The sequence below is a fragment of the Sander vitreus genome, chromosome 8, assembly GCF_031162955.1.
Source record: "Sander vitreus isolate 19-12246 chromosome 8, sanVit1, whole genome shotgun sequence".
Lineage (NCBI taxonomy): Eukaryota > Metazoa > Chordata > Actinopteri > Perciformes > Percidae > Sander > Sander vitreus.
Genome location: NC_135862.1, coordinates 21,014,609 through 21,086,525, shown reverse-complemented (window position 1 = coordinate 21,086,525; position 71,917 = coordinate 21,014,609). Strand labels below are relative to the sequence as shown.

The following is a 71,917-nucleotide window of genomic DNA, read 5'->3' as shown; positions in this document are numbered from 1 at the left end:
TGTTAAATCTGTGACAACATTTTATATATGTTGTCACATATAAAAGCTTTATTATTTGTGATTTTTAGTTGATGAGGTATGAGGCTATTCAGCCATTGTGGTTAACACTGATTGCGCTAACAGCAGAGTTTGTGCATAATGTATTTCTTTCTTACGTGTGTGAAGACAGATCTGACCACACAGCAAGCGTATATGCCAATGAAGATCAGAGCAAAAATGCGTACAAATGTTTTTAAACACTATCTACTAATCCTCTCTTAATCCTATAGTGAACGAAGGAGAAGGTTCACCCTGCCAGTAGACTTGACTCCCTTCCAGATGCAGAAGTAGCAGATGACCCACGCAACGGCCAGACAGATAACTAGGTCCCCATTCAGAGAGCCAATGTGATCAATACCTGAGGAAATTCTCAGCACTCTTCGCCTGGGGCAAGGACACAAACATAAGACAAAAATTTTTTTTTTCTAGTCTTAGAATTCATTATATACCACAATCACAGTATTTATGTTCACAACTTTTCCAGTAGAACATTTTGTCTATCCTCCCAGTAGCGAAGAAGCTAAGGGTCTAAGCTATTCAAAAGGCCTTGTAGAAAAACTACAAATCTTTGGAACCAGTAGTAAAAGTTGTATCTAGTCTAACAATCAAACATTTTTAAAACAGGATGGAATACAAGATTGAATTACTTGGTTGCACATTTTGTGAACTTGTTGGCACCTACAAGGCCATTTGAGGACATTGACAAACAAAAAGGCACTTACTCCCAGAACTCAATGACAGGAGAGGTGGTGTTCTCATGGTGATTGATGGAGCTATTCCCCCTCTGAAATGCCATACAGGAATCTTGAATGAAAAGAAAGACAGAAAGACATTCAATGCTGTGAAGAAATCCAAGCTTTCTCTAAGGTTTCCAAGTTACACACAGGCAAGTGAAACAATGCCACCACTGAGGCGGAGTGAAATGGTGCAGGAACTTTCACTTCCTTAGGATACAATAAAACTATGAATTAATGAAATGTTGAAGGAAAACGCCAGGAAAAAAACAAACAACATATATATATATTATTTTTTGATTGGTTTAAAATAAACACCACTAAAGGTCTGTAGCCATGCTAGCGGTTCAATGCTAATATGCTGTATGATGTTTAGCATGTATAATGTTTACCATCTTAGTTTGTGGTGTTAACATGGTAACATGTGCTAATTAGCTATACACAGCTGGAGTTGATGGGGATGTCATTAGTTTTAAGGTATTTGGTCATGAACCAAAGTGTTGGTAAAATTTAAATTGTGACCTAATGATAGCAATAAAGTCAGGCAATTATGGAAGTTATTATAATACATACAAGGGGAAAACAAATATGACGGCAATCCATTTAATAGTTGTAGAGACATTTCACTAAAAATCAATCAATCAATAGGAAAAGACAAAGAATCGCCTAGGATTCATTGTCACTAGGATTCATCCTCTGTGGACAATGCATGTATTTTTAAAACTCCATGGCAATCCATCACATAGTTGTTGAAATATTTTAGTGTTGCCCAATGTGTTGGACCGATTGCCACCATTGCCACCCATGTGTGGCTAAAGATGCATAAGCATGTCAAGATGGAGACCTGATTAATGATTACACACAGAATATGTCTAGCAAAAGCACATCTATTGCCTTTGGTATATGGCCCTGTTGCTCACCTGTGTTCCAGGTGTTGTTGCAGGAGGCCCAGGGCAGATCCCAGGTGAAGGACTGGGACAAATAGAAGACGGCCCAGGCTAACACGACAATGTAGTAGATGTTAAGCAGAGCAACAATCACCTGGGTGGCATAACCCACTCCTGGAACAGAAAAAAACACCAAGATTATGATTAAACAGTAAAATGCTGACATTATTGTAACTTTTTTTGGCCAAAGAGAAACTCTGTCTCTGCATTATGTCTTTGACAATGCCATGAGAATAAGTGTGATAATGTAACATGAGGCTAATTGCTTTAATATAGCTATACATCATGTATTGAGAAACTTATCTTGCAGGTCAAAAAGCAGCTTGGATGCCATTAAGCGAGCACACCTGGAGTCTCAGTGAGCTCACCGTGTTGTATTCAACAGTAGTCAGAGAACACCACCAATTCAAATTAACATGCAATATACTTGTAGCTTCACATGTAAGCAATTAGTGTAGTTTATCTCAAATGAGAAGTAATTTAGAATCAATGACAAGAGCTCCCTGGCAGTTCCATTCACTATTGACAAAGAGACATAATTTAACCTAGGAATTTGCGGCTTCATTAAACCTATCGCTCACCTCTGCTGCCTTTTCTAGATGACTGCATCAGAGTACAGTAAGATTAGATGCAGGGTAAACTGTAACAAGCACATTTTTTAGGTTAAACTATTGTTCCAACTCATGATTGCACACCTGACTCAACTCTTCACCAGCTGTCATCCTGTATGAGTTATGGTTATGGCTGAGAACAGACTTATTTGAATGCAGACAAATTCCACATTAGTCAGCATTGGTTGCTTGCCAGCAATTACAGCTACAATCATCACCATGCCACATCTGTATGGCATTCATACTGGTTGTTTGACACACATGGGTGCACACAAAGTCACACATATACTGTACAAGTGCACTGAAAAGTATACATGCACATAAACACCTTGTAAAGTACACGTCTGACATTCCTTTTTCTTTCCCACATTATTGCACAAATATATTTAGATGTAGCCCATGTGGTGCACAAGCAACTCATTGTTTCAGAAATACATGCATACTGTGATTCATTCAAATTTACATTCAAAACATCATGAAGATGGATGCTTTCCCAAACATACACTTTTCCAAAGCACAGGAAACATCTTAATTATGTCATAAAAGTGTAAAATAAACAGATGTTGGGAGTGCACGACAGTAAAACTTGGCTGTGGCTGATGAGTTTGATCTACTCTTGGTGCTTTAAAAGTGTTTTAAATAATAAATTAAATTATCTCTCTTAAGAAAATAGGTAGATTACCTTCAAACAAGGGGCAGATTTTCCTCCAGCAGGTGATGCCTCCCTGACTGGTGTACTGACCCAGAGCCGTCTCCAGGAAGAAGACCGGGATGCCACAAGCAAACAAGAAGATGAGGTATGGGATGAAGAAGGCACCTGTATAAGCAGCATGCAGATTTAATGAACACTTCACTCAGATGTTTTCAATATGTCCTCAGGTAATGTAAAGTAGTAGAGACTGGTGCATATTGTTTGAATTTAAAGCATTCTGCTGGTATAAGCAAAGGCCATGATACAGAGTCATGCAAATATTATGCTGGTAAAGTAAATATGAAATTACCCATACAGCCAAAAGAATCAAACTACAGTAGTTCACTTCCTATGGGACATTAAAGATCCAAGATTTTGTTGTTTGCCAGTTTTTTTGAGAGCTCTTATGTGTCAGACATTACATGCCAACATTTGTCTGGCTATTTTCCTATTTTCAGTGAACCATGACCTTCATCGATCAATGGATCTCCTTAGAATAGATTACATATTAACCTGTGTACTATCTCCTCCTAAACTAATTCAAAATTTCCTCTGAGAAGCTTAATTTTGCTGTCACGCAATTGCAAGCAAATGTTAATATGAGCCTTCTGTGGAATAATTTAAGATTTGTTCAACCCTGATGACTAAATGCAAAAGCTTTTCTGTTGAAAAGGCCAGAGATAAGTAATTCCAGCACTCACCTCCTCCGTTCTTATAACAAAGGTAGGGGAAACGCCAGACATTCCCCAGGCCAATAATTTCTCCAGCCACTGACAGAACAAACTCAATCTTGTTGCCCCACTGACCCCTGTCTGTCATCTTCTCCTCTGTACTGGGCACAATGTCCAGGGACCTGTTGTGCCCATTAGAGGGCTCCACCTTGGATGGGTTCTCCATGTCCCCTGTGCCCCCAAAGGGTAAGAGTGGAAGAGAAAAAACTAAAATTACAAAGAAGAAATGGAGCAAAACACATAATCATTTTATTCATCCTGAGAGGCATATCTGATTGCTTTGCGTTGTTCACAATCACAATTGATGACAGTTCATTGTCATCACTGTTATGCATTGTGTTTATCAAAACTCTTTAGTTAGTGTTTTAATAAAAATCCAAATTATAAATATTGAAACATTTTGTAAAAGGAAATAAGTAGCCAGTATTCTGCACTAATATCCAAACATATTACTCCAGTACCTAAATCATCTTATGGGCTCACAGTGAAAAACAGAACCATTTTTAAATGTCACTCAACAGTCCTTAAGGGACTTCACAGTTTGGCTGCAAGTGGACCTATCAGATAAGTATAAAGGACATCTATTTGAGGATTAAGTGTACTTAAGACTGGAGGGAGCAATTTCAGGACCTTGGCTAGTTCTCAAGAATAATTCTCACTGTGTAAGTGATGATCCAAATATGGCTATGTTTGTTTACATGAGCTATGATTTATGTCACTACTTTTTCTGTATCGGATGAGATCAATAATAGCTTGATGTAACGTGGCCATGTTAGAAGTTGGTCAAGCTCTCGGCCAGACCCTGTTTAGGGGCCAGTGCTGCTGAAAGAATGTCTCTCTGTGGAGGACACAGGAGACAACTCACTGACTGTGCTCTCTCCTGTCAGGTTGCATTAACAGACCTCTCACCAGTCCTTCTGTTTCCCTTTTCCCTCTCTCAAGCACATCATAATCGTTGTTGCAGTCCAAATTCAAACAAATTGTTCATCGCTCTGCAGGAGACTTGCTCAAGCTAATTCAGTTACAAGACTACATGTGGACATCAAACCTCATTCCCTTTCTTCTTTTACACATCCACACAAAAAACACGTAACATGATGTGTGACCTGGTCTCATGGAAGCAATGAAGCTCCCTGTTTTTTGAGTTCAGTTCTGAAAACAACACAGGGGATGTAAATGTCATTTAGCCAAGCCTTGTGTGAAGCCACTTTTAGGAATGTGATCTTCCTGGCAAAGAGCAGAGGTGCAGCACAACTTTGACTCTGTGTGTTGTGTGCATGGGGTTGGAGGTTGGACCCGTTTTAGGAGCCAACATCTCCAGCACTGGAGCCAAATTGTGGCCTGAGGTAAAAATAGAGCCCCTTGTTTTCAGAAGGTACTTGGTGGGAATGAAGGCTTGGTGTAACAAAAGCTGTGGAGCCCCACCGCTCTGTGCAGGCAAATGAGAATTCCTCACTGGCCTTGCAGCCAGATCACAGTTTACCTCACTTTTTCACAGTTTCTTTGTAGATGCCGGGAAGCTCAACACACAAGCCAAATACCTCACTTCAAACACAGTCCTTTTAATAGGTGAGACTAAATATTAGCATTATTTATAGTAACATAGTCAGGCTGAAATAGATTTCATACGTACATGCTTATAAAATGCCAGAGAAGAGGCACACTGTGAGAAAATATGCCAAGATTGAGAATGACCTCATTGAGGCACAGTGGAGCTTTATCCCACGGAACTGTGCCAACTTCACCTCGCTCTGAAAAGCTGTGGACTGACTGAGCAAGTGACTGACTGAGTAAGTGACTGACAGACTGACCTGATAAATGATTGAATGAATGTGTGACTGACATGGTGCAAACTGGATAGTTTTATGAACATACTGTATAAAAATGGATGCAGCAAATCGTCTTTTTTATTTCAAGCATTCTTCTTCCTTTTCAAAACCTGGCGCCTACATTACCCACAAGGCAACCTGGCTGATAGATCAATCAGACATTAGTACGGTACTTAGCTTTATTCATAACATAAATATACGTAGGCACAAAAGCCTGAGAATGGGAAATAATGGCATCTAATCACTTGCAGATCATAGTTACATATTCTTAATGATGCTGACACTCCTACAGTTGGATTATTGCGGGCTAATGCATAACTGGATTAGTTACAAAAGGTAGGGTGGATTCAATGTCACACATCTACCTGCACCATAAAGATTTACAGTCGCATCATGGCATGTTAACAACTAATTGATGTACGTCTACATGGATGTTAGAATGAATACATCTGGTTGTTGAAAAAAAACACAAAAAAACAAAAGCAATAGCAATCTATGATTTATTAGTTTGAATCATGGACCTTTGTTTAATAATCTGCTTAATTTTCCTTCTAAATAATGTTAAGTGTCACATGTCTGAAATGGTGAGCATTGATAGTACAAAGATCTTTTCGATTGCAAGAAAATATCTGTGATCAAACGATAAAGCTCTGTAGAAGCCATTTTCTCTGATAGACAATTTATCTCTGTGAAAAAAACAATGCAAAATAAGCTACACATGCTTATTAATTATTGATGACTGAGGATGAATTACGTTGCATACAAGCAACTTTTGTCTTAGATCAACAGCACATTTAGTCCCAGTTTGTCTTTTTTCTGATAACAGCATGGGACAACATGATTCTCAGCATGGAATGAACTGTGCTGCATAAACATTTGCTGAATATAACAACAAAGTTATAAAAGCCAAGTATTGATTCCCAGACCCGCACACAGTTATGCACTGGAGCATGTTAGTATTGTTTTAATATTGGAGGCCTTTCATTAGCTGGACAAAACAATCAGTGGGTTATTTCTCAAAGAAACTAAGTATGACAGAAATCATTAAAACAACAGCCCTCACTGAGCTCTACGGCCAATAAATGCAATGAAATACATATTTAAGACATCTATGGATATGTTCATTATATCTAATAATCAATAAGTTCACTTATTATCCATATCTGACTGGAAAAGAAATCTAATCCCATTATTGATAATCAAAGGCACTCACCTTTCATAATGCTGTACAATATCAGTTTCAAGAAGAGAGTGGGCCACCAAATACAGGCCTGCTGCTGTTTTATGTTTCACCATATAACATTCATGGAGGGGCAGAGATCTGAGGAACTGAAAACTTTGGTGCAGCCCGCAGTGAGATTTTCCCTCTGAGTTGCCCCTCTCTGAAGACCCCCCTCCCTTTATCCAATTCCATTCAGACACCCCACACACACACACACACACAAACACACACACTCACTCCCCACAGCACACTAGAGGTCTGTGCTGTTTCAGCATGGTGGGCTGATTGCATAACCTTTTGACACACACATTCTCCCAGGGCCTTTCTGTCCAGAGAGCAACCAGGGATGGGGGAGAGTCTGGTCACACTTTTATTTAGGTGGCCGCTCAGATTATATATCAAAGGCATGCACATATGTGTATAGATATATGTGCAATAATCTCAAATATGTCTAAAGTTTGGTTTGAAAAAGATTTAAAGATACAGGAATGCATCATCCATAAATCCTGTACATTTTAAATAAATTGTGCATGAGATTTACAATAAGAGCCTAAATATTTGAGTGGTCTTTTCTGACTGATTGTAATTAAAATATCATTCTTGCTTCATGAAGCCCCTGCTCCAAAAACATCCTTAATTCAGCCCCCGGAAAAGAGTCTTTATTCCCCCCACAGACCCAGTAGCCCATTCAGAATATTTTCCCACAGCAGGGGTCCATAGTGGCCTGGTTCAAGGCATTTGTTAGAAGGTCACAATCCAGAGGGTCTTTATGGAGGTGGGGACAGGGGGAGTGATGTGCTTCTGCTTTTCCTGTCTGAAATCTTCCGTAAACTCCCCACCCCCCACCTCAAATCAAATTATAATTCAAGACACGAACACATTGGCTTTCTATAAAAATGAAGCTGTCTCCCTGACTTTAGTTTTGTGGCAGTTTAGCCTTTGAATGCATGGCGGGCCGATCTGTTTAACCAGTTCAAAAATAACTATAAAACATACTGTCAAATAAGTCAACAAAGTCTTTTATTTTAGTGTATGTTCTCACCTACAGTAACTTGTTAAAATTTTAAATCTCTCTGCAATTGTGTGTGTAGCTCTGGCGACATACAGTAGGCTACATGATGTTGCAACCCATCATCACCAATACATCTAATTCCATTTGATAGTATATTGTCTTTACATTAAATGAATAGTTAGACTTTTTGGGAAATAAGCTTATTCCCTTTTTTGCAGAGAATTAGATGAGATCATTGATACAGCTCTCAGTATCAATCATCTCATCTAACTCTTGGCAAGAAAGCCAATAACTCTCTTTCCCAAAATGTCAAACTTCCTTTAAGATAAGATAAGTATGGGACATTGGATGTGCCTAAACAAAATCCCTAATAACTTACATACTGTATACAGAAAAATATTGGTTCAGCTCTGATTAAAAAATACAACTATTCCGGATGATAGGTACAAAGAAGGTAAAAAAATAAATAATTAACAGCTATTATTATTCAGTGGTCCTGTCATTTAAAGCAAAAGTCTACTTGTGCAGCTTGTGATCCTTTCTTCCAAATCTGCTCATCCAGAGCCATTGTCATGCTTGCAAATCTCCATGGGGCACAAAAGAAGACAAAACAACAAAGGGGGGTTCATTACTGAAATGTATTTCTTCATTCTCTCTGCAGCTTCCTGCTGTTCTATGACTGTACTGTATGGCCACAGGTCACTGCTCAGATTGTAGTGTGCCTGCTCTAAAGGGTCCAGCTTGTCTTTTCAGATCAATCTCAAATGTGCTGGTTCAATTAAACGTGTTAAAACATCTGGTTTAAGATACACATTTGGAAAATCAAACTTCATATTTTACAGCATTTGGATGGATGGATGACCAGATTACAGTTATACAGTACACCTCTACTCTTTACTCCACTTTTAGGTTTCTGCGAAATCAAATGATCAGTTGGGGTATATGCAAATATTTACTCAAACCTTTTCCAAGAGGGGCCCTGTCAAGTAAGGGATATCCTAAAAAGTAGAAGTATTTTTATTTTTTTTTTAAACATATCTTAACAGAAATTAAGCTACATAACAAAATACCTTCATTTGTAAAATGTTGCTGACTGCCACTTCCTTTCATTTTGTGGTGGAAAACATCTGTCTTTGACAGACAGCCAAGGATTAAATTGGCCATGATGGTTAAAGTAGGTAAGAGGTGTGTACACAAAGAACACAGTGTGTCCTCAGTGTGACGGTAAATTCAGTCTGATTAGGCTACCCTGTCTGACCAAACAACACAGAAAGAGAGCTCTTAACAGAGTTAACCAAAGTTCCAGCTTCCAGCTGTTGTCTCATGCATGTAATGCTTTTAAAAGTGAATACCAGCCGAGATTTGTCTGTCATGTTACAGTTTCAATCATGCTCCACAAGAATAACCGCATTTAATAACTATACGCAAAGAAGGTTCAGTTGCAATTGTATTTTGCTTTACTTTTTTTTCTATGAAATGTTCTGATATGTGTAGTTATCCAAACATGATACTGACAGACTATAACAAGGCTGACAAACACTTCAAAACATTTGAAATCAATAACCAGTGGTGTCATGTTATGATGCCATGAATAAGGTAAATAATGATTTCAAACAACCAAATTGATATATTTAGTTATGGTTCTTCTACATTTATTCCTAACTTCTTTTATTATATTTAGTATAATTTATGCCATCTTTTACTGCAGGGTGTCCAAGAAAAACCCAATACAGGCCAGTTAGAGAATTTCATTGTCATCTTAATTTTCAAACCTACAGTTCATCAGTCTGAGGTGAATATGTGTTGATCTTTAATAATAATAATAATTCATGACATTTATATAGTGAAAAAAATCATAGACACTCAAAGTGCTTTAATAAGATAAATAACACCCACCCCTCTGGTACGTTAGCACAAAGATGTCTTTCAGCAGATACTTAAACTCAAATGTCTTAGGTGGGAGAAATGTTGCATGAAGTGGTAACATGCTGTAACATGTTATTTAGACCTAAGGGGAGACACCGAATCTTATAATTTTCAATGCTAATTTCCATCTGTCCCTGGGCATGTATGCAGTGCACTTCTAATATAAAAATGATAATTCCACATAACTCTAATAAGGACACATGTAGGACACTCCAGTGCATATCCATTCAGAGAGGCATGATTAGCTTTAAACTGACTAAAACTAATACACTAATATTAGTAGAGCTATGATTCCACTGTTTAGTTGCTGTGAGAGAAAAACAGGTTTTAGTAAATGTTGCCAGCACTTTGGTCAACCTGGTTGTTTTAAATGTGCTTTACAAATAAAGTTGGATTGGATTGGGAAGCAATGTTTTATATATAACAGTCTCCCCTCGTTGATTATTCTTATTTCTTCATGAGCTGTTAGAATACATTTTTAACTTAACCATTCAGCATCTTCTGTAACAATCATTGGTCATAAACAAAGAAATTTAATTAAAGCTCAATATGTTTTATTTTTCGTTTTCTCCAGAGCTCGTTTAAAAATTAATTAGGGGGTTGGATTGTTGTGTTTTTCATTTCTGGCTGTTATTTTGGAGCACTGCAGGGTCTGTGTGCTCGTGACCTTGCAAGTTCATTCTCACCAAGAACACAAGTCTGTTCCTTGCATTCTTGGGATTGAGACACTTAGGGTTTTCATTTCTTTTGGTAAAATAGTCAGTAGCAATCTTAAAAACTATATACAAAAACTATTACATTAAATGAATAATTTCTTATTTTCTTTGGTATTTTTGTCATATAGCCTACAAATTAGCAATGATAATTGCTGGGTAACATGTTTGTTGATATTGTCCAATGTCAATTCTCTATTATCTGATAATGTGACAAGACGATATATATGCTAGTTTATACCCAAAATCTGTCAAGACTGACAAGCAAAGCAAATCTGCAAGCCAAGCGAGCAGTCATGCCTTTCAAACATAAAAGTGGCAGTAACAAGCGTGCACTAGGGCGCGTCATAATAGCGAGCACTGGGGCCCCGTCGTAACTACTTTACGCCACTAAACTACAGATATTCTTTATTTTTGTGATCTCATACAACTGAAACCTTTACGTCCCACATTCTGATATTTTTGGCTCTTGGACTTACATAACTACCTGTTGTAGATCTGTGTTGTTTGCTAGAATGCTGCTCTTTTTTTAGCCTTATCTTACAAGTAAATAAAGTACAGGACTTTGGACTTTGGTTGTTACCCTAGTCTTCAAACTGAAATAGATAGTGATCCCGGGACCATTAGTAGCAGATCAGTATCTTAAAAAATGTTGGAAAAACAAACCTGGACGGATACTTCAGCAAACCAGAGAAGCAACTATCTGCATGTATTTATGTACATATGATTTTGCCACATTCAATTCAAAGGGGCTTATTTTCAAACCAAACTTTATTTACTATATAGCAGTAGTTAATTTCAAATCAGTTGTAAGTAACAATTTAATCTCTTTAAATATTGTGAATCTCAAATGAAACTCATAAACATCAACTTAACAACTTTGTCATTTGAACTGCATGTTAAAAACATTCATTTATTTGTGCTATTCATTTACTGTGAGCTAGAGCCCTCTAGTGTTCCCCATGAAAATGTACCAGTGTAAAATGTATTGGTGCTCGGGCAAAACATTAATATTCATCATGAAATGGGTATTCTGGATGGTCACTCCACCTGTGTTGAAACAACAAAAAAGTGTTATGTTATTATTTCTGAGCATGATGATAAGGACGTATTAGTCTTTTATAAAAATGTTCTTGCATTAGACAATAGAAACAACACAACGCATAATGTAAACTACAATTAATTACAGATGTTCCTATCAAAGCCTATACTTACATCAGCAGCTCTACAAAGCGAATATTTTTGTTCAGCGCTTCGATGGCTTTCATTTCTTCCTCAGTGAGTGAAAAATCAAATATCTGGAACAAAATATGATTATTTGTTTTACTAAAATGATTGAAATTAACTTATGTATACTCTATGAAATTAATTGTGGCACCATAACTTGAATGAAACAATATTACTATGCACAGTATATACTACAGTATGATACAAAGCATTTGGTAAACCCACCTGGAAGTTGTGTTTGATCCTCTCTGGGCTGAAGCTCTTGGGGATCACGACAACTCCTCTCTGGGCATTGAAGCGCAGAGCCACCTGGGCAGTACTCTTGTTGTACTTTTTCCCAATGGATAAGAGCAGCTCGTCCTCCAACAGGGGAGGGCATTTCACATTCACCCTTAACCAGAGACAGAAGAAAATACAAATGATGCCAGGACACAGACTTTATCAACGTTTTTATGTTTAGCATCCTAAGAGTTTGAGAGTTTGGTAACAATAATAAGGTTGCAGTGTCATAGAGGAGGCTGACATGTTGCACAGATATATTTTTTTTTATTTGATTTTGGACATTGCCAAATGATAATGATCTAGGTTAGGTTCTTTTCATAACAAGGGTTATGTGACGTGTTACTTTCATTGCAGATTTAGTCTATTTACTTTGCAGTTCAATTTTGTTATTGAACATTCAGTTCTAATCTTTAAGTGTTTCCCCTACAGATTTTAGATTTCAGTGTTTTGTGATGTCTAAAAAATGAGTTTTTTCATCCTTCCATGTATACAATGCCAGAGGGAACAACACATCAGCTGTCAATTAAAAGTCAGTTAAATTAAAAGTGCATATCTCTTTAAACCTACATACCAGGATACATCTCTGGAGGAGCCAATTGGGCAGTAGCCAACAATCACAATGTCATTCTGACGACAGTACTCCAGAAGCTTGGGTTGTGTGAAATATGGATGGCATTCAACCTACAGGTAAGTGAGAGGAAAATAAATCATTTAAAAGAAAACTGTCCCAAAGTGGTCTGACATCACATCAGTGCGCTGTGGTCTTACTAGCCAGAATACATTTAGAAATGGACAGGAAAGATCCACTCCTTTCAACACTATTAAAGCTGCCTTTTGAGACAGTCTTTGACTATTTTGTGACAAGGAGTGTCATCTAAGTATGTTGAGTATAAAACATACTATTTAGGCAACCCAAAGAGTACACAGCTATACTGCACCATCTACTAAAATGTGTTCCAATGTGGGAATGTTAGCAAGAAAACTTAGCCCTATGTAAGTATGAGAAGCTAAGCAATAAGTCTTGTTTATACACTATGCGCTCTCTGTTGTCAGTGGGGGTCTAAAGAGACATGTTGGGGTCACCTGGTTGGACACAGGCTTGTGTTTGAGGCCAGGTTTGTTCAGCAGCAGCTCCAGCTGTCTGCGGTTGAAGTTGGAGACTCCCAGAGATTTAACCAGCCCTGCGTCTTTGCAAGCCTCTAAAGCCTATTGAGAAGAAAAGATTTACATCCTCTCAAAGGCTGTTAGTGATTATCTTTACAGACTTACTGAGAGATTGGAGAAAAATATAAAGCACAGTGAAGAGAAAAAAAACAGATCTTTGAACAGAGCTTGGCTGTTTATGACACTGTCCTTGACAGTTCCTGATGCTGCAGCAGAGAATGTTCTGGCATCGACCTTTAAGTATGAAAACGTGGTTTCTCTTGATTCATTGTTTTAATGTTACAATGTCATATTTTCTTGGAAGGCGTTCACTAAAATGCAAAAAAAATAGCAGATCCTTTAAGTTGGAGAAGGAACAACCAAATTGTGGAACACCTCAATTAACATGTTAATTGACCTGTTATTAGACACTTCTAGTTAAATGTAAAGCAATCCAAAACAAGATCCATGCAATTAATCTTACTGTTATGAAGGCTATCATATTTAGTTTGTTGAGTCTGTGTCTAAACAGTGACACAGAACCACCAACTACCAACTACCAGTTACTGGTAGCATTGATGGTTTATTATTAATAGTATAAACCAACTAATTAACAAAGTTTATAAAAAACTTTTTTACGTACTTCATGTTTCTAAGTTACAGTTGTGTAAACAAGAAGCAAAAGTGAAACCATTTTTTAAATAAATATGTTAAGTGAGAAAACAAAATGTACCATATTCATACATTACAAACAACAAGGAGGAGAAGAGCAACGTCATGAAAAAGCAAGACCATCCACTGGGAACTCAATAGAACTCACCTCCCATGTTGCACACAGGTCTGTGTGGTGGTAGATGTATTTTCCATCCTGGTCTTTTGGATAGAACTCATTTCCAGGCTAGAATTTAAGCACAATTCAATAATTTGCGTTAACACTTATTACTTAAATATTGGTGACATGATCTGGTCATGTATAAACTGTACAAATCCTCTACAAAGTGAAGGTGTAGTTGGCTTTAACTTGACTGTTTAGGTTAATTTCACAACTTATCTTACAAATATTTGACTATGACCAAAACACTTACGTCAGCTTTAAACACAGTAGTTGCCCAATCTTAATCAAACATAAACCTAGCTGTCTGATCTTTTCTGAAACCTAAAACTAAACATGAGCGACGTTTTACACATGGGTTATGCAGCTACCATGCATAAATATAACTGTTTCATGAAATTGTTTTGGTATCTTATCTAGTGCATATTAAATAACTAAAAAATGATCATAACTGTCTGTTAGTTTGTGAACAGTCATGCAGATGTGTTGTGTCTTTTTTAATAAAAAAAAAAAAAAATTGAAGTATCTTACTTCAAACTATCCTATTTAATAGGGTAGATCAATAATAATAGTACTATCCAAACTAAACAATGCCAGTGGGACATACGTATCTAAGGGCAATGTTCAGACAAATAGCTGGCTGATCAGTGAACTGCAATCTATTTGTGCACTATATAGAAACCTTGAAGGCCATAGGAAGCTCAATGATGTAGAGATCCACATAGTCTAGTTTTAAGGCTTTCAGAGTCCTCTCCAAGGTTGGTCTCACCAACTCTGGTGAATGAAATGTATTCCAGAGCTGAGAAAGATAACATAGAACTAATTAGAAAACATTCAAATTAAATAAAGATGAATAAAACACATGACATATGACAGAACTTATTACCTTTCCGCAGTAAAAGATGTCCTTTCTTCGAACGGTTCCATCAGCAATCTTCTCTCTAATGGCTTTACCCACTTCGTGCTCATTGAAATACACCAATGCCCCATCAAAGTGCCTGTAACCCACATCTATGGCCAGCTTAACACACTCAAGTGCTTTTCCTTTGGGTGTCTATCGTAAATCCACAGAAAATGGAAATATTATTTGACCTGGTGTAGATTGCGTCGTGCTGTAGTTTGTGGCAATATGCATTCCTGTTTGAATAATCAATGCATGTTTACATTTTGCTGTTGATGTCTATCAATCATTGCACGTTATAAACAGCGGCACTCCTACATTACGGAGAGATCACAAGCCTAGCTAACATACAAATCTAAAACACACAGATGATATCCTTCTCACCGTTCGAGGGTCCCCATAGGTGCCCAATCCCAGCAGTGGAATATGGTTCCCGTCACTGAGAGGGATACTGTGGCTTTCTGCTGTCAGATTCATGTGTGTAAAATAATGGATAAACTGAAGTGCTCTCTAGACTGCCTACTATTCATGAAAGACCATGAACATTGAACCCTGACTTAACTTGTGTTAGTGGCTTCTTACTGAGAGCATTTGCAGATAAGTGCATAAGTGCAGATAAGTCAAACCCTGACTCTCTTCTTATGTCAATATTGTCCAGCTTTTCAGCATGCTGAGTTATATAACAACTAAGCAGGCACGCTGTTATTATTGCTATAGTTCAAATATACAGAATTCAAAAGCAGTGCCAAAATAATTAATAAAAAAAAAATAAAAAACACAATAAAAAATAACTTATACATATATTTTTATAAACAAGCTAAGTAATGATAAACCTAATCAATCATAGCGTTGGGTGGTAAATTGTGCTATGCCATTACAATGCCAATACATGTGTAATACATGGAATTTGATTGAAGATGATTTTTGCAGTAATATAATTTACGCACCTTCAGGCATATAGGCTGATATAGCCTATAAGTCAGTCATTTTTAAGAAAATAATGAATTAATGAATGGAGAATTGAAAAGTTTTACATTAATTATTTAATGAGCACATAGGCCAAACGTTTTAGTAGTGGTGATTGCCTGATCTCTATACGCATTCAGTTTTTAGGTCAGACGGAAGTGCCCAATGTAACGCAATGAAGAGTAACTTTCCCCGACGTGTAACGCAGTACTACCTGTTTTATTAACTACAGTAATGATATTTCTTAAAAAAAAAAAAAAAAACTGGTTAGTAACGGACTAACTTGCAGAGTAACAGACATCAGCCTTTGACCGGTGGAGCTTGTTCTCCATCACTGTTATTAGAACGCGCACTGTTTAACCCCGCCCCTCTCATGCCGCAACAAGCGCGTGAGGTGCAATTTGAGCAACACATCCTATCTCACAACATCTGCGCCACTACACACCCTTACGCGGAGGTATTGTAGTCTATTTTATCTTTCGTGCTACAGGTTTGTGCTCCAGTCGATATACTGTCGTTTTACGAAAAGGTAACATATTCGCCTATATCAACATCGCTGTGTTTAAAAAAAACAAAAAAAAACTGGCGAGTGAGAAGGAACATGCAGGTGTGAGAAGATGTTCTTTTCGCGAAGTGTAGGAGGAAAATGACTATTGAGCCTGGTCTGGTCTGCTCACCTGTGTGGGTGCATATCGTGTACACAGAGAGATCCAGCCTTGAAGGCTAAAAGTGCAGCAAATGGATGGACACACAGAAACGCAGGAGAGGAGGGATGCTGCTGCCATTGTCGTTGAGAACGAAGCTGAGAGCAAGCAAGTGCAAGAGGAAAAGTCCGATGCAACCGGACAACATTACCTGGACACTTGCCCCGTTTGCCATCTAAACTTTCACAGTCGAGAGCCCAAACTTCTGCCGTGTTTGCACTCTTTTTGCAAGAAATGTTTGCCTTCGCCCTCGAGGAATTTGGCCATGGTAGAGCCACCAAACTCCCAGGTTGACAGCGCGACCAAACCACGTGAGTCAGTTTGTTTACAAACAAAGATCATGGATCAATTAGGGCATCAATTTCCCTGCATGCAAGGACGTGACAATTCATTGTGGCTCTGTAAGGCTGGTGCGTTTAAGTGCATACATTTTACACACATGGACTGTCTTTTGACTATACATGTTGTTTTGCTATGTGTCAGTTATTTTATCAAAAAGCATATCCATTTCCAATTTGACTGATTTAGACCAACATGTGTGATCCTGTTTGGTTCCAGTGAATGTGATCCGCTGTCCGGTGTGCAGACAGGAGTGTATGGAGGTAGATGTGATGGTAAACGCCTTTGTGAAGGACTCAGTTGAGGCTCCCAGCAGCACAGTGGAGAGGCAGGTCCAGGTCAGTGACACAATGCTTTACCATACGGGGGCAGCCTTGTAACTGGTTTGTATGGTAATGGCTCTACTAGTCCTACATGATAAGCAATGGCGTGTGCCTTGAGGGCTGAACTGGAAAAATTGAGGTAGCCTGTACTTGAGGTGTATCAATTACTTGGATATGTATTTTGTCCACTCTGACATACTTTTTGCCAGTTAATCTAATTTAATTTTGCTTGATCAAACGAGGCCCAGCATCTCTCCCACATCTTGTTACCTGCCCACCTAAAATGTATCGGCCTCTGATGCTTGTCTCATCTACCTGTAGCTCTGTATGACCTGTGATGACAGCACTGAAGCTGCCGGGTTTTGTGTGGACTGTGTTGAGTACCTGTGTGCCACATGTGTGGAGGCCCATCAAAGAGTCAAATTTACCAAAGACCACACCATCAGACAGAAAGCAGAAATATCAAAAGGTATTTTAACCAGTGTCCTTATCTTGTTGTTTTCTTCTGTGAAATACATGTACTTGTGGTGTTTCCATGACAATAGAAAGTGCTATTATGGGATCAGTGCTGCAGATGTCACACTTTCCTCTGGGTTCAGTATAGATCTTATAACAGGAGGGCCTTGGTAGCCTAGTGGTTATAGCTCGTGCCATATGACTCTGGCCTTCGGACCTTTGTTGCATGTCATACCCCTCTCTCTAAATAAAAAAAACAAAAATATGAAATAATAAAAAATGCATCAAAATCAAATTTATTTTATAGGGTAGTCCATTTAACATGATCTGACATACAATGTAAAACAAGAAATCACCTTTGAAACATTGGCACTTGGTATTACAGCAATATTTTACATTACACTCTTGACTAATACTAATATTGTTTGAAATAAACGTTGAGCTTATCTGCCAGAGTATTTTAATGGCCCAAATGATAATTATACATTTTACACAGAAATTGATCATTGAACCCCATTTCAAAGCAATTTTGTGGTACTGGTAGCAATTTAAACCTTGGTTAAATAATGAAAGACATTGTTCATTAAGTGCAGCAGAATTCCAATTCAATTAAAAGATTTAGATGTGCACTTTGAAAAGAAGCAAAGGTCAAATGCTTATTATAAAGGATGTCAAATGTTTGACTTGCCAATTACCCAGACTGAAAGGCCAAATGATGATTGTTTTTTTCAGAGGTCCATGGTATGTCTACTCAGAGGCCGATGTTCTGTGACATCCACAAACAAGAGCCACTGAAGCTGTTCTGTGAGACCTGTGACCTGCTAACCTGTCGTGATTGCCAACTAGTCAAGCACAAGGACCACAAGTACAGTCACAATTTACAATATAACATAATATAATTATATTATATAAAGATTTATACACCTATGTATACATTTCAGTTTTGTTTGACATTACACTTAACAATGAAGGGGCGTTTAATGTGATTAACATGCATTTACTATCTGACATTTGAGTTTGCATAAAAAAGCCATATATTGATATACATTTAGATACTAAACCCATACTGTTATTGTGCACTCTGCAGAAGTTTTACTGAACCCCTGTTAGTTTTAGGAGTGCTGCTGTACATCCTTTCATCCGTATCACCCAGTTGAGAATGTTTGCTTTGGAAATTGCATTTGAAATTACATTGTTGTTCTTTTGTTCTTTTTGGACTAGTTACCAGTTCCTTGAAGATGCTTATAAAAACCACAAACGGCACATGGAGAGCATGACCCATCAGCTGCAGGAGAAAAAGAAACTGATTGAAGACATATCAAACTCCATAAACAATGGGTGTGTACATTTCCCCACACCACATGATTACACATGTCAAGTACGCAAAGTGTATCCATCCCAAAGGTTGAAGGCGCTCATAGTTTATAGAACTGTTTACATTTTTACATTCACATGGCCTCTAAATCTCATGGACAAGAAAAACTGTAAAGGATAAAAGCATGCCAGTAATGATGAGATGTCTCCAAAATGTGATTTGAAATACTTGTTGTTATTATTAATGTTTGATTTTGCACATCATTTGTCAAATTTGAATACCTATTGATAGTTGTAATGTATGCTTTTCAGACTTCTTCAGGTTGATCAGAACCGTACGTCTGTACATAATGAAATAAAGAAATCCATCTGCAGTTTGATTCTCGAGATTAACAAAAAGGGCAAGATGCTCGTTAATCAGCTTGAGGTAAGACAAAAGCTTTTGAATATATTACAAAACAATGCTATTTATTAGTTACATGCTCTAGACCTGTAGCTTGCTGTGGTCTTGTTTCCAGAAGAACATTACTTGCATGCAAACTCAGTTGACTGTCTTACCCCGAGGCCCAGAGTGCATTCCCTCAAGCTGTTTGAACATTGCAGATGATTATTTATTTATGTTTTCCAGGCTGTAACAAAGGATCATAAGAGTGTCCTGCGAAAACAACACGAGGACATCGGCTATCTATCCAGACACCTGGATCATGTCATCAACTTCACCAAATGGGCCACAGCCAGGAATGGGGGCACGGCCCTCTTATACTGTAAACGTTTGGTATGGCTTGTCTGATCATTCATTCACTATCACATCATAGTCTTGTTTTTTCAACATGAAACTCAGCTCAGCTTTGAAAGCCGGTTAAATGCATGGTTGTGTCTTGGATGTGATGAAGTGGGAACATATGCCTTTTGTAACACACACAATTCCTCCTTTAAAAATTATTAATAACATCCCATCTGTTGCAGATTCTCTTTCAGATTGGAAACCTCCTGCGGGCAAAATGTAGTACCTCGTTTATACCACAGAGCACTATACGCTTCCAGAGTCAATCCTCTTATTGGGCTTCAAATGTTGATCTGGGTAAGATCATGAAAAAATATTTCTTGAAACTGTTTTTACTTGTATTTTACAACATCAACATGGAATAGTGAACATTACACGTGCTATGTGCCTAGACACCGCACCAGAAGATGTTTTCTTGGTTCCAGCCTTTTCATAGTGAGAATTGGCTTTTGTTTGTTACTGATTACTGTAAATGAAATATCTTTGGGTTGTATACTGTCAAATCAAGCCATTTAAAAACTTCAAATTGGGCTCTAGGAACGTGTGAGGGACATTTTTCAGTATTTCTTTACAACACTTAATAACCCGTAAAGTTTCCCAAACCTTACTGCCCACACTTTCTCTTTCCCACAGTTCTCTGCAGAAGTTTTGTCTGTAACCTACTGTGTAGTCTGTATCCCTACTTGTTATGCACATCCTGTCTCTGTGTGTATGTTTCCTCAGGCTCTTTAGTGGTGGAGAGTATCCCAGGCCACCAGCTGGGTGGTTTTCAGGGTATTCCTCATCAGCTCTCCCACGCTGGGCAGGGCCCCTCAGGCTCACCCTACAGCTGTGCCCTGGGAGCAACCCACAATACTCTGGCTCAGCTCCAGATGCAGGTGGACAAGCTAAACCCACAGGCCAGCTGGCAGCCCCAACCACCTCCTCCACCCTGGACATGGTACCAGAGTGTCCGACTACAGCGAACTGTCTCCAACAGTATGCTTCCCCAACCAGGCCGCCGGTTTATGGTGCCTCCTCCCAAACACGTCAGCCCAACTAGCATCTTACCGAGCACTGGGTTTACGCCCCAGGTTAGTGTGCATTTCTGTGTGTTAGTGTGCATGTGTCGCTCGTGTCCATTTGACTGACAAGCCCTCTTAATAAGCACCGACAGTGGACGGCATTGTCCTAAATAGAGCTGACAGCCTTCACATCCTGGGTAATTCATGTCTTTCCTTGTCAAGATAAGTTTTAGTCTTGGAAGAGCTTATGACTCAAAATCCTAATACAAAACAGCTAAATCTGCAGTGCAACAGGAGCCAACACGTGACAAAGGACGGACCCAAGATTCCATAAGAAAGGGTTGATAACATCTCGTCATCCAAGTTGTTTAGTCTAGTCCACAGGGTGTTTAGGTTCCAGCTCTGAAGTATAGGCTCATTCACAGGACAATACTGGCGTGTGAACTGCACACATAAGTTGTGTGATACTGATGTGAACAAGCTGTTATGGCTGCATAATGAACTCTCAAATGTTATCCGTAGTAAAGTAATATACCAGTAATTTTGCATGTTTTACTGTGTACTTAATGATACTGCTGACTATTTTTCAAAGCAGGCTGTAGTCTTACTGTAGTAGGTTTGTAGATTGTGTTCTGGGTATTGTCGCTGTTGTTTTTCTTTATACGTCACAATGGTACAATCAAATTAAAGATATTTAAGAATAACTGAAAAGTCTATAATTTAAAAATGGAATAACAACTGCTTTTATTTTTGTCAAGAGCTACTTTATTGTTATGTTGTAGTGCAGCTGTAAGTGCAAATTCATTTGAAAAATATATACATCTCAAACCACAGAGTCCCCCTCACATAACAAATCCCAATTTAACCTGCTCATAGCGTTGATAAATAGAAAAGCTGACATGATGAGGCAAGTTGATTTTAATACTGTTGTGAAATAAATTAAAATCAAACCTGGAAGATTTTTGCAAAAACAGTGACAGCTGCATTCTCTAAAGAGTGTTTAGTATTAAAGCAACTGAAAACGTCCTTTGAAATCTTAATTATTTCTTTATAACATTCAATTTCCATGACTTTAACATACAAAAACTCAGTTTAGGTGTGGATTGATCAGATATTATCATGTATTGACAGTTTGTAGGAGGAGAAACTGCACATGAAAGGTTAAAGGGGTGGTTCAGAATGTTGGACATAGGACCTCTTTTCCAAGTTAGCCAGTGTGTTATTAATCAGTGGAGACCATTTTCAACACTTTTCATCCAGTCCTTCCAGTTGCAGAGTTCGCTGGTGCTAGGCTAGCTCAAGTCAACAGTATCTGCTAGCCAGCCACTAAAAACAGTGTTATCCACTCCACAGTACACCCAAGGCAAATAAATTATAACGCCAGACTATTGATGTAAATGTCTGTGTTGATAGAATAATGTTAGAAATAAAACTACCCTTGCATCGCATCGCAATAGTTATACTTTGTTCCCTGTAGTTGGTAGCATAGGCTACAGCAGCGGCGGAGTGATATTACCTAGGCTACTGAGAAAGCCGGTTTCCATGACAAGTTTATTTACCTGCCGCTGCAATTTGCATGTAAACTGTCCGAGCTTACATGACTTTTCTGTCAGCAATTACCTAAAGTTAGCGGTTAGCCCAGCCAGGTATCTACCAAGAGTGTAGCTATACTGTTAGCTAACGTTGTCACTCTCCACAATGCATTGAACTGTAACGTTATCTCCACTAACGTTGTCAGTCTCAATCTATCAGTAGCAGCTAGGCTAACGTTATGAAAGGGGCTAGCTTTATTAGCTAGAGTAGCCTACCAAAAGTTATTACCTGTTCATCAGTAGCTGTTGGTGCATCTGGAAAGACGGATGGAACCGCATTCATTGTCAGTGACTTGTGGTCCTTTAGATTGCGGGGTTTTTCAAAGTCGTCTGGTCTAAAATGATCACTACACATTTGCCACTTGAGTAGAGTCTCCGCCTTGATGTCCAAGCCAGCAGCAAGAAGCCACAGTTGGTTCCTTTCTGGATCTCCCAATGATAATTTGTGGAAACTTTGTGGTGCCCATCTGTTTGGTTTATTTTTACAATTTCTAAATGCACACTGAATCACCATGTTGCATAGTCCTTAGTTTCCAATCCAATGCTTCAATACCAATGTACTAGGCTACTACTAGGTGTCCCGACTGTAGTGCGCTTCTCTGTTTACTTTTCGGCGCAGTACTACTGACCGGAGCAAAGTAAAATTCCGCCGCTGCAGAGAAACTAGTCCCTCAAAATGTAATGTGATCATTGAGATGCAAGGGTAGTTTTATTTCTAACATTATTCTATCAACACAGACATTTACATCGATATTCTAGCGTTATAATTTATTTGCCTCGGGTGTACTGTGGAGTGGGTAAGACTGTTTTTAGTGGCAGGCTATCAGATAGTGTTAATTTGCTCTAGCCTAGCATCAGCGAACTCTGCAACTGGAAGGACTGGAATAATTAATAACACACTGGCTAACTTGGAAATGAGGTCCTATGTCCAAAATTCTGAACCACCCCTTTATAGCTAATATTGAACAATAATAAGTCTCAGGCAGATCAGCCTAGAACTTCTGAGTCTTTTGTGTTATGAGTTTAGTCCCCTCTGTTCTGGTTATTGCCACGTGGCGTCGACCCACGCAGCCAGCAACAGAGTAATGAAAGCGCAATGTTTCATCTCCACCTCTATTATCACATGGCATGACAGGAATGTAGGATGAAAATGATTGAAGCATTTCTACCCATCGTTCTGTTTCTCTGTCTTGTAGCCTCTGAGGGGAATGGGAAGCAGCTCCAGCTACCAACCCAAACCTATGGACGTATTTTCCTCTTCACCTCTGTACACCCATACGACACCACTGGCCATCAATGGTGGCGTCAGTTCACCTCAATCAGGACAGACGGCAAGTGACTCCATCCATTTATGTAAACTACATTTGTGCACATTATATTTACAATTAAGTAAACAACATGCAATGTTGTGTTTAGATTGAGCCTACGTATCTGAATAGGAGGAACAATTCAGATTGTCCGATATATATGCTGAAACCAAACTATCCCCAGAGCCTGCCACCTTCTTTCCTCCACAGAAATGGTCTGTATGTCTGTGCCATTTGTATGTTTGAAGACGATATGTATTGCTGTATTCTTGATAAAGGAAAACAGATTTTTATTTCTCTCAAGGACAAGGACAGCAGAATTCTCTAGGGTACGTTGCTGTTTCCCAGGAGGAGAAAACGGGGTAAGGAAACAACTGCACGCATGCGCACACACACACACACACACACACACACACACACACACACACACACACACACACACACACACACACACACACACACACACACACACACACACAAAAGCACAGATTCTGTCCCTCTGAATATTGTGTAGCTCTGAACAGTACTGCTTTAATATAATGCCACTCTCTTTGTGCCATTGGTCTCTCCAGTGAATTTGGCTTTATTCTAATTGGTTCATGCTTTGCTCCCAAGGACATTAACCTGGAAACCGCCAGAAACACACCAGGCTAGTGGAGCAGTGGGCTCAGCTGTCAATAAAAGACGAAGATCGTCACCAGCGCCCATCATTGTCATTAAAGATGAGCCTGACGATGACAGTAGCTATGTAAGGAGACAGTAGGTTATTAGTACAGTCCAATGACTCTTATAAACTGTAGACTTGAATTTTGGGAGATGCAAAGCTGCAAAGCTTGTTACTGTAGCAAGATTTTTTAATAACTAACACAGAGTTTGAATTTAAAGGAAATGTGCAGTGTATTACAATTTGGACATATTTTTGGAGTTTTGGCCATAACCACAGTAATATTGAGATCTGAAAACACAGAGACTATTGCTACAATGAAGTAAGATGGGGAAAGAAACATAAGCAGTGAGACAGGTTGTAAACAAGCCAACAGCTAGATTTTCTAAACCTCTTTATTTGGAGGTAAAACCCAAAGAGAGGGCGCCTGAAATGTCAGTAATAATCCTGCGGGCAAAACTATGCCAATTACTGTAGAGTAAAGTTGAGTCCACTTACTACATATTGGTTATATATAGGAGCTGTTTTTTTGTGGATTTCAGGTACAAGCCAACCAAAGAGCGAGCCTCCCTGACAGCACAGGTGACCAACCCCAAATCCGTGGCCAAGGTGAGGGGAACAAAGTCCCGACTCCTCTTCAAAGCACAGACGACAAACCCCATAGCCCATTACAACCCTCAAGCAGTCCATGGGTCCAGAGTAAGACTAAAGCTCCAAATCACATCCGTTCACTGGGAGAACCGCAGGTAGACCAGCACCAAGCTCCGCTGAAAGGCTCTAATGAAGGCGTGTGTGCTGTGTGTCAGACTGGGGGAGAGCTGCTGTGCTGCCATAAGTGTCCCAAGCTTTTTCACCTTTCGTGCCATGTTCCAACTCTCCTCAAATCTCCCAGGCAAGCTATGACAGGGGAAATTAATCAATTTATGGTTTCAGATGAAAACCCCACAACTCATGTTTCTTTTGATTTTCATGTTTATACTAGAATCAAGGAAACAAGTTGTTTTCACATTTTGGTGTGAGGTTTTTAAATGAGAGCAGCATTACCCACTTGTTAATTTATGTTTCTGCTTACTGGTTTTTGTATTGAGTCTCTGGGCTGTTTCTTCTCAGCGGGGAATGGTTTTGCTCTTTCTGCCATGACCTGTTAGTGCCTGAGATGGAGTATGACTTTGAAAGCAAACCTGAAACCAAATCAGTAAAGAAGGAGCCAGATTCTGAAGGAGGATTTCCCCCTTTGGACAAACAAGTCAGTACTCGTTTTTTATTTTTTTTTAAATTACAGTTATTTTGTTACCATAAAGATTACATAATTATAGTATATAGTAGTAGTAAAATAATATTTTGGATAGTAAACACCTCACCTTACCTCTGTACCCCCTGTACCTCTGTAGTTTTATCCACCGTAAACTTAGTCATATTTCTGTATTGTTTTTACTATAACTATATTATGTAGTACAAGTAGGGTTGGGTATCGTTTGGGTTTTTTCCGATACTGGTGCTAAAACGATACTTTTAAAACGGTGCCGGTGCCTAAACGGTGCCTGAACCAATACTTTTAAAAAGATTTAAAAAAAAAAATGTATATATTTAAAAAAGAAAAAAGGAGCACAAAACGAAAGTCAGCGACATTTAAGAACGGCTTGTTTATTGCTAAGGCCATATGGTCAAAATTCAGTCATTGATTAATAATGTAATAACAATAACTTATAACAATAACTTATTTCACCTGTAAATTGCTGGTAAATGACAAAAATAACCACTAGATGGAAAAGTAGTATTTTACAATAACTTTGAATGCACCACGAGGCTGGCAGGTGAGTTTTAAATGAACGCACCGTCTATTGTTTTTCTGACAACGGCAGCTGCGGACTGTTACGTCCCGGTGTTGGAATCCTCTACAGTGAAATACAGTCTCACCGGTTAACGTTAGCTGTCAGCATTTTAACCGTGTTTAATCCAGCTGCTAGCTAACGGTCAGCTAACATTACCAGATGTATTAACTAGCGTCACATTCAGCGATGCTTCTAACGTCTGTTTCGGAGCATCAGAGGGCAGCGCTGGCAATTCAGTAGCACCGAAATGAGGTACCGAAATCCGCGTTAATATTCGATCCGGTAGATACCGGTTGTTAAGGCACCGGTGCCGTATTAGCACCGGATTTCGGTACCCAACCAGCCATTTTGTAATACAATTGTGTGTGACGCAATGCATTTGAAAAGCAATATGTTGCTTAATGCAGTATTTTGTAGTGATTTAACAACAGTAGTATTTGGGCTGACACAAAGCAGATCCTTGTCAGATTTTCTGTTCTGAGAGGCAAACCTCACCAATATGGAACTTCAAAGTGTCAGGTTCAAATGATTAAGTAAGCAGATGCAATAGACTGTGGATTGGAGAACTGTATTTGGTTATCAGTTGTATTAAGTCAATTGTCTTTTTGTACCGCTGCAGAAGTGTGAGAGGCTGCTACTGCACTTGTTTTGCAGCGAGCTGAGTTCAGACTTTCAAGGGTCTGTATCCCCCTCGGTGAGTCTAAAAGTTTGGCTGGCAACAGGCGAAAGGTTCACAGGATTAATGTCACATGGAGTTACTGTAATTGTAATTTTAATGATGTGTAATAAGCAGTATTTCTCAGTAAATACAGGGACATTATGAATCAGAAGCAGAGCAATTCAGTCAGGTACTGTAAGTATAAAGGGATTTGTTCTGATGACACATAGTTTGTACTGTTTGCTATTGCAGTGGATTACCTTTAACAATTATAAACTATACACTGTACATTACAGTACATACAACACTGTATTTGTGTGTATTTAACACTTAGCAGGTTAGCACTTAACTGCAGTGCACATTTTTGGCTTGAAATACCTCAGTTTATTATAAACCTTCATGTAACAAAATGGGATACAAATACTTGACCTCTTGTGCACAATGCTGACATGTAATACTTTATATATATATGAGATATTAATCATGATTTTACTTCAACATCTCCCCATGAAGTTTTATTGTTTTATTATCTCTCCCTTTCTAAATACTGTAGGTATGTGCTAATAACAGGCTGACTATAAAAGCACCAATGGATCTTTCCGCTGTGAGAAAACGACTGGAAGCCAAGCAGAGTCTGTGCTACCAAAGCCCTGCAGAGTTTGTATCAGACATCAGGCTCGTCTTTGGCAATCGTGCAGTCCTCAGTGAGGTATTCTAGAAATAATTGTTTTCAAAAAGCCATTTTTTCAGCATTATTCAGTGCTTAACACCTGGTAATAAAATGCTTTGCCCTCATCCTTGCTTCTACTTGCGTGGCAGGCTGACACAGAGGTCGCCATGGCAGCCAGGAAGCTTAAAGAGCTGTTTGAAGAGCACCTGAGGGTCATCTTCCCTGACCAGACCTTTCCAGAAATCAAACTGGAGATGATACCTACTGCCCTTCCTGACTCTCAACTCTCATCTCTTGACAATATATTCCAGCATGCAAAGCGCCAGCGCACATATTCAGACTCCCAGGATACCCCAAGCTGTCCCAGTGGAGAGGGCGTGGCATGAAAGCACACATATTCTTAATTTGTTTAGATATTCGACAACACTGCCAGCACCAGGTAATATGTGGTGTGTTCCACTTTATTACAAACATTTATAATACACAGTCACCGTCAGGTCACCTAAAATGTTTTGAGTGGTTAATGATTCAATTATATTGCAAGCAAACAACTATGATACAGGGCACCACATTAGTTCTATTTTCTGGACTAAGCTGCATTACAGCTGTTGCATCTACTCTGAATCTGACTTATGCTAAAAGTACATACATGCAACACATGCAGGTGTTTACAGCATAAAGCTGACCAGCTATTATGGTGAGCAGTCTTTTGTTTTGGTTAAGTTGTCAATTCAAGCTATCAAGTCTGCTCACAGTAGATACATCCATCGACACTGAGCTAATGTGGCCAGGTCTGGTGTCTTTTTCCTGTTTACTTCTCCATGTGTAAATATAGAAGTGATCAGAGGAAGGATGTTAATCCTCAGCTTTGATGTCTGTGGTCTATTTTATGGGGAATAAGATGTGTTATGAAGCCCCTCCAGGCCTGTAAAATGAAAACATCAAAGGAGTCAAAGCTGCTTGAATAAACCCAAGACTGTTTAAGATGTTATTGTCACACATCATTACACAATAGTTCAGCCTGGTGTAATTTATCAGGATTTTATAGTGCAGAACTACAGATCTAATGTTGTAAAGGGAAATGTTAGGTGCATTTATTTATGTTTATTTAAAAAAAATATTATATATATTATTGGATTATATTGTGAAAGGGTGAGACTCAGAGATCTCTTTTATTCCTCTTTCCATTCAGGCACTGAATGGATTTATTTTTGGATTTATTTATTTTATCTTTATTATTATTATTTATTCTTTTGAGTTCTTGTAGTTCTTTTTTACGTTCAATATCACACCAATACAACTCTGCAACTATTTATTCTTTAACTCAGGCTGAAGCCCCTTTTTTTTTATTTGTGTTAATTGTTGTGTGGTTTGTGTTGTATATTCTTCATGTGATGTCTCCCTGCTGCATACAAATTGCCCTTTTGGGACAAAGAATGAGCTGAACTGAACTGACTCTGTAACATATCTTCCACACACTCACCATTGTGAACCGTTTTATTATAATACCCAAGAGCCAGGACATTTAGCCATAAACCTACTTGCATGCAAATCAACTTGCAGGTGTTTACAGGCTTCAATAAAATATGATAGCTTACATCAGAGTAATGATTCTGGGTAATGAATAATGTCATAAACCCCCTTCACCCTATAAATGCATGTAAATGGAGTCTATTAATGTCCTACTTAAGAATAAGAAATGTATTTCTTCCCTCATTACAACAAAGCCATTTCTCCTTTAACAAGTTTCTACAGTTGTGTTGACTAGCAGTGAACAAGTCCTTCAGGCCCCACAGGCCAGGCCTCTGACTGCCGGCTGTGTTAGTGGCCCTCTGCTGATTGACACAGACGTGGCAAGACAAGCTTTGTTGAGCTTCAAAGGAACTGTACTGCACCCCCAACAACAAGATTAACACTGTTTGAATGCGACCTCGGCCACTCCAATTTCCTCCACCTATGAGCTAAAAGGTCAGCTCACGCTGCTGTTTCTTGTTAAAGCCCAACGTAGATTGGAGGTGGAATGGAAGTCTGGTAGTTTCTGGAAAGCAGGCATGATAAGTAGCCCTCAGATGTTCACTGTGCTTTTAGCCAGCCAGGGTTAAAGCCCGGCACTGGTCTGGCTCTCATTTCGGACATTCTTCATTTGTAACATGATGCCTATTATCTATTTTCTACATTACACTAAGGCAAAGATAAGATTAAGGACAACAGTAAAGGGGTGCTCTTTGTTGTAGTAATAACTGCAAGATCACAGAGGGGGGTCGCCACATCCTTGACTGATAATGTAATTGTCTGCAGGAGCCAAATCTGTGCTGCTATAGCAACAGCCTACTTTTAACATATAGGCCCTGCACAGTTTAAATATTCCAGGACCATAACATTGTTTTAGCATGTTTTACTTAATTTTCTACAATAACTTATCACTTTTCAATGTATGCTGTAGTGTGTTTGATTTGTGAATAGTGTTTTTGCTACCTTCTGCTGGTTTTCATTCATTAAGCTAACATCAATTTGCAGAAAACATGCTAATCCATTACTATAAACTCCATGTCTGCTTTTGTTGTTGCCAGGGTTGACTCGCTGTACTGTTAGTGTGGCACGGTAAGTGCAGATTGATTTAAAAATATGTTTTCACTGTGCAACTGTAAAGTAAAAGACAAAAAAATAAAGGCAGACATGTTCACTGTGATGGATTACCTCATCAAGCAAGTTCTCTGCAATCTCATTTTTACACCGTAGGGGGATGTTTTTTTTCCGAATGGGTTTTATTGTGGAAAAAAAATGAATCCTGGATACCTACATTGAAAAAGGCAGTTGTATTTTCTAAATAAGAAAGATAAATAACGTAACATTAAAACTTACATCCCCACTCCATATCCTAAGACAGCTCTGCAATAGTGGTACTATATAGTGAAATCATTGGTGACACATTGCTGGTAACATGCATAAATGCATATTAGCATCCAAAGCATTCAAAACACTGGTGTGGTCTATTAAAATGTGGTTTTATAGGAAGATTGTTGACAGTACACCAGAAATGTGGACTATATTGGACTGAAGAGCGCAGAGATTGAGACTCGACTTGTCACACACTACACTTAAACAGTGCAGTTACCATTTATAACTGCCATATACTTGTGGGCTTTCCTGTATGCTTGTGGTGTCCTGATATCAAGTCCTTGTAGATGTTTCTAGACTGGCTAGACTGTTGGTGGAGACATGTGGCTCTGATTAGAAGATCATTTAACCTCTCTCTGTCACCATGCCCAGAGTCAGTAGACTGATTGAATTTGCAGAGGGCTTTAGTTGGTACAAAATGTTTATAACGCAGTCTAGCAATTATTTCTCCACTCCTTGCCAATTCTGGTAGACTTGTGCGTGTATGTGCATGCACGTGTGTGTGGCTTGTTTATATCTAGCTCCTTCCCACAGCTCATGATCACTTTGGCTGACACTGTGCCCACATCTGTAGCATGTTAAAAATGCTTTAATTCATTAACTTTGAGGGAAAATGCCTCATTTTCTTTGGTACAGCTGTGAAGTTAAGTACACAAAACATAGGCTCAGTAGTTAGCCTACAGGAACCTTAAATACCACTGTGCAGATACATTTTTAAAGGGGATTCAAATATAAGGGAGTATGCAACATCATAAAGCCAGTTTCCATTTTGATCTATCATCTTTCTTAGGGTGCAGCAAACTCAAATGTAGCAGTGAATAAATATAGTTATTTGCAGGCAATGACAATTTTTTTTTATTATTGTTTTATCCCCCCTATTTCCTCTAGAGATATCCAAAAGATTTCAAGGCTTACAGACTGGACACAGCCACAAGATATTTTTAAGTTACCCCAAAACTGGCTCCAGATGTTGAGTAATCAGTACAATCATTAGTCACAGACAGAAAAAGTCTACTCTGCTATTGATGGGAAGACAATTTCCATGTGTGCATGCATACATTGCAGCACAGTAGCCTGAAGTCACTTACAATTCCTCCTGTAGGCAGTAAAACCCATTTCAGCCCACAACTCCCTACATTTCAGGTCTTATACTTCCAACTCACATACATGCGTCAATTATATAACATCTTTTAAAAAGATAAGCCAAGTGTCAGAACATAGTAATACATTACAGTATAAACTCACTTCTTCTAATCTAATCTTTTATGTGAAGCACTTTGAATTGCTGCTTAAATGCGCTATATAAATAAACTTGCCTTGCCTATAACCAATCTGTAAGTCTCAATAGCGAAATTATATTTTTTTATTTGTAATATACTGTAAATGAGCTTACGATGAATGGCTTTACGTCGCTGTCTGTGGCCTCAGCCCGCCCCTCGCAGTGTCATAATTGGACGCTCATTCCTCCAGTCAGCTGCAACTGCGACTCACTCAGCTCCATCACATCTACGTCTTTCCCGCGGACTCGGTCTTTCTTTTTTTAAAGGAACACTGCTGTTTATTTACACATCCTGCAGGAAAACAGCATAGGCAAGTTCAGAGCTCTCGGACACCTTTTATTTCCCCCAGTTGAATCTCTCTTTCTCATTCAATGGCTCCGTGTGTAGTGCTGCTCTGCTCTCTGTTCGGAGTTCTCCTTGGCCAAGGTAAGTTACCTTTCTGTAAAAATCCCTACTACGTGACGACTTTTAATTAAGATAAACCACACCAAGCCAAAGAATGTTACAGGCAGCTATTTGATGCTGATGTGGGTGGATATTATATATTGCATGATAACATTTCTCATGGATTTGTGAAGGTATTTACAGTAAGAATGAAAGTGATGATAGGCAAAGAGTGAGACCCAGGGAGGTGATGAATTTGTCACAGGACTAGTTGGGGCATGTGATAAAAGCACAGTTCACAAAGCTGGGTGCTTCAAAGTGTTGCAGGTTTGTACTGAAGTAGGGTTAACATTGTATAGGCTATATATAACAAAACACCATGATAACTGCTTTAGAAGGTTTTTTTCTGGTTCTATTGTTTTCTCTTTCAACTTACAATGTAGTTAATGATATTCAGTGTTATATAAAGTAATGTCTAGCAGCTGTAAACGCTTTGCACACTGCATTGTGTAGGACAGAAATCCAGATGCTACATATTTACGCAACTTAAAAATGTCATATCAAAAAGTAAACTGTGTCTTTAACTCTCTCTTTCATTCATTGCATTTTGTTTAGGCTATAACCTACATGCAACTTGATTTATAAAGTGATACAAGAAGATGTCACATTAAGAGTGTTAAAATACAGTTTTGCATTTAAGTTGTATGTAAGAGTTTTTCTTCCCTGCAAGTCAAAGGCCAAGTGCCTTGATATGCTGTGATGCTATGTCAGAATGACCAGTGTCTCACCAGGACAGGGTGGTCCGGACAGAGGTGTGTGATTTATACATATCCAAATGTGCATGGTGCCCTGGTCACACATGGGGCAACTTTCACAGTCAGCAGGGCCACTTTTTCTTTGAAGGGGTTGGTGTCACGGATCAGTTTGGAGTAAAATTCAGATAGATAGATAGAAAAACATCTACGTCCTGTGTCAGTCTTTGTATATAACTAAGATTGACAGAAACCTCCAAATAAAAGCCTCAAGTGCAGCCTGTGAAAGAGATGTACACTGCTGTTGTGATGTCTGGCTAAGGCTAATGCTCCACCAGTGGGCTCATTATGCCGTGTTTACATGAGGCGTCTAGACGCAGGCAAGCCATGTGCTGCTCTGCCAAGAAAGAATGGCCCTCACAACCAGCACTGCTATCCAAGATGGAAATCAGCCCGGTCCAGACAGACAATGCATCACAGAGACAGAGAACTGTGGCAGACTGCATCTAGGCCGGAGCACGGCTGCGCCTGGTTTGCCTCTTTTGATAAAACAGCACCACACAGCTTTAAGGCACTTCTGGTATTTCAATTTAGGTTAGCTAGAGCAGCAGACAGTGGTGGCGTTGGAATGACTCTGTGATGCCTTGTGGGTTAGAGTTAGTTATCAGCAGAGTGCTACTGTGGGGAGAAATCTCTAGGACAGAGCAGTGTGAGCTGTTACAGTATGAGACCAAGTGTCATTTAAAATATACAAACTGAAAACTTTGTGTAAGGTCGCACTCAGTGTACATTTATATCCAAATTATATTTTTGTAAGCTAAATGTTTTGTCTCATTGGAAACTTTGTCACTTTGCAAACAGATAGATGTCTTAAACATTCAGAGACAGAGACACTATGAGAGGGCCCACTTGGTAGGCCCATGTGAAAAGCTTTTAAAATGCCATTTTGTTTCATCCAGCTGCTACAAGGTTTATTGGCCCGAGGATTCTGGGATTTGCCAGACTTCCAGAAATCAGTAGTGAGTCAGCTAATGTGGCTGCCTAGTAATAAATCCTCTGTCCATAGTCACTCCTGTCTGCCAGTTTAATCATCCTTTTTGTAGTAGCAATGGTCACAGTGTTTTAATTCTGTGCTTTGTTTTTCTGTAGCCTACCCTGGAGAAATGCCTGCCTTTCTTGAGAAAAACCCCCACATATGTTGATTATAATACTATAATAATACTAATAAACTCTTAGTCATTGTTATATCTTGCCCCTACTTAGTGCTGGGCTGCAGAACTGGGTTTACACAAGGCTGCAAACTATTCAGAGAAGTTGAGCATTTTATTGTGATGCTAACATTGTGTTATTACAAAGCTTATCAGTGCAGAAAACTGTTTGTGATGATGACTATTCCTGCTTGTGCTTCATATTTGATTTACTGGTTATAATAAAAAACCTCCTGCACCTCTGGGAGAAAGCAGCAAATCTATAAAACTGAGGACTGCTATTCCAGACACTTGTCCTCCCAACGTCATCTAACTTATTAACTGAGGTTGCTGACTCTTGCCAGACTGGTCACGGCAGACACTGTGTCTCAAGCAGATGGATTTGTTCAGGGCATTTCACAATCACTATTCCCAATAATTCAGAGCATTCAGTCACTAACCAGCAACAACTCGTATTATATTACAATGGTTCAACAAAATTTATTTCACGGTGAGTTTGTTTTCGCTTTTTTATCACTGAGGACTTGCTGTTAATAACAATTCGGAGCACCTATTCTGGTTTGAGCCGAAGGCAAAAAAAAAGTCCAAGTAGCTGATCTGCCAAAGCTATTTCACGTTTGGCAGATCACACAAACCACAGGCGCATGAATGTACTTGATTTGATTGGGACAGCTGATTGTTTACAGAGTTTAGGCATTCCTCACTCTCTAATCCACATGAATAAACAGCTAGATCACCACAGAGTTGGGTGTGCTCCAGTAAAATAAAATCCTCTCTTGTATCTGCAACAACATATCCATCATTCATTGTCTTTGGCAAAAAAAGGCCTATGAGCAATTCAAATTGCCAGACAGATTTTGAATTTTGTTTTTCCATCTTTAGAGGACAATATCTGTTTTTATATTCTTTATTCTTTTTTGTTCGGGTTAGATTTCCAAATCTGATCATCATAACCCTTTTTACTCAGCATTAATCACTTTTATGTTTGCCAAAAGAAAATGTTTGTCAAAGAAATAATGCATAATGTCATAAAAAAATGCTTAAATCATTAGATATATTTTGTTTCATCATGAACAGCTTAAATGGCTCAAAACTAGCCTTGAGCGAGTGTGGTAACCACCTTGTTGATATGCAGGCAGGTGTGATAAGTGCAGAGGCAGCAGTACTCCATCTGGGCTCTATTTCCTGCAGTGATTATGTTGGTGGGGGTCCCCTCACTGCAGCAAACCAGACACTGCCGGATATGAAAATGTCCCTCTGACAGTGCACAGTGAATGGGATGTGCACCTTTTCACCTGTTCACACAGACTCACCTTGTGTTGTTTTTTTAATGTTTGTAGGAGTGGAGCAGATCTCCATAGAGGACTGCTGTAAAGATGGCCAGAAGCGTGGCAATGATAATGAAGAGTGTGCATCCCTCCCTCTCATCTCTGAGTCAAACACATGCAGGTGAGCAGGCGCTATCTGCTACTTTGCTCTCGCTGATTGCAAATCTATACACCATAAGGTTTATGGTTGGTTGGCTAGGGGCTTATTCAGATTCACAAGTCATTAACTCTTGCACCCTTTGTAACAATCTTTACATTTTCTATCTGTGCCACAGAAGCTCCTGCAGTATTGGCCCCAAGGGATTTGGCCTGTACCATGTATGGGATGTCTGTAGGCCTATGAGATTGTTTTACCTTACTCCCGTAAATCTCCAGGCACATTATTCACTTCACATGAGAGCAGGAAACACTAATAGTGATGGGATAATAACAGGTCTGCTGGTAACCCTAGAGGGTGTGCTGCCACAGGTTCAGGGCCTTTAAGCTAGGGAGATCTTCTGCTGTGAACACTGATGGCAAACACATTTACTGTAGCCACCCTAAGTGATCCTAAATTTGTCTAAATTATAGTGTGTGGGGAAGAAAGGAAAAGGGCAGAGGTTTGTGGGGGAGCAGGGTGGAAAAGGGGTGAGGGGGGTCAGAAGAGGGGCTGTTTCAAAACCCAGGAAATACCTTGGAGGTGAAACGCGACATAGAGGGAGGATGGAGGGAGGCAATAACAGGAAATCTGAACGATTTCTTTAGACACCAAAGGGGAAAAACAGCATGAAAGAAAAAGAGGGGAGAGAAGAGAAAAGAAAACAGGAGCGCAACTGTGCCCTTAAAAGGTTCTGTAGAGGAGGTGTGCGCCTTGAAGTGAATTTGAGATCTACACTAGTTATTTGGAAAGAGATTTCTGGTAAGAGTTGATAAAGAGGCTGGTTGGAAGGAGAGAGGAGAGGATTGGACTGCACTAACAGACAGCAAATGCTAGACAATACAATAAAAATCTGATCTAACAGAAACATTAAGTAACTGATATTTTGATAATAGTGGTCTCATGTGAGGGGCTGTGCTTGTTTCAAATATTGCTTTTGACATTTAATCAGCCATCATAGTAATATACAGTATTTTATTGATCCCTGTAGAGATATATATATTTTACGATCCTCATTTGCACAGAGCTCATAAGGTCAAGGTTGTTTCTCACTTAGTGTTTTAAATCTGTAACATGTCATCACTGATTTCTAAGGGAATGGTGGTGTGATCCTGTCCTGGTGATGTCATTTACCCCAAGCAAACTGTATGTACTGGCAACTGTCCCTAATTAGTGTGCAACTTTTCTCAGAGTACACAGCATGCTTATCTAAAGGGGCCAGTTTGTTTTAGTGATATTATACTAAAATCCAATTCTTAAAAAAAAAAAAACACAATCCCATCCTGAGTAAGGACATGTGGAGGTGGCCAAATGTTTATCATGGGACTGGAATGTTGGTTAAACAACAGAACAACGGCCTTGGGAGTGCTGCTCAACCTAGTTCAAGTCTAGTAATGTCAGCATTGCAAAACACAATAAACATCCCATGCCTTCCTTGGAATCCACAGAGGACTTACTCAACCCATGCACTTATCCACGCATTTTGACAACTCATGATTCCCATCAGGCTTGCCTCAGGCTAATTTTAATGGGCTAAACTTGAAGGCAGAGTTGTACTGCTGCGAGTAGATTATTGATAGAGCTGAGAATAAATGCAGCACCTGTGTTTTGTGTTTTTTCCTTGCTGACAGGATAGTGCAGGAGCAGTGCTGTGTAACAGTGCTTGAGGATAACATGTGCACCACTGGTATCAACATGGCCAAAGCCCAAGGAGCCTGTGAATCTTTATTCACCAACACCTGCGAGACCAAGACTACAAAGGTGTGTTTGTACCTGTATGTGCACATACTGTACATACGTTTATGTTTGTGTGTGTGTGTGTGTGTGTGTGTGTGTGTGTGTGTGTGTGTGTGTGTGTGTGTGTGTGTGTGTGTGCCTTACTAGCTGAAAATACTGTGAAAGAGTAAATTAAATCACAGTGTGCACCAAAAATCTCCCTCTACTCAATCAATGTACAGTACATCACTCTGCTGGACAGCCAGTTTAGAGGCAAATGATTGATGAGAGGGATGGTGCATTTGTGTGTGTCTTTGTCTGTGTGTGTGTGTGTGTGCGCTGTGAGCAGGATGAGGCATGTCACTCCAGGGAGGAATGGAGCTTTTTGCTGTCAGATAGATTATAAATTCAGCTCTGACTCTAGAATCTTCCGCAGGCTCACGTCCAAGCACTTTTCAGCCTTTTTATCTTTTTATTTCTTCAGCCCAACCCTCAGAGTGTCTCTATATTTTCACAACATAATCTGCACATCAACAAGATACACAAGACTAATGCTTGACAAAATGTAAAAAGGAGGGGTTGCAAGTTGGTGCATTTTCTTAAAAGGATGAGATAATTGTCAGTGGGACAGCTTGTCTTTACTTGATCGACTGTAAAGTGCCGGTGGTGGCTCATACTTAAATGTGCACAGGTAAGTTAAATAAGACAAAATATATGTATGAGTAGATGGCTTCACCTACTCTTACTGGATAAAATAATGTGCAAGTAACCACATTCAGAATACAGTATCAAAAGGTTTCATTACATTGTGAAACAAGAAATTAAAATCAGACCTCACCATAAACCCTTAGTGTTTCTGTAAACGTAGGACAGAAACCGAGAAAGAATAATCCTAACAATAAGAACAATAATCCATTACAGAAATGCTTGCTGAGAGTTAGATAAGGAGATTGATGCCACCATCATGTCTGGGCGTTACCTATGGAGCTACAGCCAGCATAAAGACAAAAAGAAAGAAAAAAAGTCTGCCTACCAGCACCTCTAATGTTTACTACATTACAGTATATGTCTTTTGTTTACAAAAACCAAAGTGTAAAAGTTGAAATTTGTGGTTTTACAGTTGTATGCATAACTATTTCTTGGCCGGGCAAAGTGACTTCCTAAAGTGTAGTCATCATGTGACAGGCGGAGAGACATCATGAAATCCCTGCAAGAGTTCAGCACATGATTTCCCTTAAAGCCACAACCTGTAAACAAACAAGGTAAAACATATTAATAAGTGAGCTTCAGAGATGCATTTGATTTTGTTACCTTTGAACTAGTCTGGCTTACTGGATGTATGGTGCTGGCATAAATCCTGACATCCGAAAATGCCCCTTCCGCTACATCCACTACCTATTTTGCAAAGGCACTGTTGCTGCATCCGGGGCTTAGCACCGCCAAGGACGGTTGTGATTGGTTTAAAGAAATACAAACAAGCCAAAATGTTTTCGCCCTCTATTCCAAAATAGATACATAGATAGGAAGCGGGGTAGCCAGACCATACTCCAGCACTGACAAAGCACTGTGGTGATAGGTGTGGCAATGTGAGACTACCTTTTTAGGTGTTTCCCCCAGTTGGCATGAGAAGCTAAGCTAACTGTCTCATGGCTCCAGCTTGATACTTGAAGCACAGACGTGTGGTATCAATCTGCTATCAATCTAACTCTCTTAAAAAAAGCAAATAAGTATATTTTCATATATAAGTGTCGAACAATTTCTTTAAAGGTCCCATGGCATGAACATTTCACTTTATGAGGTTTTTTAACATTAATGTGAGCTCCCCCAGCCTGCCTATGGTCCCCCAGTGGCTAGAAATGGTGATAGGTGTAAACCGAGCCCTGGGTATCGTGCTCTGCCTTTGAGAAAATGAAAGCTCAGATGGGCCGATCTGGAATCTGCCCCTTTTGACCTCATAAGGGGCAAATTTTTCTCTTTCTGCTTTGCCTGCCCAGAGAATTTGGCCCGCCCATGAGAATGAGAGAGACATCATGGCTTGCAAACAAGCAAAGTGGCAGTTGGTCAAGGCCACTTTGCACCAAGGCAGTCTGCACCAAGGCTGAATTTCGGGAAAGAGACTTCAGATACAGTATTAGGGGACCACTAAGGCCTATATAAAAGCATCCAAAAAGCAGCATGTCATGGGACCTTTAACAATGAGGTTGGGTGAATAGATGTTTTTTTTTTAACTCATCTTATGGCCATGATGAACAGAAAAGCTATCCAGGCACTACAAAATATAATAACAAATTATAACGATGAGGAAGGAAATAAAAACCTTTATTGTAATAGCTGTAGTGGTTTTAGCAACTACAATAGTCTTTATTAATTTTTTCCTTCATCATTGTTATTATTTTTTTCTTATATTTTGGAATGCCCGGATTGCCTTCCTGTTTTTCAAGAGCAACTGATACATGTTTGATCTATGGTTGAGTCTACAGTGCAACCAGTCATGTCTTTTTTTCTCTGTAGACATAACACTGACATACTATCACCTTTAAGTTGATATGGTGAACTTGTTATGTTACTTATTTACACATCCAGCTGTCCTGAGGGAAATATCTGGCTAAATACTATGACCACCATAGTTGCTAACCTTGTCTGTCTGCCGTTCAGTGCATGGCAAATAGTGTACAGAGGGTTTTGGGACAGAGCCAAGACCACAGAAACAAACACACAGAGACAAATGGAGTAGGAGTTAACAACTATATAACTAATAGAGTTGTCATATTTGAAAGACTTGTGGCATGTGTTCTGTCGTGCTATTACCATCAATACACAAATACACCACACATGGTTACATTTCACGCATATAACCTCATTGCCCAAACTAAAACTAAAACACACCCATCCCCCCCACTCTGCTCCTTTCATCCCCTTCCCCGACTGACATTAACAGGCTGCCATAATGATTGATTAAGCATGCTTCAGCCAGAGGGGATGATGCCATCTCATCACTGTCTGTCTCTCCGTCTTGCTTACTGACTTACTGCTTTTCATTTGTCTGTCTGAAGCCAGTCAGTTGGCATGTCTTTTCAATCAGCCTTCTTTTTTTCTGTCTGGTTGATCTGTCAATCACATCCTCCTCACTTGTCAGTGTAAAAGCCTGTTTCATCTACCTCCAGTATTTTACCAACTAACATCATCCCACTATCTCCTTTTTGGTTTCACTTCCTCTGGTGCATCAGAATGGGGGTTGATAATCATCTATGACATGTCATGTGTGACAAGTGTTTTTCTCTCCTAAGTCTGCATTATGCACCAAAGGTTATTCTATTGTATTACTCTGTGTGCTGTAGATGTGCTGCGACTGTTGTCTTCTGGGGAAGGCGACCCAGGAGAAGGGCCTACCCTGTGACCACAACCTGTCCGTGGGCTACCAGTGTGGCCTTGTGTCCCGTGCCTGCTGCGTGGATGGAGCCCCAGACAACCAGACCACAGCAAAAACTGAATGTGAGTGAAAAAAATGGCAACTAACTAACTAACTAACTAACTAACATACTAACATTAGGGTAGAAAAACAGAAAGCAGTGTGCCCAAACACATTAAATATCTCAAAATATTGGAGGATGAGCATAAGAATGAAGAATAATTATGTTTTAAAAATCAAAGCGCCACAGTTATGTCAAACATAAGCCCACACTGCCCCCTGCTGGATGTATGTGGTCATGGTGTTTTAGTCATTGCTTTCAAGGGAGGTAAACACTGATTAGGTTTTTAGTGTGTTGCTCACATAGACCATAACAATTGCTCATAGGCACTCTTTTCTTCTATTTTCTAGTTCCAACTTTCCAGTTGTGAGGATTTGTGGTTTTTATTTGTCCTGTTGAATAGTAAATTGAATATATTTGGGGTTTGGACTGTTAGACACAACAAGACATTTAAAAATGTCACCTTGGCCTTTAGGAAATTGTAATAGCCATGTTATTCTATTTTCTGCCATTTAATAGACCAAACAAGATTGACTTAATTAAGAAAGTTATCAGCAGTTTAATTAATAATGAAAGTAATTTTCAGTTGCAGCACTGGAAACAAACTTGCAACATTTTTAATGGTCTTAGGGGTGCTACTTAAGATAGAGATGTAAGGTGTTAAGATGTGTTTTTTTCTCTCATGCAGTACCAAACAAAGATGAAACCAATGACAATGGAGACAATTCAGTATTAAGTGATCAGTGCAAAGGTATAGTATAATAAGTCAATGACACCTAACTGATTCAATCTTGCAAATGCAGTAATCAATTATCAACATGTTTGTTTCTATTATAGGGAAATGCGCTCATAACTGTGTGGGAAATGAAACTTGTTCCTGTTTCAAAGGCTACAAACTCAAGCCAGATGGAAAGAGCTGTGAGGGTAGGTAGTACTCACCCCCCCTCTTAAACCTTGAATGTTTCCATTTGTGTGACAGAAGAAATTAGAGCAGAAAGCTTTTTTCATACACAAACTGTAATATTGTTTGTCACTATCGGAAAGATGAGCACAATAAGAGAACCTCTGCTTTCAAACACTCTCAGATATCAACGAGTGTTTGCTGGGAGCCAGCAACTGTCGGGGAGGAGAGCGTTGTATCAACACAGAGGGCTCATTCCGTTGCCAGAGAGAGGTCAGTTGTGGGACTGGCTATGAACTCACTGACAACAACAACTGCAAAGGTCAGTCACACTGTGCTTAGTTTGCATCTTTGAATGTGTTTCTATGTGTTTAGGTATTTGCAGTGTTTTAAAGGCAATTTTCCTGTGATTTCTTTATCCAGACATTGATGAGTGTGAGAGTGGCATCCATAACTGTGGCCCAGAGTTTGAGTGCCAAAACACACAGGGTTCGTTCCGTTGTCTCCCTAAAGTCAAATGTGGTGCGGGCTTTATCCAGGATGCCCTCGGCAACTGCATTGGTAAGCACCATACTACAACAGCCCTTAAAGTTACAGTTGGTAAACCTTTTGTCATATTTGCTCAAACTGTCACTATATCCTGACAGTGCTACATGAATCAGATCATCTGTGAAAAAAAATTATGTTGTTCCTCTTTGTGCTCCTAATGGTAAAAGAAAAACAACCAATCAGAGCCTAGGAGTCTCCAACGCAGTGTCATTCACTTTTTGTGAACTGCGATCAAATAGTAAAAAAATGTTTCCCTCATTTCACAGCAGTATACTAAAATATGTTTCTGCAAACATTTGAGGCGAGAAATAGGCAATGCAGTAACACTGACGTGATTTATATTTGATGAGCGACGCCTAGTTTTACAGTTTGACCGCAGTTCACAAGTATTGATTGATACTGGGGTGGAAACTTGCAAATGCCAAGAGAGCACTAGAGGGAGGCAGATGAACCTGATGTTTTTACAGATTAGCTGTCTAATCTGCTGCTGTCAGGATATAGTGAGTTTTTAGTAACTGTATATTCAGTTATAAAAGATAGACCAGAGCAATCTTTTCATGATTTAACAATGTCATCTGTGTCCGCGTTTTCAGATATCAATGAATGTGTCAGCCAGACGGGCCCATGCCACCGTGGGCAGATCTGCATCAACACAGTTGGCTCGTACATTTGCCAGAGGAACTCTGTTAACTGTGGTCGAGGATACCACCTCAATGAAGAGGGCACACGCTGTGTTGGTATGGCTGAAAAACTCACCATTCCTAGAGAACAATGTTACTAGTCTATATCCCCAACGTTCCACTTCCAGGATTGCTCCGTTGCCGTCGGAAATTCCGCCGGATTTCACTCTTTTCAGTCGGATGTCCGTTACCTTCCGTTTTGTTTGTGTTGGAATTTTAAACTCCGGTCGATTTATGAGGACTATGGTTAACTGCTCCTCAGATCTCTGCAGGGTAAATCCAGACAGCTAGCTAGACTATCTGTCCAATCTGAGTTTTCTGTTGCACGACTAAAACAAGTTTCTTCCCGAGGCTATTTTGCAGCGGCAACGTGGCTTTTCCCGGTGCTTAGCGCCGCCCATCCGGATTGGGATTGGTTAAAAGAAATGCCGATAAACCAGACAACGTTTTTCTCCCATCCTGGAATGCTGTGTGGACTAGCCAGACCCTCCTTTGCAGCGCTGTGGAGGAAGGTCTGGCAAAGCGAGACTACAATGTTACTAACCTACCTGAGGTGCATATCATGGTGTTCTCTGTTCTTCGCATGCCCCTCTGCAGATATTGATGAGTGTAAGGGCCCTGAAAAGGTCTGTGCAGGTCATGGTTGTATCAACCTGATAGGCTCTTACCGCTGTGAGTGTGAGACTGGCTACATCTTCAACAGCATCAGTCGGGTTTGTGAGGGTAAGCAGCTGGTCGATCTTGCTTGATATTTTTATATTGTATATTATATAAAATATAAAAAATATTATATTGTATAAGTATCTTAATCCAAGTGTATTGTCTCCATGTAAACAAAACAGACATATTGTATATATACTAGTACTGGTAAAAATGTGTATAAGAGAATTTTGTCATATTTGGACTCTGTGTGTTAGATATTAATGAATGCAGGCACTACCCTGGCCGCCTGTGTGCTCATAAGTGTGAGAACACTCTGGGATCCTACCAATGTAGCTGCACCACCGGCTTCAAGCTAGCCGCTGATGGCAGGAATTGTGACGGTAAGACTATCCAGCTATCTAAATAGCAACTTTTTATACAGTATACAGTATGTGTAGTGTACCCTGTAGGCTATACTGCATATACTCCCAGTGAATCATTAGAAACCCCTGATCAGCTCTGAGTTGGACAACCTTTTGTCTTTGATTTCAGCTGACACATATGTTCTACTACCTGCTTATGGCATCAAGTTGTTTTGGTTTGATTGGTTAATTTATAACATTCTAATTTTAATATTTGTAAAATATAACGTATCAGACTTTGCCAGGGATAGGACTATTAAAAACCCAGATTTATTTCCATTGATGTCTCGGGTGTTTTCACAGAGTTAGAGTCAATGTCTGACTTAAAAAAATACACACATTTTACCAGCCATTCTGGTAAAACTAGCAACTGGTAAAACTAACAAATGGTAGCCACCTTTGAAAAATGTCCACCCTCTGGGCACTTACTGTACAATCATGCTTTTTTCAAAGTCTGTTATATTTCAGCCCATTCTCAGTATCCTGTTTACATGCAAACCAAGTGCGTAACTTTGCAAGCAACTGTTTATGTTGTCCATATTGAAATGAACAGAGGAGGATCCACCTCTCTGCAGGTGCATGGTTTTTATTCTTCTGATCACTAAGGTGTACCTGTTAGTAAACTACTAGGACAGAGCTCATAATGGTCTGTAATCATCTTTTCTCTGCACAGATTTAAATGAGTGTGAGAGCAACCCATGCAGTCAAGAGTGTGCCAATGTGTACGGCTCCTATCAGTGTTACTGTCGCCGTGGCTACCAGCTCAGTGACATAGATGGCATAACTTGTGAAGGTAAAATGGAACCTTTTTAACAGATACACTAGTATATTGTGAAAACATGTTTTAAAGATCAAGGCAATTAGTCCTGTATTCAGTATGTTCTGGTTGCTATGGTGCTTTTGAGCTTGAATATACTATGTGTTAATATGAAGACTCAGCTTATGTGTAAGCAGCAAACAATATAGAAAACTGCGTTATATATGAAACAGATCAATCATAAGCAGTTACAATATATGTATTTCTGAAATTTAATCTCTGATTTGACTACTTTGTATCTGTCTTGTTACATTTTTAGATATAGATGAGTGTGCCCTGCCCACTGGAGGTCATATTTGCTCCTATCGCTGTCACAACACCCCTGGCAGCTTCCACTGTTCCTGTCCTGTCAGTGGCTACACATTGGCACCCAATGGGCGCAGCTGCCAGGGTAAGCTATCCTATATGTGAAGTCTTATGTCAATTTTGATACAAGACATTTTTTTGTGAATGTTTTGAAATCACTTTTTTTTTTTTTGCGCTCCCAGATATTGATGAATGCGTGACGGGAACGCACACATGCACAGTGAATCAGAGCTGCTTTAATGTGCAGGGAGGATTCAGATGCCTGTCCTTCGAGTGTCCAAACAACTACCGGCGCGTTGGAGAGACGTGAGTAGGCCTATCTGGATTCTGTACACATTTGTTAACGGATATAATTTTAAATGTTTCCTGAAATGATAATAAATAGACAGATATTAATAATACATCATCAACAAAAAACCTCACACACATAAACACTCACAGAGCAAGGTCCATGTTCCTTACAGTCAAGTCTGAATGGTCATCCTACCAAGAGCTAGTAGACAATGTCAAGCCTTTTAAACCGCCCCCTATTCATGTGTTATTCAAGGCTCTGCATGTCCAGTATGCTCAATGCTGGAATGACTTCAGAAAAGATTTGGCTATAGCATGTTCTGTTGTTTTAGAATGATGAAATGCATACAGGTATTTTTTTTTTCCATTAACTCAGTTACAGTAGAGGCTGTGTATGACCTATTCAGGCACCATTGACATAACTTCTTGCATGATCCCACAGAGTGCACCATGACTGGCCTGTGAATTTTTTGCTGCAGAGTCTGATGTTCCTTCCACTGCATGCCATGCACGGCAAATTGAATTCACACCTGGTCTCTTTCTCTCTCCTTCTCTTTGTGCCTGTTTTGTCCTGTCTTGTCCCGTCCTGCCCCCCACTCTTCTCTCTTTGCAGTCGATGTGAACGCTTGCTTTGCAATGACTCTGTCGATTGCCTTGCCATGCCACTGAGAATAACCTACTACTACCTCACCTTCCCCACCAACATCCCCGTCTTCACCAACATCTTCCGCATGGGCCCCTCCCACAACGTGGCCGGCGATGATATCCAGATTGTTATCACCTCTGGCAACGAGGGTGGTTTCTTCAAGACGGAGCAGGTTCCCACCGGCGGCGTGATGTCGGTGGCAAAGCTCATCAACCAGCCACAGGACTTTGAGCTGTCTCTGGAGCTAAGGCTACGTCGCTATGGCACACTCAGCACATACCTTGCTAAAGTACTGGTGTTTGTTACCCAGGAGGAGCCCAGAGTACCTTACAATCCCCTACTAGAATAAACACAGGAGTTAACGTAGGGTTACACAAGTTACTACACTCTTAAAAAGGATGTGTCATTTTAAATGCATCTTCTTGTCGAGAAAATAATTCCTCCTCAACACAAAATCCAATGAAGGTGACCATTCAGTATGTTTATAGCAAAGCATGGTGATGCAATGTAGACTGCATGTTGTAACATATATGATTGCAGAACATACTGCATAGATACAGTATATCCAGGTAAATATAAATTATATAATTTCCAATTGGTGATTATTATTAAGACCAGTATTCATCCTTATAAACAAAGATAATTTGTTTCTTTCATTCATGGATTTATCCGATTAGGTTTAAGCCTGCCTAAAAATGTGGGTAAACTGTATGAGCTAATGATCTGATTATTATAATAATTATTATTACTCTGTCTTCTATAAATATACAAATGTATTTAACAATGTGGACTTTGTCAAAAACAAAAGCCCATTTTACTTGATATTATGAGATCTAAGTAGTGCATATTCTTAAAGGAATAGTTTGGGATATTATTTTAGGGAATACTATTTTGGGAAATAGATGAGAAGATTCATACCTCTCTATTGTGTGTATGCTAATTATAAAGCTACCGCAAGCAGCTGGCTAACTTAGCGCAGCATAAAGAATGGAAACATGGGGAAACAGCTAGCCTGGCTCTAACTCTCAGCAAGAAAGAGAGTGTGAGTATCTTCAAGTGTATTTCCTAAAATGTCAAACTATTCCTTTTCACAAATTTCCATTGTATCAAATTACTACAAACCACAGTTACTTTGGGGCTTTCAGGGGGAACTGGTCTTTCAGGATCCTGGGGCAGAGCTGCCCCCTTTATCCAACAAATTATCCATCCATCCATCATCATCTGCTTATCCGTGGTCAGCAGCTCCAGCAGGGGACCCCCTTTCCCGAGCCACATTAGCCAGCGCTGACTGGGGGATCCCGAGGCGTTCCCAGGCCAGGGTGGAGATATAATCTCTGCTCCTTTCGATGCAAAGGAGCAGCGGCTCTACTCTGAGTTCCTCACGGATGACTGAGCTTCTCACTCTATCTCTAAGAGAGACACCAAATTACCCAGCTTTGTCTATTTCACATTTTTTTCTAAATAATTACCACAAATTTAACTGTTCGACACTGCTAAAGATGACACATCATTTTTTTGAGAGTTGATATGAAAAAAACAAAACAATACAACACACAAAATCAGAAGAAAAAAAGCACCGTTTTTTAGTACTGTAGCATTTTACATAATCAACGTTTTAACACTAGAATGAGAGATAAATTAGTTCCAATTGAATGAATCTTCTTGGAGGTAAGGCATCTGATAGCCGCTAGGTGGCGTTCTCAGTCAGGCTAAATCATAAAATAGTAACGACCCAAATCTGCCTACAACTGAGTGTAAGTTGATGATGGTTGCATGATAAAGTCTGACGTTTTGCAGTACTTTATGGTTTATGTGTTGGATGAACAGTTTTCTATTAAAATTGAAATAGAAATAACACATGTTCAAGTCAAATCCAGTTCTTGATAATGGTGCATTGTGGGGTTTAATCAAATACAGCAAAGGGAGCAGCTGGAATGTGAAGCCACATCACAGATGAAGGCATGAAGACTTCCTCACATAGTTTCATATTGCTATTACTCCAAGAGCCTCAGTGAATAAGAAATCCATCGATACATGCAAGTCTCTAGTAATGTAGCATATATTTAAAGTACAGGAGTACATGACTATACACATCTACTGTATACACAAGTTTTTTTTTAATACACACAACACTAGATAACAACATATTGTATTAATAATTATAGTTATGGTTTCCTGATGATTTTAAAGTTTTCCTACATTACTAATGTTTGTAAACACAGAGGCAAACCAGTCCTGCATTTTAAATCAGCCAAGATGCACACACAAGTCAAATGTCCCATCTATAAGTCAAACCCTTCAGTTATATATTATATGTGCAGATATGTCACATTTCACTATTTATTAAGTCCATAAAGTAATTCCACACCTCTAAATTCCAGTCAAAAATGAGCCAGACTGGGCTTTTTAATGTATTGTTACTCCCACTTCCCAAACGTCAGTTACCTTGCACCGCAAATACGTCTTTCTGTGGCAGTTATTTTCATGCACATCTCTTTAGCTTCCATTACATTTTAGGCTTAATGTAAAATGCACAGATTTCCACTGCACACTGCGGGTGTAAACCCCAAAGCAGACAGATAATCCAAATGAAGGCTGAGTAAGTGACATGCGATGGGATGCAGTGGCAAAGGAGAGGGAAATGTGCACCAGCAGGAGAGAGTATAAATAGTTTGACATGCTGTGATGCTGCTGCCCGAGGGCTGCGGCTTATAATAACTGTAAATTCAGATGTCCTAGGTTCCTCCTGTCCTGAGCTGTCAGGCCAGTAAGGATGCACTTGGTCCCTAGTGGGGATATCCTTAAAATAAGAACATAGTGGTGCACAGAACGTTTTTTCCTCCCCTTTGACATTGAGTTATGGGGCTCTGGGCTCTGGCCGGTGGTCTGAACAATTTGTGGTACAGCAACATCACCGCGCACAGAATGAATGATGCCCTGCAGTGTTTGTGTTGGGGCGTTATCAATGTGCCGACTATAAATAATAATTACCAAAAAAATAAAAGGCCCTATGCTTGACCAGAGGACTTTCATCCAAAAAGTCTGTTTTTCTTTCTGGTCTAAAAGTATTGGGGTTTTTCTCCTGGGCTGAGCCACGTGAGGCATGGGGGAGATGAAGACGTACATTTGTGCACACACGCACACACACACACACACACACACACACACACACACAAACACTGACACAGACTAAAGCATGTTTGCATGCACAAATAAACGCATGCACAAATAAGCATACACACATGCACAAATAAACATACACATGCATATAGGTATTTTGGTGCAGACATGCATTTACACACACATGGAGCTGTAATTAGTTCCACTTGCTGCCCCTGCTTTCAAGTGCCCGTCTGTGTGTAAGGGGGCAGTTCATCCTGGGTCATTATCTTCTCGTAAATTTACTCTCTACTCCAACAGAGCTTTCACCTCGTCCTCTAGGGCCCCGCTCGGGTCTTTCTGCAGCTCAGGCCGTGGTATTATAAACTAGGAGAACATTTTGTGGGTTTGGCACTGGCCAAAGCAAAACTTGGACCCACCCGCTAATTGCTAATTACAAGCCCCTACCCATTGGTGGCTTGACTTTTTGTCAGGGGCTTCTCTCCTCGCTGTCCATGGAAGAAGCCCTGCAACCCAAGCCGGGCCTGGGCTTTGAGCTGCAGCCTATAGGTCCCCTGAGGAGCGCCAGAGATCCACGGCCCATGACTCACAATGTGGCTATACGGCTGCCATGCACATTAAATGGACTTATACATGGCAACTTGGCTGTTTTCATTACCCAATATAACCATGAACCCACTTGTCTCCTTTGTGAAAATCAAGCTTAAATTTAACATCTTGGATTTTTAAGTCAAGGCTTTTATTTTGTTTTAATAGCTCCTCATCGTTTCAAACACAAACTCTTGATTTACAAGGTTGTTAGTGCCTTAGAAACCTTTCTCAAAGTCTAATGTAGCAGACAGGTAGTGAATAGCGATACTTCAGGTGGCGTTAGCCTTAGGAGCCAGCAGAGGCCCTACATTCCCTCCGACCTGTCACTGATTTGTCTGTGGAATAAACAAAGCCCTAAATAATAGGATGAGAGCTGCCCTGAGGAGAGGCTGGGGAGTTGTCTAGTCATGTTGCTCACAATTTAGGAGTCTTTTAGAACACTCCCTTGCCCCATAAATCCTCCTCAAGAGATTATCTGATGTGAAGCCGGGGATGCTCAGCAAATCCAAATATTTTCCTGAGCTGGTTGTGGATCATTCTCTGTGAGTGTAGTAATTCATTTCCCACACAGCTTGAAATAGTGCATCAGAAAAGCATCAATGGCAGCGCTAGTCTCCACAAGCAACAAAGGTTGGCTTTAGCATGAGCTTTGGCCATTGTTGGTTTATTATTCTTTGAAACCACATAGAATGTGATTGTTTTTGATGTTGACTGCTATATCCAGTATCCCTGCAGTCTTGTTCACTGAGTTCTAGATTACGCAGTGGGCTGCTCCCAAGGATGCCCTGTTATTGTGAGCTTTATACACCAAAGGCGGTTAACTCTGAAGTCTTTATATAGACATTACCTAAAGGTCAGAGGCCATGTGTGTTTGTGTTTTCTTTTTTTTGTGGGTGTGTATGTTTGTTCACTCCTTTAGAGTGGCGAGGCTTGAACGCTCTGACACCATTCGCTGTATAAAGTCGTGTCAGCCCAATGACGTCGCCTGTGTTCTGGACCCAATGCACTCTGTGTCCCACTCCTTCATCTCGTTGCCCACCTTCAGAGAGTTCACAAGGCCAGAGGGTAGGTACAAGTTGATTTCTTATGTGCATAATGATGGACATTTTGGAGTAATCCAGATGGGCAAACATGCAGCAAAAGCAGTTCCTTGGGGAATAAACACATCTTAAAGAATAGTTTTGGGAAAGGTAACGGCTATTCCTTTTTTTTGCCAAGAATTAGATGAGATAATCGATACCACTCTCATATGTGTAGGGTAATTATGAAGCTTTAGCCAGCAGCTGGTTATCTTAGTTTAGCATGAAGACTGGAAACAGTTGTAGCCTATTATAGACAATTTAAAATCCCCACCTACAAAAGTGAACGCTATATTTAGAATATTTTCACCGCTTTACCTTGCCGTCAGACAGCCCTTTCCAGTATCCACAGTTCTCTCTCTCTTTCAGTCGTTTAGTCTCCCTCTGCAAAATGTCTTGTTCAGTATACCTCAGTTCATATCGGTGTACTCTTGTTTTCACAGTGAATGGCATTTCCTCATCACTGTCATAATCACTCTTTTTTTCTTGTTTATTACATAAACCACTGAGTCTGTCCCAAACAGCTGCTCTTTGGCGAACAACAGTGCGCTGCACAGTTGTGCTGATGTGTAGGAATACGTTGAGAAAATGTAGTACCAAAGGAAACAGCTGTCTGACGGCAAGGTAAAGCTATTCAATTGTAGATAAAGCGTACAGGTGAACTGATATTGATTTTTTTCAGGTGGGCCTTTTTTTTAGCTGGCTAAAATACATTTAGTAACTGACCCAATCCATAGCAGCGCTCGTGTCAGGACTCCCGCTGCTTCTCCAAACTACTGCTGTGCTAACTGTCATCTACGCGTTATTATGGAACCCAAGCAACTTCTAGGCAAGACCCGCCCTTCAATAGCATTCACACACTATACTGGCCAGGCGTCCATGCTTACGCAAGGTAACGTAACACGATTTGTTCAGGTCCTATCAGCTGATCAGTAGAGCTGCTTGGGTGGGACTTGCCTTGAAATTATGTGGGATCCATAATAACGCATCAAGTAATTTAAGTAATCTATACAAAAACAAAGTGCAAAAACGAGTATTGGCATGTGTGAATTATTCAGCTTTTAAGGTGCTGGTAGGCAGATTTCCCTGCAGTTGTCAGAATATAAATGACTACCTCTGAATTCCAAATTAGTTACTCCATGATGTTCTTCATGCAGTCCGGGCTCGGCTGGCCCACACCAGAGAGTAAGTGCCATGCTGGTTGGATATGAGTAACTATGGTAATCACTCGCAGACAGTGACAGCTGACAAGCATCTATTGGCTGGCATGCAGTGCATGTTTCAGACACACTCATGCTCAACGTTACGGAGAGTTAAGCTCTTGTCGTTTCTCATAAACTCTGAGGTGGGGTGTAAAGGACTCGAGGCCCTTCAGCTGAGCAACAGCGTTGAAAAGCCTCAAACCTTCCTGTGACCCTCTAAGTATACAATAAACACAGACCTTTCCATCTCCCATTTTATTGTCTTTCTCTTGAAAAAAAAAAGGAAAAGCAAGAGTTGGCACTAGATTGGAGGCACAATCCCAGTGTGATTATGAGGGTTTAAACTCCAAAAGCTTTTTGTGTCTAATTGTTATCTTCCAACAGAGATTGTTTTCCTGAGAACCACAGTCCCAGCTTACGGGTCCTATCACTTAGGCAGTTACGACGTCAAGTTTGACATCCTGGAGGGCAATGTGGAGAATGCCTTCGACATCATCAAGCGGGTAGAGAATGGAATGTATGTGGGTGAGTACAGGGATTTTACTTTGCTTTGTGTGTTGTGAAATCGGGATGAACCAAACTAGTGCAAACATGAGAAAAAGCTGTTTTAAAATGCAGCCTGTACCACCCGACAGCCTCCGTGACTGGAAATTGCATTTTTTTTATATGCACTGATATATGTGTGTGTGTGTGTGTGTGTGTGTGTGTGTGTGTGTGTGTGTGTATATATATATTATTTTTTTTTTAACAAATCAAACTCACATGTGCTGGATACCCTGACATAAGTACATCTGACACAGCCCGTTACGGTCTTTGCAGTGTTGTGGCATCATGTAGCTGTCATCATCTTCATGGGGGCTCTTGGACTTGGTCTTTGGATATCTGTCCTCTGAGTGGCTCTTTAATACAGACGAAGGCCTGTTTCTGTCTCACCAAATATTTGGCATCAATTTCCACAGTCTTGTGGTTAAATAAAGTACCATTTAATTCACTTATCTAAGGCTATGCTTATTCCAAGCAGATCATTACTTTCCACAATAATTTATGGGGGTTGGGAATACAGTGCATAAATAGAGTGCATAAATCTACACTTGTGTATTCACATGCACGTATGCACGAGTGATTACAGTTGACAAGCAGTTCATTATAACTACCTGTTCAGCGACCGCCAGCATGCAAAAAGAGCCCTGCACTAGTTCAAGTAAGAGCAGCAGATACCATCTCCAACACATGTTTGGGGAGAAGCCATTCCCATCCTTAGTCTGGTGGTGACCCAAGGCTGCTGCACGCCTGTGGGAGAGCTGAACTGAGCCTTGGCCCTGAGAGGATGAGGGTGTTGTGAGCCTAAGGATGACACATTGTTGGGCCCGTCTTGGTATTTTTTTTTTTTTTTTTTTTGCTGAGATGCAGGCAGGGTGGTAGTGTAAGCACAGCGTCTTCTTCTTCTTTCGCTGATGGATGAAGGGATGGCCTGTCAGTACGCACATCTGTCTTTACAGAATGAAAGGGAGAGAGGGAGCACGGAGGAGGCAGGAGGGGAGAGCATGTGACTGTCACTGGTTCAGGCTGGATTGTGGGCAGCACGCACATCTTCCCTCTTTTGTACACTTGTGCAGAAACAGATGTGTGCTTATCAACCATACCCAAAATCACACACAACATGAGAGAAAAATGTTTATAACAGCAATAATTCACATAAGTCACAGTAAAAGCAGGGATAATTATATTGTACTGTCTTATAATGGTATGTTTTTGTTGGAATGCACAATGGTGTAATTCTGCATGTGTGATAAGCTCTATTTTGTAAAATAACATCTACTGTGTGTGTCTGTGTGCGTGTGTGCAAAGAGGATTTAGAAGAAATTCCCTGTTTATAGTGGTGCTCATTCGCAAGGGCAAGTATGTATGTGTGTTTGCAAAGGAGGGAGGGAGAATAAAATTGCAGAGAGAGAAAGACAAAGTGAGAGACTGTGATTCAATGAAAGAGGAAAGAGAGAGAGAAAATATGTGCAGAAGTAATCCTGGGCGCTTTGCTTCATGTGGTTAAATGTATTGTTCCATTTCCCCATGCTAGGCCTCAGTGTCTCGCCGAGCATTAGAGCACTTAAACTGACGACCACATGAAAGGCCTGTTTGTGAGGAGCCACTTCTCTCCCAAACCCATTGGATGCTTTGTGGATGCAGCTCTTGCATGTTAGCACCAGTTGCCCATCACATATCCAAATTGAGGCCCTGTACACTGGAGCCTTTGGTCACTGACTGCTCGCTGTGAAGTGTGGCGTCCACGGTGCGATGAAGGCCCTCTTGGTTTTATTTAGTGGGTTGTTGCTGCTGTTGCTTTGGCCCACAGATGCTGCTGTTGCGTAACCATTGTATGAGGCTCGCTGACGTGTCACTTAAGGAAGCTTAGTTTCCAGTATCTCCAGTGTCTCCAACAGTGGTATTACAGCTTGGTGGGATGTGAAAAGTAGCAGACATTGAGGCTCCACTAATGAACAAGTGCGTCAACTCAAACTAACTTTGGCCATTATTTTTGGCCACTTCTTGTGTTTTTAAAAGGGACACAAGAGGCAATTAGGAATCCTCAGAATCCGTTGCTGACTTAAAAAAGTGATTCTTAAAAGGTTTGATTGGCTGGCGCTCTTTTCCGTTATGCTCACTTATTCACTCTTTTAAAACCAGTCGACTGCACACACAGGCATACAGTGTTTGCATTGACATATATGCGCGCACGCACACACACACACACACACACACACACACACACACACACACACACACACACACACTGTTGGAAAGAATTGCACCACTCATTCCTAGTTCCTGGTCATCCATCACTGGATTTCCCAGCACTGTCATATCTGGAAGACAACCCTGACAGCCTTACGCATCTGTGCAAACACAACAGGCCCTCAGCACTTGGAAAACATGATCAGAAACAATCAAACACTTACAGATTCCCATGACAACCACAGTAGCACAGCATCGACCACACAAAATCCCTACAGGTATGTACAGTAGACACACAGCGGAAGTGATATATATCATCCTCGCAACAAAGACAACATTTGCAACACATCATACACATATTTGGAAACACAAACAGTGGAGGAATGCATTACTCATGCTAACACTGTCTTCTACTTTTGATTAGGGACAGGTTGTTTAAATAGGGTTGATAATGGGATGATTGATTTTGGCAGTCAGCAGGTGGATGGTCCTCCCTTTGAAAACACTGGCTCTGTGGTCTCTGCTGGAAGCATGGGCTGAGTCTGGTGCTCAGTCTCTCACCTCTGATAAAATGCTGGTGGTTCCCCTGTTTTATTGTCTCTCGTACATTATAGTGGGGATCAATATTATCTTTGACCACTCCCATTGGTGGTATCAGAGGCTAGTGTAGGGCTTGCTGAGCATACATGTATTCTTTCAGCTTTGCTCTAGCTTTACTTAGTAGTTGTCATTTTTATGCGGGGAAAAGATGTGACAACCCACCATTCTCATTTCTTCCTCTTCCCCATGCAAAGTACGAAGTTAACAAAAGCAACATGCAAATCAATAACTATAGCTCTATACAATATTTATACAATTATGTGACTTGTGATTTTACTTGACTCAGTAGCCAACTGTGGAATCAAATGTTCAGCACATGTTTAGTCATCCCTTGAATGTGTCCAAATGACTCCTCTTCATGAGTAAGTATTTGTCATGGATGGATTTCATTGTACCATTAATCACTGCTGTCTAATTCTTTTTAGCAGGAAAAAAATGATTCATGTCATATTTATGTTTATCTTACTGGGCAGCAACAGATAATACAGTACATTCTTTTCATGAATTATGCCCATCCTCTGCAGAAACTGTAAGTCTAAGACGCTGCAGCTAAATACCATTCATTTTTGAAAGCAGGTGGAAAAATGCCTTTGTCGTTTATATCCTGTGCAAAGAATAAATACAGTTTGTATTGCCATTGGCACAGGGCTGGCAGCCAGTGAGGCAGACAGTAAGATGAATGGAAGAGAAAGTGGACAGTTTGTCTCTATGCAGGTAGTCATGGTCGTCAGTGCAGCCATCCACAGTGGCTGGTGGAATGTAAGCCTACTGTGTGAGACATTACTACTTTAGAGCCAGTGGAACTTGTGGCTGTGCTGGTGAGGAGTTTAGGACAGCATTGGAGATAAGCAGACAACTTGCTCCGTTTGAGCGGCTGTCATTTGGATGAATCATGACATGGCAGCAGCGGGCCCACTAGAGCGCGCCAAGCCCATAAGGAATCCTTGTCTACCCCACAAGAGATTAGTGCAGCTAATCAAAACAGGGTCTTTTCCACCCAACAACCCACAGTCAAACACACAACGCTCTCCTCGGTTGGTCCTCCACCACCAATGTACTGATGAAGAGATGGTGATGCAGATATGTAACGCTCCAAAAGACACCGGTATGTACACATATAGTACATATTACATGCAATAAAACTGTCTTAATAATTCATCAGATTTACTTATCTTCCTTGGTTTAGTGATCTATTTATCTTATCCTCATCATTACTCTTTGCTGTCTGTCACTGTGATTTTACGAAAATGTAACTCTGTTTAGGTAACAGCTCAATTCACAAAATGAATGCTGTTTTTTAGACACATTCATGTAGTAACATGCCAAAAATAGATAGCAAAGTACTTAAACAGCTTATCAAGATGCTGTATACTTTCTTCAATTTATAATGTAGATGGAGAATAGAATTCGGTAATAGAAATCCTGATTTAAAATGCAAACAAAGCTGGTTTTCATCTCATATCCTTTCAATTTAGTCTACATTGTCAAGTCTATTTTCTGTTTAGTTATGGGTCTTCGCTTTGAAAGGTCACTTGTAACATAGTGCAAAGGTTGTGGTAAAGACAATGGTGCATGTTATGTCATCTCGGCTGCTCAGGCCCACAACTGCTAAAGCAGAAAGTGCAAGAAAAGAACCAACCAATTCCCTACAGCTACTTTTCAATGATGTCACTAACCAGTTTGCGACACTGTCCAACAATGACCCATGGGCCATTTGAGAGATCTGTAAGTATGACTCGCTGTTAATTGACCTTAAAATATCAAGCCACATGTGCTGGCCTTTCAGAGCACGAGTGGGCAGGGCTCCCAACCCCTCTTTGGAGTAGTCAGAGTTGTGTTTGGACAGCCTGACCTGACTGGCCATACAATGACCAGTGACCAGGTTGTAAACACAAAATCAGGTACCCAATGGGCCTGCTGTGCACTCAGTCTTTGTACAGTGGGTAATGTTGGCAATTTGAATGGATTATATTTCAGCCATGCAGACAAGTTATCAAAACTGAAATTGGTTGCTTTGCTAATAGGGTAACAAGGGAGCTAGTTAGCAATTTCTTAGGCATGTCTCCTAGCTTTTATGGACTGAAGTTTCAGGCAGTAAAAAACAATCATTGAATAAGAAACCACTGTTGGCTGTGTTTATGTTTATGCCGACAGTGCTCAGCTTTACCTCAGTGATATAGTTAGATACCAAATGTCATCATAGTTATAGCTGTAATGATGGTGAAGAATGCCCTCAAATACCCTCTTTTCATACTGGAACTTTGTATACCACCACGGCACCTGGATACTCTCCAAAGGTTTCACTGCAGTGAGCATGCATAGCGCCACAACCAGTGTGTCATTATGCAATACTGTGGTGAGGCCAATGCATATTTTTCATTTGTCTCTGGTGTTAAACCCATCCATTTTGGATTTTGTCATACACTTCCTCGCTGAGTTGTAAAAACCAGAAAACCCAGAAATTGTACTGTTTACATGTAACCCTTCAATATTGCAGTGCTTGTGGGCCATGAAGGATGACAAATGCCTGCTGGCATTTGGTTCACTTTGTTTTGTGGCAGTGTCTCCGCTACTAGCATGCATTTTTTAAAGGCTATTTTCTACTAAAGGGGCTACTTAATGGTGTGGGGGAATGTTTTGGAGAGTGGACAGATTATACAGCTGTTTGTTTGATGGTTGCTGTTCAAGCCAGCACAGTCACCTTTGCACCCTGTGGCAGATACCTCAGTGAGATGGAAAGACACCACAAACCTTTCTAGCGCTACAACTGGATCTTCTGCTCGGGAACTTCAGGCCTCAGATTACATGACCTTGCAACCCAGTCACAGGGCAAATTGTCAGTTGTGGGGTTTTAACAACCTCCCTGTGTTTATTTATATGAATCTCAGGTGGTATGGTAGCCAGTCAAAGTTAACCTGTTTTGTGGCTGTTGGCTTTTTGCCTTACAGCCCGGATGAAATGTTTAAGATGAGTATGCAGTTGTGGTTTCACCTCAGGTTCACTGTGAGAATGTTGAGGCCCAGCTGTTAGCTGATGCTTTCCCTTCATTGAGGATACCACTGTGCTTTTGATGGGGAGCTTACGGAAACACAGAGTCGTCATGGTCACATACACTGACTTTAGTATCAAGCTCCTTTGTGCAGAATTGGGCCCACATTGTAATAACATAATTACCTTTTTTTCACCCTCAAGGCTGTGCAAAAAATAAGTTAAACAAAGGCTAGAAATTGTATAAAACATGTTTCGACAATTGGAGTGTTTCTTACGCCACAAATCACTACAGTAACTGTGATACATCTTACATGTCAACATACATTCATTGGTGTGTTAGCATGAGGTGAGGAAAACTACACTGTGTTTAAGTTTCAAATTACCAACAGTGAGCTCGGAGGGAATTTGGGGATTTGGAGGAGCTATTGGGCACTATACCAGAATTTCTGCTCCTAAGAGCACAGTTGCATGTGCTAATTAGACCACAAACACATTTACAAAACAAACAAACACATTCCACATATTGCACTATTTAGATGTCCTTAATAAAGTTTCAGTTTAGATGCGATATGTGTCGTGTTTTTGTAAATTATTCAATGCGGTTGTTTAGATTGTTTAGCTTATTTTTATACAATATTTTTTGGGGATTTTCAGTGAAAAACAGAATCGTAGTTGACCCTGATTATAGAGTGTTAAGCCCTCATTAGAAATAGGCCACACTTACTGCAATAAAAAAAAAAAATCCTTAATGTGGACTGAATCCCATCTGTCTTTGCGGTGGTCCATATTGTGCTCATAATATCTTACTCATCTTCATTGTGTGCTTGCTCAACCCACCAGTGAAACTTTTGAACTGATTCTGTTTGATTTAAGTACGTGGACAAATCATAAACCTTCTGAACTCACTTTGAGTTTGCATTGGTCAACTGAGAGTCGCATGCCATCTCGATTGGCTTATGTCTGACAACTATTTTCAGTTTCAAAATTCAAACTCTTTTTCCACGTAAATTCTCTTAATGTTGCGGCTGTTGGTAGGTTTAAGCAAAGGTTAGCTCTTTCAAATGGCGCTGACGCTTTGGAAACAATAAAATCTCAGTCTTGCTCCCCTCCATGTAGTGTCACTATGCAACAGAGTCCCAAAACACCAAAACAAGGGGGCAACACTGGTCGAAGTGGGCCCCATTCCACACTCCTCCAAGTGTTTATCGCTGGAATCTGCTGGAATCTGTTGTTTGCCCACAGATCTGACTGGGAGAGGGACGAGAAAGCAAAATAAAGCGACAGGGAGTGAGAGACAGAAGTTCAAGCTTCTATAGCTTGCCCCTTCCAGAGTTAAAGATGGATTCCTGGAGGAATGCCTCCATGGCTGTATCGCGTGACTGCGACTGCTCCCCTCCATCAAACACATGGGACTCATTTACCCTTGTGGGCCACAGTGATGGTGCCACAAACACCAGGCCCCCTCAGGAAGCAAGGAGCGGGGAGGAAGAGAAGGAGGAGAATGAGTGGGTGGGGGGTTCTGCCATTAACAATGCCTGTGTCCCAAAGGACGCAGCGGATGGCGCATAATGGATCATCATCTGCCCTGTGGTGAACAACGACCAAATGGGTTTTACTGCTTTATTACAAGTACTACAGATCATCATTCACTCATAATTCAGACCAATCGCGGCTGTGATCTAGCGTCATTTTGATCCATGTTAAGTTAAACTCTAGAGTCATCATACTTGAATACTTTACTGACTCACTTATGAATCAGAGAGGAAATGAGAAAAAGAGGATGGTTGAAGGTGTGATAGGAGGACAGTGTGGTGATTGTGCTGCCTGACTGCACTCTGGCGATGGCTGTTCAAACAGGCAAGAGCTGAAATGTCACCAGCCCTCTGCAGAGAAAAAGTCTGCTGACAGCCTGTATAAACATTGGCATTTTTCCCCCCGTGTAATCACATGTTCACTTAAAAAGAGTACCCAATGAATTCCATGGGAATTCAGTAATGCTCTGTTGTAGTATGTTTATTCTCCCATCTGTTTAACTATGATAGAAGGGTGTCTGTTGTCCATAGAGAGGGTGGAAGGTGGGAGGGAGGAATCAAATTCCAATTGTCATGGACACTCCACTCTTTGTTCAGTTTGTTAACACCACAATTCATTTGAATGCTCATCCAAATGTACCAGCTGATACCATGGCACACTTGAAGACAGGAATTGATGTCGGCAAGGGAAAGACTGGGGAAAGGACCTTTTAAAATCATTTGCCAAATCGATTGGTGTTTGGTTCAGTATTCATTGGAACTTTGTTCTAACAAAGAAATAGTGATAGTAAACTGACATAAACTGATGACAATTATGTCCGTAGATTATCCGCAACATAACATCTTGTCTACACCAGCTAGCGCAAGAAACCAACAGATTCTCACTCTCATCTCGTAAAATACGGACGCTTGGTCAGGTGCCTTTGTCGTTGTTATTGACACTAAAAGTCTCCTTTAGGGTGATATAACACCCTTTATCTAAACACGCTTGGTCGGGACTATTGGCGTCCCTTTTGATGCAGTTATGTTAAGGAAAGGGTCGTGGGTGGGCTTACACTTCCGTGACGCGGGAAGAACGGGGCGGAATTTTGGCCTTACATACTACCTACCTAGTCGCTCTTAGTGTTACGTCATCTTTAAACCCCGTGTAGCTGCTGCTCTCCCCGGTAAGTTATACAAACACGCTGAAGGGCGCTTTTTTCCTCGCTTCACTGACAGCCACTGTCCAAACGTCCGTATTTAAGAGTTCGGAGTGAGAGCAGGTTGCAAGAAACACATCAACATCGAGCAGCCTGTCATCGGCACATTGTTTTTGAAAAGATACTTTGCTGTTGAACGACAAATGTAATTTTTTCAAAGCACAAAAGACGATCTTATCTTTGCTAATTGCTCCTCTCAACCATTTTGTTTCCAAAGAAATGACAAAATCGACAAATTCATATTGTTGTCACTAAAGCCAACCATTATACTGTGTTCTATTTATGGTACTTATTGTCACTGATGTTGTTCTTCTTTGTCTCCTTCAGGTGTTGTTCGCCAGGTAAAGTCTCTGATTGGTCCATTGACAACAGTACTGAAACTGTCCACGCGCAACCTGACAACTCAGGGTGACTCTGGCCAGAACATCATCAACGTTCACATCTTTGTCTCCGAGTTCTGGTTCTGAGAGGTGGATGCCAAATTATACCACATGTATTAAGACATCCATTGTCAACACTGTACACATTGGTTTTGTTATATCAATGCATAGATCAGTGTCATGGTTTTAATGTTATGTTTGATTACTGTTTCTGAGATGAAAGGCTACTAGCTGCTTCTGATGACAGCACTACACTTTGTTTTGATGACAAGCTCAGCCTGGCATGCACTCCTGCATTGCATCTGGCATAATAGAGCTAAATATGGAAAAACTTTGTTATAAAAAAAATCTCTTAAGAAATGAGACATGCAGAAAGTTTTAAATTGAAAGTGCATGCATTTAGAAAAGTCATTAAAGGACCATGTGATTCAATTCAACAATATTCTTTTCATGACAATATAAGCATTTGTTTTTGTAACATTCACTTTTTCTTTCTTACTGTATGCATTGGATGAGGTATTTTTTTCTATGGAATAAACACTATTTTAGTTAAGTGTTTGTTTATTGTATTTCCTTCCAATCACATTTAAAGACCATTATTTGAATTGATCATGTAATTTACACTTATGGGTTCAGGAAGTTAATGAGAAAGGGAGAAATATCTGTATGTGTATGTTTTACAAGCCATAAGCACAGAAACATGGAGAGAAAATAGGGAAGGCGAAGAGATAGCTGCTGCATCAAACCCCATCAGTTCTTAAGGACTACTTCGGCAGGTCTGTTGTCAGAAGAATCTTCTTCCACTAGCGGCAGCAGATCGCAATAATGTTAGCTAGCGCTACTCGCTCACCAAGCAAGTGGTCCAGTTTTCCACATATTCTTCTCACACCACAATTCAAGTTCTCATTGTGCTCCATTATTACTCTTTGTCCTGGCCTGTTGATGGTCATAAAATTAGAAAGCTGCAGTTCATCAAATGTGTAAGTACTTATTTACTATTTTAAACCTCAACTTGTCTGTGCTTGCTCCCTCTCCCTTATGTGACAAAATGTTTCAATTTTTCTGCAAGTCAGAATGTCTACATATAGAGGTATATTCCCAAATTCCTAAATAATGATGATTCACACTGTCTCAATCTCAATTTACTGCTCACTGTGTGTCTGTTAGATATGCAATAATAAACAAGTGTACATTTTATTTTGCCAGTATGCTAACCTAAAAAATGCCCTTTGTAAAATGTGCAATTCAGTAACACTGTATTTGGTGAACCCTGGTTATAAAAACATCATGACTTGTGCAATACCCTGAATAAAGTCAACGTCAAGAAACTTGATTATGATAATTCGGACATGTCAATATTAGCTAACAAACAGAGACGTGCAAATAGAACTATCTTAACCAGCTTACTTTTATTCATGGTGGTCTGTGGAATGTCTGTTTCTATGGTGACATTTAGAACATTCTGTTTACTTTGCACCCAATGATATCTGTTGAGGGGCAGTAAAGTCATACTCAATATTGACAGCTTGTCCTCAGAATGCCCTCAGTTGAGTTACTGTAGGATGTACATAAGCTTCTACTCAAGATACTCTGTGCATGCATGCAAACACGTTGACTGTGGGTTTCACTTGTGGTCTTTTTGTCATTCTGGGAGCTAGGGGATGTAAGATTTTTAGAAAAGATTGGTAGAGTAACAGAAGAAGAGGAACAAGGTGGTAGCAGTAGTTAAATTACTACTAAGAACTCCTCTCTCCATCAAACATGGGGGGACATCAGAGGGAAAGTGAGCTGAGCACATGTCAGTAATGGCCTAACTATGAGACTGTAATCATCACTGTGGCCGGGCCAGTCAAAGCCTCCCAACGCTTCAAAGACAATAGAGGAGGCGCATACATCAGGATCTCAAGTCGGCTGCCGTGATGGATTTTAAGGCTCTACTGAAGGGGTATATCCTCTTCAGAGGAAATAGAGGCCAGCAGGTCAGCCTTGTGGTCGACATGAAAAGAGGGAAGAAAGCATCTGTGTGTTTGTGTGTGTGTGTGTGTGTGTGTGTGTGTGTGTGTGTGTGTGTGTGTGTGTGTGTGTGTGTGTGTGTGTGTGTGTGTGTGTGTGTGTGTGTGTGTGTAGGTGTGTAGGTGTGTGTGTGTGTGTGTGTGTGTGTGTGTATGTATGTATGTGTGTTCTTGTTTAACTATATTCGTGGGGTCCAAAAACTGGGAATACAGTATACTTGTGGAGTCTGGACAGCTTTGTGGGGCCAAAATGCTGGACCCCACAACTTTAAAGGGCTGTTTGAGGGTTAAGACTTGGTTATAGGATTAGGGTTAGAATTAGGTTATGGTTAGGGTGAGGGTAAAGGTTAAGGTTAGGCATTTAGTTGTGATGGTTAAGGTTAGGGTAAGGGGCTAGGGAATGCATTATGTCAATGACGGGTCCCCGTGTTTCCAAGTGAAACGCACTATGTGTGTTTGTGTGTGTGTGTTTGCTCCAAAATCTTAAAACCACACTCTTAGCCAATGTTTGATATGGTACATGTTTGCTAATGCTTCTAATACAATTTTCTTACTTGTAAGCTTGAGTAAGCTAACTTATGTGATAATTAAAACCTATATTCCAAATGGCCATGGTTTGAAGAATAGTTGGAACGTCTTTTTTTTCTGGCATTTTGGCACATTTTTATATCTTTCCAATGCTATGCTAATCAGAAGAAAGTAACGTGTGCATTTTGATCTATTTTGGAGGAGGAAAAAGCATGAGTATAATTTCCGGAAAGAGCTGCACATACCTAGCAGATTTAGGGCCACTTTGTGAAAGTTAAAAGAAGAAAGGAATCAGTACATTGTCTACGCTCCCTTCTAAAAAAAATCAAGTCTATTTTATCAGCCTCAAATGAGAGACTGTAAATTTCATAGTTGAAGAAAAACTTTTAATTGGCTCTGAATTGTTTGCAAGACAAAACAATGCTGCATACCAAAATCTACAAAAAAAAACAACATTGTAAGGATATAAACAGCTGAATATGAACAAGAAAAAAGCAATATAGCCAGACTGTGTGGGAGAACATTACCCAGGAAAGGCCTGGCTGGCTTTGAATCTGGACAGTAAGAAAAGCTGGGGCAGCAGTCCCTAGCAGCGTTACCAAACCACATACATGTGTGGGGACAAATGAGCAAATTTCTTCTGCCAGATTCTCCATCCAAAGCCAAAAGGGAGCTGCTTGCACTGGAGGCCTATGGTATGACTAAGCCGAGTGGGCTTGATGAGTCGACGTAATGGCAGAGGAGTAGACCTGTGTGTCTACTCTGTTTGTTTGTGTACTCTGCTGTGGCACAATGGTGGTCAGGCCTCTCAATACAAGTGGTCATGGTGGTGTCTGGCCCAGAGTAGATAGGGTATGGGACTGATGGGAGTCTAGCCCAGGGGTTGGTGAGGTGGACTGATCCCAGACAGAGACCAGAGGACCTCAGGAGGCACGTGCTCGGCCGACTTCTGCACTCACCCACTCCCTCTTTTTCCTGGCGTCATACCCCGGCTCTCACCGCAACACATGTTATAGGATATAAGTGAGTTCTTTTAATACATTTTGGGGTATTTATTTTTTTCCTCTATTTTACAAACCACTGTTCCTCATTACCATGAACACAAAAAAGGTTTCATTTAGATGGGCACTACCAACATTCTGTGGTTTTGCTCACGTCTCCCTGAGATTCTAATCATTGCAGTACATATCATAGTCGAAAAAAAAAGATAATTTACTTTTAAATTTGAGAAGGTGATACGTTTTGTCTAGATGCCCACTTATTGCAAACTTGGCTCATGTGTTAAATATCATGCTGTAAATCTTAATAAACCGTAAACAAAGTACCATTAACTTCACTGATAAGCACTTTTTAGACATTTCACCTGTGTCAGAAAGTGTTCACTTACTCTGCTTTTAAAGAAATTTGCAAAGTGGTGTTTCATAGAAGTCCAATAGATGGCAGACACACACAACACAACACTGCACAGCCAGAGAGTTTTAACAATGTATTTCCCTGGACAACTGTCACCACCTTACATTAAAATGGCAGAAACAGTCAGCTATAGACCAATGTTTTTTTTTTACTTTTCCCCTTATAAATCGAGTCTTCTATCTAGTAAGACAGACTTTGCAATAAAATCTGAACTTACTGAAATTTATGCCCATCACTTTTAAATATATTCCACTTGGACATAAATAGTACATTAAAAGCCTATACGATTCTGACTTAAGCCTGACAAAGTGTTGGATTGCACAAAAACCAATGTGGGAATCTGATGTGAATGTTATAAAAAAGTCTAATGGGACCTGGGACCTTCACCCAAAATAGGATCATAAATGATTGGCTCCACAACTCTATATTTCATGACACGTTCTATACAGTCTTTGTGATATGGGACGCCTATTATTGCCTCCCCTTAAATCAATCAAATCTTTTGAGGTTTAGGTTGATAGACAGTCCACCAATTATACAGGGGCTCCACCTTGACCCAAAGAAAAACACAAAGCACACAAGTGTGCCACTCCATAACTTACAGATTTCAGACGTAACCATTTACAACCGCCACTGAACTCAACCTGTTGCCAGAGTACACAGTGGATCAATCACATTTGGGAATATAGGCCGAGGCTCTACTCATGAAAATTCAGCGTGCAGTCTCTCTGTTGTTACAAGCAGCTCAGAACACACTGTGACGTCCATAGTGCTAAAGTGGATGCATATCATCGGGAAGGAAGGGAAACAAATCCAACCACATATGAACATGGTGTGATGGCCACCTAAAATAGTCGCTGACCTTAGACTGTAAAGTCATCTTTTCTCAAATGAAATGGGTAATTTTAATGTGGCATTTATTTGTTCTATATTTGGTGAACTTTTATTGCCTGTTGTGACATTTAAAACACGTGTGTTCTTAATAAGGATAAAAAGTGAATTGTTTATTGAGGAAACTATCCCTATTCCATGAGACATAGTGAGATTTAAATATCCAGTAATGGGAAATAACACTTCAAAAAGTGGTTTCTTGAAAAAACAGGAGCTAAAGTTAAAGCAATGATATTTTATTTTTAAAGAAGTAAATGCATTGAATTGCTATGATAAGGCGCATATACCGTTTTCCACATTGCCACGTCAGTTTCAGTACAGTTGTAGGATTTTAAGGGGATTCTAGTCCCATATCGAACCTACGTCATAGCTGTCTGCACTTTGAAAAACTGGTCCAGCAGTAAGGTTTGGCCCTTAAGGACTTTAGCTATATAATCTGACAATGACCATGATTTCACAGCGGACTTTCTGTGAAAAGCTTCGCTGACATAAGTGGCCTTCAGACCTCAAATGTTCATCAACATTGTTTCATTGTATGTGAAAATGAGCTGGGAGCTCGCTATGTCTGCCAAAGTGTTGTTTTGTCTGTGGCTGAGTACACACACCCAACTGTCACCCCTCAGTGGACACCTTTGCACCATCTCAGATGTCTTTGGGTCTCGAAGCAGTGACCAGACAGGGAATACATCAGGAAAAAGGCGATTTGCTCTGCAAACATGGGGAGTTGTCAGTGGATTTTGTTATTTTCAATACAAGTGGAACCATTACGTCTGTTTTGTTCAGAGGTGTCAAGTATGGAATCGTGGGGAACTCACTTGCACTTGCCCTTTGAGTTTGACACTTAGAATCGTCACTTACAGTGGTCAGAATCAGTCACACCCAGTAACTCGTCATCAAATCACTCAACGGAATCTGTAATGAACTAAGCTTAAACTGCGGAGTTCCTATTAGCTGAGAGATATGTTGGGTAGGACATTACAAACAAAATCTAAGAAAGCGCCTGGCTTTGGAATTGCCACAATCATAACACACATGTGTGAAGCAGATTTGAAAAAGACAAAAAGGAGCCTGCTAACATACTCAGTCTGAACCAATCCCAGTCTTAAAAGGGAAGTGAAGAATAAATCAGCCGCAATGAGACAAAGTAAAAGCTATAATTGATTTTGCCTGAGCTCAATGAGAAAAAAAAAAGTTTTTTGATAGAAATACTATTTATGGGTTTGTAATGGCAAGGCTCGATCTCCCAGAGCACATCTGTATGTCATTGTTCCTAAACCACTGTCTCTGCGTACACTCACATTTTAAGAAAAGAGATTCAGAGAATTAATTATCCAATTGTTCAGAGACATCATCATGGGGAAAAGGACTTAAGGCGTCAAAAGGAACATTTTCAATTTGGTGACAGCCACAATGCTTTTGCCTGCTTTCCTATTAACATCACTGTATCTCTGCCTGCTCAATGCTCCATTTGACTGTGTGCATGATTATGGGGTGATTTAGGTTCCAGGAACCGCAATGAGACAAAGGTCATCTGCGATATTAATGAGTGGAAGGTCTTTGAATCTGGCACACTGGCATGGAGCTTTACTGTGTGACTAAATGTAGCTTACAATTGCCAAAAATAATTAATATGTCACATTTTGTTTTTCAACAGGGTGTTTTCTGCCTTTGTAACTTCAGAGCATTGGGGAAATCCATCAAAATGGTTCCTGCATTGATACTAGGTCATTTGCACAAAGTAGGTTTGGTTAATGGTTACCGGCTACAGTACGGACACCCGTCGAACAGGTCTGTGAACTTAATGCCACTTCATCACAATGACACACTCTGTACACCATACGTCTGTTGACATAGCAGTAACCCTTGTGAACACACACATCTATTTCACAAAACAGAAAGAAATGCCTACTTAATGGACATATGGCCTACATTGTTGGTAGACCGCTGTGATGATGTATTTTTCTGTTTCCTCTCATGTCTGGTTGAATTAAATAGATCAAGCCTTCTTCATTCTGACCTATTAGTGTAAAGTTCAGAGAAACCAGACTGGTTGTTAGACACCGTATCCTGTGTGTATGATGATGTTATACAAACTATGTATCACACAGCCTTGACTTGTTGTGTGGTAAGGATAAAGCAGATGCTACAGATAAGATTGGGGTTAAAATGTAGTTAAGCCAGAGGAGACTCTGAAAGCCATTGAGTCATTTAACTCAGGGTTCTCCAATCCATACTGAGCCCCAAGTTATTCTCTATCCCCTCACCCTCCTTCCCTTTTTACCCTTTGTTGTGGTCACTGGGACAATCGGTTACAGCCCAGTGGAATGGAAACCACTCAGCCAGTCTCCTGCTACAGCAAACTATTAAACAGAGGATCCAGTTACTATGATCAGTCTGGGAGAGAAGGCAACTTTAGGGGAGATTTAGTTCCTCAGAATACTTCACTATAATCCCAGCCAACAGAAAACATTTTCATACATGTTACCGGAATTCCTTACAACATTTTAACCAGTGAAATTCCTCAAATTACTACCAAAAAATGAGCATTTACATGATAATCACTCCGAAGATCACTTCCAGAGTCTCTGCTGTGTTAATTTTAGTTTAAATGTTGTGTTTTAACCAACTGTTCCCCCAGTATCTCTTTGCATTTGAGATTTCAGGTCAGAATGGACGTGGCTTCATTCCCAAAACTATCAAAGAAACAGCAGAAGACAAACACAACAATGATGATGAAGTGGATAAACAACATTCCCCCCGGAAACCCAATACAACTTGTTCCTGTGAATTGGTCTGTCTCTGTGTCTCACTGAGGCAACAATGGTGATTTCTGTTTGAGTCTTGTGGGTTTCAACCCCAGACCCTGTCTCCCAGTTGGAGTGGCAAAAATGGAGGGCCTTGTTCACCACGGATGCTTTGTTTTCCACAGTCGCTTCTCACTGCTGTCCCGTCTGTGATGGAACCATCTGCCTTCTCAATTAAAAGGCATGTTTGTGCTCCACATTTGTTTGTGCTCACAGGCTTTGGGCTTGTGGCTGTCTCCCGTGGAAAATGTAGCTTGCAGAAACTACTAGCTGTTTTCTGGTGTGTCTGTGGGATGAAATGAAGAATAGAATGAGTCTTGCTGATGTTCTCCTTCCCACAATTAAGAGCAGACGTTGTGTGCTGGGGAACGCACAAGATGAAGAAGCAGTCTTTGCCATCTCTTCTGAGACATGAAAATAGGGACGGGAAAGTATTTCAGCCCAGAAAATGTAATCATAATAGTCTGCTTCATTGTTCTGTCTTATCATCACAGTCACTGAGTTAATAATCATCATAATGTAAAAGTAATTTCTTTGTGAGTTACATTTGAATGTGAATCTATTTGGACTAAAGACACAAATGTTTTCCTAATTGTTGAAAATTGTTTCTTATTGTATTTTGGTGGCACAAAAAGTGAAAAACAATACTTTGACAGGGACCCTGACACATGCACAATCCAATGAAAATACTTATGGTATATTCTAGAAGAGTAGATGTCCTTCTGTATATTCTTCAAATTATGATTTTCCGAATTCAAGGAAATGTTATTATGTTTTTACGTACATTGTGGATTTGGCATTGGCATTCTTTTGGACAGCACTGGACTTTCGTGGGAGCTCCATGGACCACACACAGCCCTTTACACAGAGCACGTTCTGGCCATAGACAGCAAGAGTGGGAAGAGGGTGGTACCAACTGTGACCATCGGTCACCCGTTGAATCACTACTGTCCAACAGATGGACCTGCCAGGAAGCCATCCATTTGTTTTGAGGAAAGGCTGAGAATAAGTTTTAAACCTATGAGAATACATTTGACATTAATATTTCTTGCTGATATTGGGTCAAGGACTAAAGTGTGCATGTTTCAAGAGAAAAATCACCTGTAAAATATATTGTGATCTCATCAGACTGTCAATGTTCCCACTTTTGAATGACTACTACCAAAAGTAGATAGATTAAAGAGAGCTCTTTATTTGAAAAAGAGCTCATTGCCAATCAGTCAATGGTTTCTACAATTTATGGATGCCGGCTGTGTTTTGAAATGGACTGTGTGTGCGGTATTTCGTAATTGAAGAGGAGAGTGAGAGGGCCCAGTTTGAACGCATTGTGGATTCTGAGAAGCCATCGTGTTTGGTTGGCCTTTGCTCAAGCGCACATGAAGGCCTCTCTAGCTTAATCTCAAGGATGTGCAAGTGGGCTGCAGGGTGATGAAGCAACAGTAGTTCACGCAAGGGTCTGTCACCAAACCTCCCACCAACACCACTCAGTGAGCAGCAGCATGGATAGATTTCTCGTTAGGGCATGGTTTGCAGTGGTAAGGAGTCTCGTACTGTAATGATTTTAACATGTGATTCCAGAGCTGTGGCTTTTTGCTGTGTTTTCTCAAGACAGTCACGGGTATAAGACCACCCTCTGCACTTCGATGCTTCAAGTCCCCTCTCCACTATTATGAATGAAGCATGGCACCATTTGGCATTGGGGATTATAACCCGTAATGTGATTTCTCTCCATTGTTGTTAATTTTCTCCCCAAATTACCCACCTCCTTAAAATCATAATTTTGATATCCTTAGCTGTCATTTATCAGCAGTCACTGACTAAAATTTATAAACATGCAGAACACTTGGCAAATGACTCCTCGACAAAAGTGCAAATCAGAATACTTCAAGACTATGTTATGGTGATAACACTGTCTTATCAAAGGCCTGATAAAAGTCTCCCTGGATGGTTCAATATATGACTGTTTTTTCCTTGGGCAAAACATAGAAATAATACTTTTAAACTTACATATGTACATTTTGACAGGCGTTCTGTTTATTGGCATCTAGGCAGATGAAGAAGGATAAAAACACTGAAGGGTGCCATTTACATTGATTTTGATGTACATAATGTGTTAAAGATTGCACGCTGTGTTGTTTATATTATATGTATAAAATCTACATGACTATTATATCAGGAAGATCTACAATATGCTGACCTTTTTCTCCCTCTGACATGAAACCGTGTTAACCGTTAGCTATGTCAAACACCTTTAAGCCAAGAAACATATATCTATGTTAGCTTTGAAATTGCCATCTGGGGCATCAACTTTCATCTTTGCATGTAGTAAGTCCTTTCCTTGGAGGATCTGCAGTTATATAAACATGGTGTGTTTTGTGGGGTTTTATAATTGTGTTATTCATACTGCATGATACAATCAACCATAAGCCAGGTTGGGTGCAGTGCCATGGATGGTAGAAAGAATATGTGAGCAGTAAACATGAGAAGGTCTGCTCCATTGACAGGAATTCCACTTTCTGCTGCTGCTGTGAAACATGGCATACCTAATTGTACAGTGGTCACCCACTAGGTCTAAATAGGGTTCAAGACCACACAGTACGATGCAGGCCCACTGTAGGAAACTCTAAGAGACACAGTAATAAACTGTGAACTTTCTTCACTGATTGTTTTACTTTAGGGTGATCCATCTGCGTAAGGTCTCAAAATACACCATTCTCCATTTATATCTGTTTCATTGGAACGCCTCTGTGTCATGTATACCAACAATGGGACATGCCATGCACTTCCGAGTATGGACCCATGTGTCCAATGTCTTTGCTTTGTGTTTAAAACACGCATAAAGCAATGCCTTTTGTTGCAACACACGCAATAATCTCTCTCTTTTCAAAATGTGTATTCTTTGATTAAATAAGGAAAATATTGTAAATGTGACTGTGTGACAATAACACCCATCAAGATTTGGATTA

The 71,917-nt window shown here is 40.1% G+C and overlaps 4 protein-coding genes across 6 annotated transcripts in view; 2 read left to right on the top strand and 2 right to left on the bottom strand.

Annotated features, from left to right (window-relative positions):
• slc6a13 (solute carrier family 6 member 13) overlaps positions 1-3,919 on the bottom strand; it is a 10,520-nt gene extending 6,601 nt beyond the window's left edge. The window contains exons 1-5 of the mRNA XM_078256114.1: positions 3,724-3,919; positions 3,014-3,148; positions 1,694-1,834; positions 762-843; positions 291-423 (exon numbers count right to left, since the gene is read on the bottom strand). Coding sequence (XP_078112240.1) covers positions 291-423; positions 762-843; positions 1,694-1,834; positions 3,014-3,148; positions 3,724-3,919 — 687 coding nt within the window. The remainder of the gene's footprint in view (positions 1-290; positions 424-761; positions 844-1,693; positions 1,835-3,013; positions 3,149-3,723) is intronic.
• A 7,543-nt stretch (positions 3,920-11,462) lies between these two features.
• On the bottom strand, positions 11,463-15,317 carry LOC144521560 (aldo-keto reductase family 1 member D1-like). Of its 2 annotated transcripts, XM_078256115.1 has the most exons (9): positions 15,225-15,317; positions 14,826-14,993; positions 14,622-14,738; positions 13,928-14,005; positions 13,048-13,170; positions 12,536-12,645; positions 11,908-12,073; positions 11,671-11,753; positions 11,463-11,505 (listed from the first exon to the last, which is right to left on the bottom strand). In XM_078256115.1, the coding sequence occupies exons 1-9, from the start codon at positions 15,315-15,317 to the stop codon at positions 11,463-11,465; spliced, it is 981 nt and encodes a 326-aa protein (XP_078112241.1). The 2 variants fall into 2 exon arrangements, with proteins under 2 accessions (XP_078112241.1, XP_078112242.1); XM_078256116.1 differs by lacking the exon at positions 13,048-13,170.
• A 1,218-nt stretch (positions 15,318-16,535) lies between these two features.
• Positions 16,536-30,142, top strand: LOC144522400 (transcription intermediary factor 1-alpha-like). The gene is made up of 18 exons (XM_078257442.1): positions 16,536-16,821; positions 17,069-17,187; positions 17,494-17,641; positions 18,361-18,493; positions 18,850-18,966; positions 19,255-19,369; positions 19,571-19,717; positions 19,909-20,023; positions 20,450-20,799; positions 23,519-23,653; positions 23,739-23,844; positions 23,934-23,991; positions 24,245-24,377; positions 24,836-25,185; positions 25,404-25,539; positions 26,745-26,819; positions 27,337-27,492; positions 27,603-30,142. The coding sequence occupies exons 1-18, from the start codon at positions 16,545-16,547 to the stop codon at positions 27,837-27,839; spliced, it is 2,907 nt and encodes a 968-aa protein (XP_078113568.1). The 5' UTR covers positions 16,536-16,544; the 3' UTR covers positions 27,840-30,142.
• Positions 30,143-31,802: 1,660 nt separating this feature from the next.
• On the top strand, positions 31,803-61,856 carry fbln1 (fibulin 1). Of its 2 annotated transcripts, XM_078257440.1 has the most exons (17): positions 31,803-32,057; positions 35,316-35,424; positions 37,071-37,200; positions 40,494-40,647; positions 41,314-41,376; positions 41,463-41,549; positions 41,711-41,848; positions 41,950-42,087; positions 42,669-42,812; positions 43,353-43,478; positions 43,673-43,798; positions 44,493-44,612; positions 44,896-45,027; positions 45,125-45,248; positions 50,510-50,655; positions 52,256-52,396; positions 61,251-61,856. In XM_078257440.1, exons 1-17 carry the CDS (start codon positions 32,003-32,005, stop codon positions 61,388-61,390), a joined length of 2,073 nt encoding a protein of 690 aa, XP_078113566.1. In that variant the 5' UTR covers positions 31,803-32,002; the 3' UTR covers positions 61,391-61,856. The 2 variants fall into 2 exon arrangements, with proteins under 2 accessions (XP_078113566.1, XP_078113567.1); XM_078257441.1 differs by lacking the exons at positions 50,510-50,655; positions 52,256-52,396; positions 61,251-61,856 and adding an exon at positions 45,847-47,734.
• The last annotated feature ends 10,061 nt before the right edge of the window (positions 61,857-71,917 follow it).

Coding starts and splice junctions, on each gene's coding strand:
- LOC144521560 (XM_078256115.1), bottom strand. CDS start 15,317: ATGAATCTGACAGCAGAAAGCCACAGTATCCCTCTCAGTGACGGGAAC. Junction 11,754..11,907: donor GGATCAAACACAACTTCCAG/GTGGGTTTACCA, acceptor ATTTTGTTCCAG/ATATTTGATTTTTCACTCAC. Junction 11,506..11,670: donor CGCTTTGTAGAGCTGCTGAT/GTAAGTATAGGC, acceptor GTTTCAACACAG/GTGGAGTGACCATCCAGAAT.
- LOC144522400 (XM_078257442.1), top strand. CDS start 16,545: ATGGATGGACACACAGAAACGCAGGAGAGGAGGGATGCTGCTGCCATT. Junction 20,800..23,518: donor GCACTGGGTTTACGCCCCAG/GTTAGTGTGCAT, acceptor TCTGTCTTGTAG/CCTCTGAGGGGAATGGGAAG. Junction 23,654..23,738: donor CACCTCAATCAGGACAGACG/GCAAGTGACTCC, acceptor TGTTGTGTTTAG/ATTGAGCCTACGTATCTGAA.
- fbln1 (XM_078257440.1), top strand. CDS start 32,003: ATGGCTCCGTGTGTAGTGCTGCTCTGCTCTCTGTTCGGAGTTCTCCTT. Junction 35,425..37,070: donor TCTGAGTCAAACACATGCAG/GTGAGCAGGCGC, acceptor CCTTGCTGACAG/GATAGTGCAGGAGCAGTGCT. Junction 41,550..41,710: donor AGATGGAAAGAGCTGTGAGG/GTAGGTAGTACT, acceptor AAACACTCTCAG/ATATCAACGAGTGTTTGCTG.